Source organism: Trachurus trachurus (genome assembly GCF_905171665.1).
Source record: "Trachurus trachurus genome assembly, chromosome: 1".
Classification (NCBI taxonomy): Eukaryota; Metazoa; Chordata; class Actinopteri; order Carangiformes; family Carangidae; genus Trachurus; species Trachurus trachurus.
In genome coordinates, this window is record NC_139891.1 from 17764069 (window position 1) to 17835434 (window position 71366).

The 71366-nt window shown below is 39.9% G+C and overlaps 4 protein-coding genes across 9 annotated transcripts; 3 read left to right on the forward strand and 1 right to left on the reverse strand.

Annotated features, from left to right (window-relative positions):
* The first annotated feature begins 5148 nt into the window (after window positions 1–5148).
* Window positions 5149–12119, forward strand: bdh2 (3-hydroxybutyrate dehydrogenase, type 2). Of its 3 annotated transcripts, XM_083982832.1 has the most exons (11): window positions 5169–5214; window positions 7115–7205; window positions 7680–7775; window positions 8280–8358; window positions 9082–9178; window positions 10464–10572; window positions 10931–10991; window positions 11158–11271; window positions 11554–11612; window positions 11773–11865; window positions 11987–12119. In XM_083982832.1, the coding sequence occupies exons 3-11, from the start codon at window positions 7719–7721 to the stop codon at window positions 12038–12040; spliced, it is 723 nt and encodes a 240-aa protein (XP_083838958.1). In that variant the 5' UTR covers window positions 5169–5214; window positions 7115–7205; window positions 7680–7718; the 3' UTR covers window positions 12041–12119. The 3 variants fall into 3 exon arrangements, with proteins under 3 accessions (XP_083838956.1, XP_083838957.1, XP_083838958.1); XM_083982830.1 differs by lacking the exon at window positions 7680–7775 and having other exon boundaries at window positions 5149–5214; window positions 7118–7205; XM_083982831.1 differs by lacking the exon at window positions 7680–7775 and having other exon boundaries at window positions 5151–5214.
* A 141-nt stretch (window positions 12120–12260) lies between these two features.
* Window positions 12261–24154, forward strand: LOC310994197 (sodium/hydrogen exchanger 9B2). Of its 4 annotated transcripts, none has more exons than XM_083982795.1 (13): window positions 12261–12505; window positions 14512–14761; window positions 15650–15851; window positions 17004–17174; window positions 18348–18490; window positions 18897–19024; window positions 20201–20376; window positions 20755–20861; window positions 21130–21279; window positions 21506–21614; window positions 22327–22463; window positions 22675–22897; window positions 23283–24154. In XM_083982795.1, exons 2-13 carry the CDS (start codon window positions 14639–14641, stop codon window positions 23342–23344), a joined length of 1731 nt encoding a protein of 576 aa, XP_083838921.1. In that variant the 5' UTR covers window positions 12261–12505; window positions 14512–14638; the 3' UTR covers window positions 23345–24154. The 4 variants fall into 4 exon arrangements, with proteins under 4 accessions (XP_083838921.1, XP_083838923.1, XP_083838924.1 ...); XM_083982797.1 differs by having other exon boundaries at window positions 22675–22858; XM_083982796.1 differs by lacking the exon at window positions 12261–12505 and adding an exon at window positions 12566–14403.
* A 502-nt stretch (window positions 24155–24656) lies between these two features.
* cisd2 (CDGSH iron sulfur domain 2) lies at window positions 24657–29127 on the reverse strand. Its single transcript, XM_083975711.1, has 3 exons — window positions 28950–29127; window positions 26145–26359; window positions 24657–25927 (listed from the first exon to the last, which is right to left on the reverse strand). Exons 1-3 carry the CDS (start codon window positions 29050–29052, stop codon window positions 25838–25840), a joined length of 408 nt encoding a protein of 135 aa, XP_083831837.1. The 5' UTR covers window positions 29053–29127; the 3' UTR covers window positions 24657–25837.
* A 2714-nt stretch (window positions 29128–31841) lies between these two features.
* On the forward strand, window positions 31842–51186 carry suclg1 (succinate-CoA ligase GDP/ADP-forming subunit alph). Its single transcript, XM_084001508.1, has 9 exons — window positions 31842–31949; window positions 34184–34284; window positions 37500–37616; window positions 37863–38075; window positions 38611–38668; window positions 39148–39231; window positions 41658–41809; window positions 46723–46911; window positions 50752–51186. The coding sequence occupies exons 1-9, from the start codon at window positions 31916–31918 to the stop codon at window positions 50776–50778; spliced, it is 975 nt and encodes a 324-aa protein (XP_083857634.1). The 5' UTR covers window positions 31842–31915; the 3' UTR covers window positions 50779–51186.
* The last annotated feature ends 20180 nt before the right edge of the window (window positions 51187–71366 follow it).

Here is a 71366-nt window from a genome sequence, read left to right on the forward strand (position 1 = left end):
GTCGGATTAGTTCATTTGAATGAAAAGTGAAGCTTCAGGTGTGTGTGAGCAGCGCAGCCTTGGGGCTCTGTACGTACAAAAATCACCATATTTAGGCTACTTCAATAAATAAATAAATAGTTTTACAATGAGCCGATTGATTCATCCGTGGTCAGTTTATCCAAACAACGCCTGTAAGGAAATTCTCCGACGTGTTCGGAGGAGTGCAGAGCCACTAGAGCAGCCGAGCGGCACCAGCGGCTCACAGAGGCGGTGGCCGGTGGCTGACCTGATGCCTGGGCGGTCAACCTCCCGGTGTCGCGGTAAATTGAGCACTGTACAATGAGCACGGCATGGCGCATTTACTGTTTATTAACAGCCAGGCGCGGTGTGTGTAGCCTACGTGTGTGCGTGCGTGTGTGTGTGTGTGTGTGTGTGTGTGTCTGTGTCTGTGTTGTGAGACAGCAGGTAGAGGGGCTGACTGGCAGAGATGAGAGATAGTGAAAGCTGTTCTTTTTTTTCTGTGAGAGACTGCTGCGGCGGACACAAACCAAACTGTGGCGGCTGATTAATGGAAAACACTGGTATAGTAACGTTAGGCCGTTTCCAATTCAGCCACAGTGTCACTGTCACAGCATCAGCTGCTGCTGTGGAGAGTTGACGCGCGCTCCCGCACCAGCTTGGCTGATATGGCTGCAGTAACCCTGACGGCCGCTACGGCCGTTGTATCGCTAGTGAATTTTATTCCTCGATCTTGCCTCAAGCTCCTTTAAGTGTGTACATGTGATATAGTAAACAGAGCGCCGCAGTGAGCGACCACGTAACTTACCGTGTCTGTATTCCTGTGTTATCAGATATTAAAAGAAAGACACAAACTTCCCTCAAGAGGGGAGGAGGTCTGAGACACCACCTATCTCCAATTTACAATGCTGCCCTTTCATCCCTTCCCAGGAGACTCAACCATCTAGCCTCAAAGAACAACCACTGTTCACAAGTGGCAAGTGACTCCAACGACTGTCGTTAGAACACAATAGGGCACTAACGAAGTCGAAACCAACTTCCCACCAACGACTGTCACTCCAACGACTGTCGTTGGCACTTGGAGCACAAAAGGGAACCAGTGACATCATCACCCTTGTGAAACGCCCACACAAGAGGTTAAATAGTGAGTCTCCACACCAGATAGTTGGACCAGTCCCAGCCTGGTCAGCTGCGTACATGAACTGATGAAGCCTCTTGGATGAGAGGTGAAACGTCTTCCTAGACAAATAACTAAGTCCAGTTGCTTTCGATTTAACCTCCTTTGAAACACAAACATCATGCACGCCTGGAGTGTACTTTGTCCAAGTGTGCAACAAAAACATGATGCTCCTACCAGATCCAGCAATTCTTTATTATTTGATTTCCAACATGTCTTTGAGGTGGTTAAAATCTATAAAGTAGTTAAGTAGTTGCATGGCAATCAATCACAACACAGACCTAAAACCACATAGAATAAAATCACAGTTTCTCAAAAAATTCCATACAGACGATAATATCATTGCTTATGTGTACTGTGCAGTTGTAGATTGCCCTGATTATGTTGTGGACTGAGAACAGTGCTGGTTGTACAGACAGCTGCAGGGAGGAAGGACCTACCATATCACTCCAGGAGGCGGCCACTGAAGGAGCTCTCCAGTCCAGCCAAGATGTCCCTCATGTGGTGGGAGTCACTGTCCGTCAGAGATGTCAGCTTGGCCATCATTCTCTTCTCAAGTCTAGCCAGCACTAGATCTCCCCTTTGAAAAACCAACTCCACATATCACACTCGGATTTCCAAATAAGTTGGGGTTCTCGCCTGAACTTTTTCAAACAAGGATTTCCTCAGTTCATTGTACAGAGGGCATTGAAACAGGAAGTTGAATTCATCTTCAACAATATTAAGATCGCATAAAACACATGGGAGTGGCCCCTTCATTCCAAAATACCTCAACCTCCCAATCAGAGTCTAATAATGGTCTAGTCTGCTCTGACCCTACTTATAATTATAAGTGCAATGGTGCATATCAACATAGGTCTCGTGGTTTTTGAACATTTTCATGGAAGCATTACACTCTATTATTAGGCTACTTTAACCCCTGCCCTTAATATTAACAAATACATTATCTGTGTATTTTACTGCAAGTCAAGTTTGCAAGTCAAGAACAACATGAGATTATTTATATTGTCCACAAGGGGGAACAGTTTGGTCAGACATCTTCAGCATCCAGCGCCACCTATAGGACAGGAAATCAATAGCAGCATCTATAAAGTAGGCCTATATAAAACACTCACATATAGCCGACTGACGGTATAAATCCTACCTATTCTAATGTCCTACGGAGTCTATAAACAGAACCTCTCACATTCTCACTTTATTATCTCTACAAACAGGTCAGGAAAAGCTCAAATTGCCTTCGATCCATTGTTCAGAAGAATAAACTGAAGAGCTCTCTGGAGAGAAAGACTGTAGTTTAAACACTGTTTATGTACTGCAATGGCTCTACATTGATTCATTTAGTTTAAACACATCATTTAAATCTTTCACAGAGGCTTGACAGGCTGATTTGTATTAAATGGATACAGCCATAAGGAGGAAAGTACTTCAATTTTCTGCTCCAACTCAATCAATAAGTCATTAGGGTTTTGTTAAGAGTAGTTCTGGTCGATTGAAAAGGTCTGGAAGGAGTACTCCAGCAGTTGTGATTTGCACATCCAAAAGTATGGTGGTTGTGAGAGCTCAATGCACTGCAACGCAAAGTGTAAATGCACTGCAAATTCAGCCCTGTTCAATTAAAGTGTTCTGAGCCAATGCAAATGCGGGTGTCAGAGGTACAACGGAGGTGTAATTATTCTAACAGCAGCTGAGTCAAAAAAAAAAAAGCTTTTATCTTGAACTGAACTGAACAACAAGTCCCAGACATTGGTCGTCACTTTTTTAAGCATCCAACAGGACACTAAAATTGACCTGCCTTGTTATTGTCACGGCCACCCAAATCCATTCTGTAGAAGCAGAGATATCCAGATCTTTAGCCAATAGCACGAGGTCCCACTCTAAATTCCCCGTAGTCCAACCATTACATGAACATGAATGTTCATTTTCAGAAACAGTCAAGAAAAAAAAGACCTTGACCTGTTTACTCAGAGCATTCAACTGCATGGGATTTGTGTGGCAGAGGCAGGCACAAAGAAGTAAGTAACTCAACATTGAGTTGAGATTTCTTTGTAAAAGAACCAGTAGCATCTTCTTGTTAGACCACAGTAAATGCCCACATATTTCAAAGTCAATGCCATTTATTTACAACATGTGCTTGAGGCTTCAGTTGTCTTCCTGAAGGACTTCCTGAGTTGTATTCCTTCAGAAGATATACAACAACATCAGTGACGAGCTTCAGAGCCTGCTGTGTTGTTATAGGTCAGGCACTTTATCTTTGCACGTATTGTCTACTGATTGAAATGCACCCCTTGGATCTGTACCATGCTGGCTCTCAGTCCTCTTATGAAGATAATAATGGTGACCTCACTTCCCCCAGGCCTCCTTCAAGAACAGTTGCTGGGCTGGTTAACCCTGTGACAAATGTAAAACTCTTCATGCATATTTTACTATTGCATATTTTATCAACAGCTAAATGCAGTCTTTCCACATTTTCTGAATGTTTACCATCTCAATAGAAAATTGTGTCAATAACTAATCACACACACAAGCTGGATGGTCACTGTCACAGTCTGGATGGTCTGCTTCTATGCACCTGTAATGATTGTGCATGTGATGACAAATTTGCATTGTAAAGAACACTTTTCTAATCTGATTAATGAACATCGCAGTTTATAAAATGTCAGAGTCAGCAAACAGCATGAAAATGACTGTCGATAAAAAAGGGCTAAATCTTGTTATTGTTCTAGACAACAACTAATTTACACATATATTATTATTATTATTGCTGTTGTAACCTGACTAAAACTAATGTAATGTAATACAACACCTGAAATCAACACCTCTCTAAAATTGTCTAAACACAAACTGGGCATTTATTCATGAGCCTGCATTTATTGCATGACTGTAAAATAAATATTTACAAATGCATGTGAGCTATCATTATACGGAGAAGGTAAAGCTGGCACAGAACATGTTGATGATGGATGGATGTTAGATGTAACAGAACATAGGCCTACTGACCAAAGAGCAAAAATACTAGAACACTTGAAGGACAGCACTGGAAAAAATAATGAGCCCTGAGACTTAAAAAATTGCAGAGGACACATTGATCACCAGGAGCAAGGACCCTTTGATTTAAATCTATAATGTAACTCACCTGTGTGGAGAATGAAAAATAGAGAAAGATTTCAAATGTTCACTCTTGACTGTAGTCTCATTTCAAGGTCCATGAGCTGTTCTGATTATGACACATGATCTTCATAAATAGATTAAACAGATCAACACACCTTTCTTTCTTTCTTTCTTTCTTTCTTTCTTTCTTTCTTTCTTTCTTTCTTTCTTTCTTTCTTTGTGCCTGAGTGCACATCAAGCTTCACTTCATACTTTGAAATGTGTGTAAGTAATACAAATATATTCTATATTATATTATAGGCCTAGGCTATATGATATGATGTGAATGTTGGGTGTGTTTTTTAATTCTTTTTTTAAATGAAATTTTCTTCTTGTCTTATGATGGTCCGATTTAGATTGAAATAGTGCTGAATACATTTACACCAGCAGCCTAATCATTAAGCTTGGTTATGTTCTGTTCATAAACCATTAATCCTTCAGGAAAATAGATTCAGTCCCAGACTATAGTCTAGATCTCAAAGGTCAATTTCCATGGTTGTTTTTTTGTTTTGTTTTGTTTTTTCAAAGCAAAACTGAGAAGAACAAACCCACTTGATAGATGTAGATAGATCCATCCAAGTTATTATTTCAAGTTGTTGCTGCAAAGAAAAGAAAAAAAAGTGTTATAATATCAAATGCTGCACTTGGAAATACTGAATAATTAATGAATAATCTCTCGTGCAGAACAACACATTTATTTGACTGAATTTCAACATCATTCAATCAACTAAAAAAAATCTCAGCAAACACCACAGAAAACAGTCTAGTGAGATCTCCTAACAGCCCATTATCACTTCCGGATCAGCAGCCAATTGGCAGTGGAACAGAAGGTCACGTGTCGGCCCTTTGCTCTCTACGTGCACAGTGTCGGTCACTCGGTCCTGAACTCGGTGAGTTTCTGTCCTCCTAAATCGATATTTGGGTTTTCAGCCTGTAAATAAATCATGTATCATCAACCTGCCTTTACCCTGAACTGTGGCAACTTAGCTTACTGTTGTTTCTGTCGTCAAATTCTCGATTAAAGAATTGCATTAAAAAACTGTAGGCGACCTGCAGCGGGGGGAAAAGTCTTTAAAAGTTCTGCAGCGCATTCGCAGAGTTAAGGCCTCATCAAGTATTGAAAAAAATCTACATTTAATTTATAAAACATTCTGGTTCTGTCTGTTGCATGGACTGTAGATAGGTCTGTAGGGAATAATGCTACAGGCTGTTGTCTCTTTCTGTCTGAGCTGAAGGGAGACATTGGACGTTGGATTGTTTTGACAGCCGCTTTTTGCATCGTGTCAACATCATCAGTCATTGTCACTGCTTGAAGCAGGAGCTCAGAAAGTCATTGTTTCATTATGGACGACAAATGTCTGATTTTAGCAGTTGTAACCTCCGTGAAGATGGATGTAGTAGGCTACAGGACTGCTGCACTAGACTGCAATGCAAAAAATATAAAGAAGGAGCTCAGCAGAGAAAGTAGTTCTGTGCTAATTTGACGCAAACTTGATTAAGTCTCATTGAATTTTGATTGCATGGCAAGAAACAATTAAATGCTGTTTAATTGTTTATGTGGTCACCTGGGCAGGGAGTGGGTTGCAGTCATAGCTTAGACTTATCTGCTACATATTTGCATGTATATGTGCAAGTATATGCAGTGATGAGATGAGTCCAGTGGGCTGCTCTGAAGAGACATTTTAGTGTTTGGAGTTCAGCCCAGTTTTTGTCTCATCAGACTGCTGCCATTTGACTTGACTTCCAGCGGACTGTCTCTCACTCAGTGGATTCTGTTTGGTCTCTCTACCACAAAAGGCCTGATTGATGGACTGTTGAGAGGACAGGTACTCAGATCTCCGCTTACTGACTGATCTGAAGTTCTGTCAGCGTGACCTCTGACCTCCAGAGTCCATCTTGCTTGGTTGCCCAGATTTTTTACACAGTGGTCCACACAGAGTTCCTTCCACTGAGCAGTGTGAACTGTGGACAAATGTGTGCTCTTGTAAACTATGTCCACTCAGTTCAAATTCAAAAGAGTATATTATACTACAGAATATTAGAATATTACCTATTGATTAGCCACTCCCTAAAGATTAAGGATTACTGATCAAACAAACTTCCTCACACGTGCCTTTTATTGAAGGTTACATGTCAGTGTGAGTGATGTAATAACATGAGCCTTGGACTGTCAGTCAACCTTGTGACTGTTAGTTACGGACGGTAGACTATTAACTCCACAGTCATTATAGACGACTGCCAGCTCTGGTTCTATGTAATTTGCATTAGAGGTTTCATAATGCAGGTGGTCACTTGTGATTTTTCTCTGAGCCTGTGTGGCCTCGAATGGAGCAGCCTGCTGTCAAACCATGTTGTGTCTCTGCTCAGCAATGTCTGTTGAGAAACAGTCTGTCACTTCTTGGTTTAACAGAGATCACTCTTGGATTGAGCTCATCTTTCTGGATTGTTTCTTTTCTAAGGGCGATAAAGTTTGACATTCAGACGGTGGCCCTATTCTTTTTACATACAGTACCATCAACATGCGTTTCAACTGGTAGAGCAAAGTCTGGTAGCTCTGAGTTTTTACTCAACCTTTGCTTTACTTATGTTATTATGCTCTTCAACTAGTGGCAGTAAAAAATACTGCCACCAGTTGAAGAGCATGTTCAACAAACAATTAGAATTTCAAATTGTTTTGTAATTTTAAAAGATTATAAACTCTCACATACACATTTACAAAGATGTTTTTCATTTTAAATAGGAGCTTAATTCACCAAAACCAACCTGTTGTTATTGTTGTTCTGATCTCAGCAGCAGAGGAAGGAGCACTATGGGCCGCCTGGACGGGAAAGTGATTGTGTTGTCAGCAGCTGCACAGGGCATCGGACGTGCTGCAGCAATAGTAATGAGCTCTGATAAGTACTCACTGATGTATTTCATTGCAAAGCACAGAGGGGAATTCTTTATTTAATAGACTGTTGTGCAGACTCAACGCTGTGTATATTTTTTACTTCCTTACCAACAGTCCTTCCATCAGTTTATGTTTATGCAAATAAAAGATTTTGAATGCCATTATATTTTTTTAGCTTATACATTTTGGATCGGCCATTCAGCAGCAAACATTTATTTTTCCAAGAAAGACCAAGAATCACAATAACAGTGCTTGCATTCAGTTGCCTGTTTAAGTCCTTGTTTTTGCAACATTTTGCAGGGAAATTTTTACAAGCATTTTCATAATCATTATTTTATGTGGCACGTGTTTCCAAGATGCCGTCACCACACGTGGATGTGTTGTAAATAACTGTGGTGATGATTCTTGAGGTGCAAACCCAGGTTCAAGACAAAAATCATGCACAATCCTCTGTGGTGTTTTTAGCATACAGATAGAAGACAAAGCACTTGAGACACACATGACATGTACTTGTCAAGATTGGGTCATCATCCCTTCCATTCCCATAAGTGGCATCTTGAAGTGAGTGAAACCGTGTGTTACAGTGATTTCTGCCGTGTGTGATGGGTGTGGAGGAATTTCAAACATACATAGGTCTATTTAGGTTCAGATCACATAGTATTGAAGACTGCATAAGGTGGAAGGTGTCTATTGAGCGTTTTCCCATTTCGATGTGGTCTCCTCAGTAATCCAGCCGAGACTCCATCAGTTATCACATAACAAGTAGAATGGATTTGAACTGAGAGTTGAGGGGATTAGGGTTAGATATTAACAATCTGTGTCCATAGTTACTTGGTAATAAGATCTTAATATCAGCCCTCTGTGCAGAGTAATTGCTTCAAATGTACATTCATGCAGCAATTCATATTTGAGAAGTAGCAAAGGATATCTGCCCCTCAATTGTCACAGCCTTCAGTTTTTTCTTTATCAAAAATGTATTCAACAAAATGCCCTGGATGAATTTTAAAATATAAAGATATTGGCTTGAATCATATCAATATTCTACAAGCAGTTTCTCATCCACAGGCATTTGCCAAGGAGGGGGCTCAGGTCACGGCCACAGATATCAATGGAGAGAAGCTGAAGGAGCTGGACGGCACCCCAGGTAGGACTGCTCTCTGTCGGTCTGCAGCTGCCACCTGCTGGACAACTAGTGTAATGTAGCCAAGACATCTGAGCCAATAATGTTCTTCCCTCTTCTTCTGCTCTGTCACAACTGTATCATGATTGCCGTTAACCTGAGTAACCTGGAGGCTATTAACTTGATACATTTCCCTGGTATCCCTGCAGTATACTATGATTAACAGTTTGGTCTAAAAAAAAGTAAAAGCCAAAGATTTGCAAAGAAGAAACCCAAAATTGTATTTGGTTAGTAGTTATCAAAATCATTGATTACTGTACATTGCTTCAGTTGTCCAGTCAAATTAATTTATACTTAAAAATGGTGTCCAGGTTAGTTTTTCAAACAGCAAGGACAATGCAATCAAATGACTTTGTGGACATACATAGGCTACTGTACATTTCACAATATTTAATTAATATAATAATCCTATTAATTAAATTAACAGGAAGTGATCAACACAACAGCAGCTCAGTGTGAATGTGTTTTATTGTGGTAACATCTATTGTTGCTTCTCTTGTTTGACACTTTTGGGCAACAAATAATTTACTCAAGGCCAAAAAAAAAAAAATCGTTCATCTTAAACACTAAAATATTCTGCAGTAAAATGAAGTCATAGTCATACAAATACATAATACATTGTATTTTTATGCAGCCAGGGCAGGGGTCATTATAACTGAATGGGACCTTTTTCTTGATCATCAACAGGGATCAGGACCAAGGTGGTGGATGTGACTAAGAAAGACCAGGTGGAAGCTCTGGCCAAGGAGCACGACCATGTGGATGTGCTCTTCAATGTTGCTGGGTACTTTTTCATTCCTTCTCACTGAGCTATTGCTACATTCAGCATGCAATTAACACACACCTCTAGTTGTACTGCCAACATGCTGTCTCCACATTAAGCACATTTACCCATCTCCTGCTTAACTACATTTCCAAAATCCCCACACCCTAAGGTTTAACCTCCATTTGACCTTTTGACAATCTCCTTAGCAAAGGTCTCTGAATTGGCACCTGCCACCAGTAAAATCATCGGGGGGCAGCGGGCTGTTGCAGTTGTTGCACTTGGTCAAAACTCATTGTTTTGTCTTCAGTAATTCTTTTGTGATAAAAACAAATCTTGTGTCCTTTTTGTTTTGATTGTAATTGACATAGGTATTTGAGCCATATGGGTCCGTGTATCTTTTGGTCATTGGATTTTCGTTTGATGAATGGGAATTAAAAAACAAAAAATGATTGGTTGATTGGATTTTCATATACATATTTAATTCAAAAATTAAATTGAAACACAAAGCATTTTTCTTTTTGAGAGTCACTGAGCAATTAACTACTACATTTTAAAAACAGTTTGATTTTCATGTTCTATTTCATATAACAAAAATAAAATCACTAGACGACAGAAACAAACAAAAAAACTTTATTTTCATATTCTGACACTGGACGTTGTCATTTACAAGGGAAGACTGCAGGCTGGGCTGGTCTGTAGAATAAAAGCAAAGTCTTCACACGAACACATGCACACTCACCACATACAGAGTAGAAGAAGGTTCATACTGTGATTATGACTTTTGCCACCTCTAACTCCAAGTGTATGTTGTCTACTCAAGCTGATGCCATTTTCAGCTCAAAAGCTCATCAAACTTCTTGCAGAAAATCCTCTTCTTGTGTGCTATGTGCACAGATTTCTGTAGATGTCAGGCATCGTTTTGCCATGTCTGAAATCATATCTGAGTAGAGCTCCAAAGACATTTACGCCTACAGAACCATAGGCACACAGGTGCAGTGCTCATTGGCATTCTTGCCTTGAAAATGAAAACATCTGATGTCAAAATATGAAGAAAAAAAAGCATCTGGGGTTTATTTGTTCCTGTTGACTGGTGGTTATTTTTTGTTATGTGAACTAGAACATGAAAATCAAACTATTTTTTAAAATGAAGTTAATTGCTGCTTGACACTCAAAAAGAAGAACGGTTTGTGTTTCAATTTTACACTGAACCCCCCCCCCCATATACTATATGTATATGTTTGGGCGTATTTTACTATTCCAGGTTTATTATTGTCAGGTGCATTTGTCGTTGTTCTGTGTACAGGTTTGTGCACCATGGTTCTATCTTGAACTGTGAAGAGTCTGACTGGGATTTCACCATGGACGTGAACGTGCGGAGCATGTACCTGATGTGCAGGGCTTTTCTGCCTAAGGTGACCTTTGCCCGCTTTACCCAATGCTTAACACAGTTTATCCTGTTTTTGAGAGAATGAAATAGGTGGGTGCCGCTGTAAATGAAGTGACATATGCTTTTATTTTGTTCTCATCCTTTGTTCGCTGGGATTAGCTGTATTACTCTGAGCCTGTGACATGATGGGAGGTGACTGCCCAATCACTAATCCAGCTTTAGCTGCAAACTAACCAAACCGTCTTGAAGGGGGCATTTTAGTTTGGATCATAGTCCTGGTTATGTAAAAATGTAAACCTAAGATTGTTACATCATTCTAATCTTCATTTCACCAATTATAACCCATTTGTTGTCCAACTTTCTGATTTATTTTGTTCTTCTAGATGTTGGCAAAGAAGTCTGGAAACATTATTAACATGGCCTCTGTCGCATCGAGCATAAAAGGTTAACAATATTTCACAGAACTCTTCACTGTTTTACTAGTTAACAGAACTGATGTTATGCATTAAGTCATTCAATGAAGTATGACCATGTTCATTGTAATCCTCTTATCATAGATAACTGCTTTGCGTGTATCTGTGTGTGAGTGACATGTGTTTCCCTGACACAGGTGTTGTGAATCGGTGTGTCTACTGCACCTCGAAGGCTGCAGTGATCGGCCTCACCAAGTCTATAGCTGCTGATTTCATTGAGCAAGGCATTCGCTGTAATTGTGTTTGTCCTGGTGAGTTTTTGAAGAAATGGTTCTCTTATTCTTTCTCAAGTATCACTCGAGGTTACTTTCATTTTATTAGATAGCAGTGTCCTGTAGACATCCTTGAAAGCAAATTAAACTTAACGGTTTTGGAAAACTTAAGGGCTTGTCATGTTTGAGGACACTATTTCAAAAATATATAGGCACTAAATGTTTGCCATATAAATTTGTTGGGTTTTTGTTTTGTTCTTTTGTAAAGATTTAAAGTATCTTGTACTTATTTATTTATATGTTTTATTTTATTTTTCTCAGGAACTGTTGACACTCCATCACTAAGGGGTAGGATCCAGGCCCAACCCGACCCAGAACAGGTACTGTCCTCTCTGGCGTACTCCGTCATTTTCTCCATTCCTAATCTGACAGTAATTCCTGCATGAGTCATGTTAACAGGTACATCTTATCTTGGTTTTCACTTGAAGAAATCCTGGTATTGAAGATAATAAATGCCATAACTGTAACCCCTCTCTGTAGGCTTACAAGGATTTCATGGCAAGACAAAAAACTGGCAGAATGTGTACAGCTGAGGAGGTGGCACACCTGTGTGTCTACCTGGCCTCGGATGAGGTGAGCACTGGACAACATGTGGTATATTTGAGGGTATACACAGCATGCACGCTCAAATGTAAAATTATAACTCAAAATACATACATTTTGAAATAACTTACCTGATGCATGTCCTCTGCAGTCAGCCTATGTGACAGGAACGGAGCAAATCATCGATGGAGGATGGAGACTCTGAGAAACCTGCAGCACGCTCATCCTAATTGTTTATTGAAGCAAATCACAGAACCCAAATAAAGTGACCACTGTGTGATCAACTCTTGTGTACCTTTCTTGATATGGTGAAAGACTTTGTCCAATTTGAGGCCATAATGTATCCATTGTCAATTATTGACAGACATTGTGACATTAACTACTGTAGGTACAAGTTAACACATACATAATAAATCTGTTTTTAATCCAAAACAATGTGGTTGAATCTAAGTGTTATTAATTAATAATACAATGTGTTATAACATCTGTTAAAGTCTATTCTTAGTCATATTCATCAGTGACTTTTTCATTGAGCTAACTCCCTCCCCTGACCCGGAGCTCCTGTTCTCACACTAATCCGCCTCACTCCTTTTTCCCAGCTGGTCTCTGCCACAACGCTGCCAGGAAGCTGTGTGCCGTTCACAGGACATGACGGAGTGTCCGATATGAGGTGAGGTGGAGAGAGGTGGTTTTTGTTTTTACTAATAACATCTGTGTTGATGCAGTCAGGGGGTGGGGAGCAGCGGTGTCGGTAGCTTTGCGGCTGCGCTTTTAAATGGGAGTGGGTTGTCCACTGACAGCAGCGCCCAGGCAGCTACCGGAGATGAATCCAATATCGGACAAGACTCATTCATAGTGGAAATGTTGACAACAGCCACATTTTTACAGGAAGTGAAAGTCATGCTATGAGCTTTCCTGTGGCTGAGCTCACTGTACCGTTATTGTTAACCGTGGTGTTGTAACGTCAGGCTACTTGCACTGACTTGACCTTTACACAAAGCGGCATGTAGATTTTAATGCCATGTGAGAGAAACCGATGTAATGTAGGCTACAACATAACTTTGATTCACTATTTGTATAACTACTTGGAGGGTGACGCGTTTATTTAGTCTTAAGTTTTACTGTGAAGTGAAGGTATGCCGGTGTCCGATAATGGAAACACTGACTTGGTTTATCGCGTGTAACTTAGTGGATTTAGCCCGTACACCGGCTATACTGTGGCGCTAGCTGTGTGTCCAGCTGGCTACTGCGGCTACACGCGTGTGCACAGCCTTTACCGATAAACCAGAACTATAAACATCAACCTGTCCTCTAAAACACCGCTTGTCTAGCCGGTTAGCACAGTCTGCACGGTCGGGAGCAGGTTTGTTGTCGCTAGAGTTGCTAGTAAACTCTAACCTACTTGAGCTAATGCTAAAGTAGCCATATGGTGAAGCTGTAAGCGTTGATTAGCGTGGTCTGTCCTCAAGTGGATTAACCAGCGTCTGTCACTACAGGCAACTGTCAAAACATTGTAGTAGCGTCAGGGTATTATTATTTTTTTTTTTCCAACGTTTGTGTGTTGCGCAGTGTAAATTAAAATAGTATGAACGAATGGTGAACAGAGACTGAACTGGCATGTTCAGGTTTAGTGCAGCCCACTGCCTGGTGAGATTGTAATACAGCTTCACGTAGGCTACACAGGTCCCACCCCCACGGAAGTTTGCTTATATATAACACCCACAGGGCTCCAGATTCCTGCTAATTGGGGGCATTTTGCCGCAAAAATTTGAGACAGTGCAGTGCAGGTAAGAAAAGAAAATCTGTAACTTGTAGGCTATGTGCAACCAGTATGAAATTGTAGTTGTTTTTTTAACAATCAAAGTATCTGGAATCTGTCATTACAGGTGGCAGGCAAGGAATGAAAATGACATGTAATCAATTTGTGCCCCTAAATTTTCAAGCGCTCCTAAGATCTTAGGCCAGGGGCCACTATGCTCCTAAAAAAACTACTGTAGTCTCTGGAGCCCTGACCCAGTAGCTACAGTTTTTGTAAAAAAATCAAATAAAAAAATCAATGTAAATCATGTTACTGTTGCAACTGTATTTTTGACTATAGAATATAATTGAATGACTTTGTCACTCTATGAAAAACAAAATTTGTTTTGCGCCTCCTTCAGAGAACATAAACATCCCCATAGCACATTATTATATCACATACAGTAGCTATACACACAAACACCAACACAGAAACGCTATTGCAGCATCAGGCACAAGGCTGCTGAACAGCCTCCTGCCACGAGCTGTGAGACTTTTAAACACAAAATTGAGCTTTTACTGATCTCTGAGAAACGTTTTCTCATTTCGTTCTCAGTTTGGTAATTAACAACTAAAGTTTGATTTGATTCTATAAATTAAAGGTTGAGAGAAAATATATACGTACATAAAAAAATGTATTATATGAATGTGCATATTGGCCTCAAAAACTATTTATGGCAGTAGTAGGCTAGCTATAGTAGGCTATGTGAGGTAGCCTTATTGCCCAATGCCCATGTCCCAGCAGTTTGAGGAGATTGATTTGTGTCTGAGGTAAGACTTGCTTCATGTCATGCCAGCTTCCGCACCTGTATCAACATCTCTCTCTATGATTAAGTAAACAATAATTTGTTTTCCTACTGATAACTCCTGTATGAATAGGAGCCTGAGGTCATAGCTGGAGAGACAGAAGTACAAGTGAAGGAACTGCCCATGGCCAGCCCCACCCCTCAGCTTCATGCACTGTGACAGAGGAGTGATTGGACCAGAAATACTGTAGCGACCTGCCATGGAGGACTCTCAGCCAAAACCTGCTACCCCTGAGCCGAGCCCTGCTCCCAGCCCTGCTCCCAGTCCAGCACCCAGCCCACTGCCGGACAGGACTACTGTACCTGCAGCAAACCATGTGGAGGTAACGTATTTCTCTAAAAACAATCTTGACAATGTAAATTTGTACTATTCAGTTCTTACTACCTCAACAAAACAGAAAAGTGACCCTTTAAACCCAGTAATTGGTTTTTGGTAGGTTGTAAATTCCCTTATTTTTAACATTTGCTGAACAGGAAAATTCAAGCCACATACTAATGATGTTGCTGTTATGTTGCTCTGTGTCTTTGTCATTCCTATTAGTCTGCTGTTATATGTTGTGAATCCTCCATTCTGACCTTGTTAAAAATAATTGTTTTCCTTAAATCATTCATGATTATTAATGGAAATGCAACCAGTGTGACATAGCTTAAACCTTGTGCCAATGTACCATGTGAGTAATATGACAAAGGGGGTGTTCTTGGAGGTATAGTTATCAGCCTCTTGGGCAACTTCATATCTTCAGTGTATTATTTGCCAAGAAACAGTAGCTGCTAATCTGCCGGTGTGACGTACCTATGTGTCAGCAGCGTTAACAGAGGTTTCACAATTAATATGCCACACAGACATCCAGAAGTATTCTTATCTTTCGATAAACACTGCGTTCATATTTGTGTCAGTGTGACACTGTAGATGTGATGCCCTGTGTAAGATGCTTCATTTCTTTTGTCTGTGACTGTGTCTGACTATGACTGATCCAGATAATATGCACTGCGGTGAACAGTGGTCATTTACGGTAATTTGACCAAGTGCAAAGAGCACAGTGGGACGTCTTTCTTGTCATAGGATTATATATATTTTTTTTTTAAGTATAGCAGGCCATTATAGAAACTGAAACTGAATGCCAAAATACTTGTTCTCATGCATTACCTTTAAAGACATGGGTGTTTCTCATTGGCCTGTTCTTCTCCATGTCCTTACTCTTCTTCTCCAGCACCTAAACGTGAACCAGATCCAGGTGGTAGTGCGGCGCTGCTCCAGTCCAAATGTTACAGAGGAGACGACCTATTTCATCCCTCGAAACCCATTGGTGGATGCCGGGACAAACACAGACCCCCCTGTGGTCTGCTGCCCCTTGCTCCACAGATTTTGCCCATGCCCACCCAGAGGCCTTCTGGCCTCTCTCATTACCAAAGGTGATAAAGCAGTGGTGGTTTCCATGACCTAATTATCCTTTGTCCTAATCTTTTAGTCAGGAAAGATCAGGATCAGGAAAAACTACAGAGAACATGACTGGTGTAGGCGCTGAAATCCAATAATTGCAGTCATGGTTTAAATGAGTAATTACACTGTTATGATTAATAAATATAGTAATACGCACAAAGTCATATACTTATTTATATTCCTATAAAACTGGAATCTACAGTAATTACCCCCATTTTTCTTTACATTCATTTGTATAATGCATATATGCAAAAGGATACAATCACCATACTGTCATACTAAGGTCTTATAGTAAGGGCAGGGTACTGCTCCACCAACCAAGATACCACTCTAGATTTATGTTCATACTGTGAGAGGCTTTAAAGCAGATATCAGTGGAATGTTTTTGTTAATATAAGTCCTAAATAGTCCTATTTTCCGTCAGCAATCACTTACATGAAGTATTTCAGCCTAAACACGAGTCTCTCCGTCACTCTGCTCTGCTGTAACCCGAGGAGAAAATTGTCCTTGTGGGATACAAGTGTTATCCAATGAGCAGAGAGAACGGCATGAAGGGCTGTGTGTGCAGCCAAGGGATGCGCGTGAATGTGGTGACGTAGCACGAGGACCAATTGATGCCTGACAAGGGCGGGGGCTGCTAACTCATGGTGCGTTCAAAGAAACTCGTACTTTGTGTTTTTCCTTCCTGTGAAGTCATACCAGTTCGATCTGGTACGAGTTCACGGGTCGGAAGTTACGAGTGGCCGTTATAGGGAACTTTCACAGACAACAGGATGGTAAAAACACGAGCTACGGGTTACCTGGAACGCTACCAAGTCGTAGTTGTGACTTGAAGCTGTAACTTACGGTTTCAAAAGCCTGCCTTGAACGCAGCATTAGCCGAAACGGCCGTGAAGCTGATATCTGCTTTAAGAATGGACATAAATGGATGGTCAGTCATGACCTCTTGGCAGCTTAATCTGTTCAGTGTTGTTTTCTTATGACTCACATTTGAGGAGTATTTGGAGTTTGGCAGTTGTAATTTATTTATCCCTCATCCATATTCCCTCACTTCTTTCTTGTGTGTGATTATGTAATTGTTGGCTTTAACATGCTCTCTTGACATTCCCCTCTGTCCTCTGCAGTCCTTTTGGCAGCTGTTCTTTTCGGAGTGGTTTGGTCTATCACAGAGGATGAGTGTCTTCCAGGGGGAAACCTGTTTGGCATCACAATACTCTTCATCTGTGCACTCATCGGTGGCAGATTGGTGGCTCTGGTCCATCTGCCCAAACTCCCACCGTTCCCACCACTCCTCGGTAAGACAGACAATTCACCGGTTCTGTTTAAAGCACTGGTGGGTTTATACAAAGCCTAATTTCATGCAGATGTTCAGTAACAAAACAGGGAAGGGAAAGCTTCGGTTCAGGGCAGTTGGTCATCGTGGGCCCAGCCTCTTACTCCAGATAACTACAAATGTGTTTCAGGATTCAGTATCTAAAGCACAAACAATTGTACCTGTTACAGCTCATTCAAGTTGATATTGAAGCCACTTTTTTAATGACCACCTCTCGGAGAAGACTTAGATCTCACTGTGAATTTCATGTACAGTGGAATCACTGAAATAATCTAAAACTAAACTCAAATGTATTTGAAAAGCTGTTGATTTAGATGAGGGAGTTCTGTTTAACTGTATGTAGCTGACATGATCATTGTCCTGTTAAAAATGTATGTTTATGATCCTCGGATTTATTCGGACATGTTAGGGGGACAAAGATAGTCATTAGAAATTAAGAAATTTAAGTGATAAGCTAAATAAGCTTAGTTTGCCCAGTGTAGTGCAAATATTTTACATAAGTGATGCTAGGTTTCACCGAACCACTGCAGTGGTCGTAAAATATTATAAATGTCTTTTATCCTAACAATTGGCAATTGTTTGAATGAGAATTCCTGGTGTCATGATTTGGGAAATGGTAAAAGTCTATAACTGCAGCCCTAACCAGAAAAACATCAAGGAAACCAGAGCCACTCCTCATTTTCAAATAACATCAAAAGGTAGAGTGAAGTGCAACTTGGAGTTCGTTTATCTCTAAGCTTCACTTTCCTGTTTTTCTCTTGTTTTTGAGCAAGTCCTCAAAGAATAGTCTGGTTTCAGTGTCAAAATCTCTTTTTTGGCAACAGTTTTTGATATCTGTCATGTATGTGCATTGATTCCTAATAATGTAACATTCCCAGTCATGTTGTCTGTTTTAAACAACTGAATCATGAGGTTTTAGAGTGGCTCTAGATATTTTTGTAACTTGACCTACAGTGTCCACAGTCTACACTGAGCCTCTCAGTCTCAGGTGTCCAGTTTGAGCAGTGAAAGTTCAAATAGCAACAGGTGGGCTTTATTCTTGTTCTGTAACTGTGTAAGAGCCAGCACTAAAGAAAACACAGTATTTCATGCTAGAAAGGATAATCTTTCCTCTCACACTGTCTCTGGGCTGTAGGTATGCTCCTGATGGGTTTCCTGCTGAGGAACATCCCAGTAATAAAAGACGGGGTCAACATTGACTTCAGATGGTCTGCATCACTCAGGAACATTGCTTTGGCTGTCATTCTGGCCAGAGCTGGTCTCGGGTTGGATCCCACGGTACGTCTCACGGCCCCGCTATTGGAGCTGAGTACATGCACACAGAAACATTTAGACATATAATAACTATGCTGTAGTCTCGTACCTGTGCATATGGCTCGCCTATACTGAAAATATTGCTGTTGCTGCTACTGCTTAACAATTTGGAGACTGCAGACTGAAAAATCCTGGATAGATTTAACTAGTTTCTTCAAATTGTTTAACTCATCTTACCAGCTGGCAAAAAATCCAATATATTTAATATCCAGTGTTATAATATATATATAATAAATATAAAGTGGGTAGAGCTAAGCAAATATACATAAGCCATAATGAACTAGTCATTTCATCCTGCTTATATATCTGTACAGAGTGCGATTAATTACTTTTACAAACTCTTGAATTGTGTCTGTGTCTGTGCTGTCAGGCTCTGAAGAAACTGAAGGGTGTGTGTGTACGTGTGGCGGCTGGGCCCTGTATTATAGAGGCTTGCACCGTAGCTCTGGTCTCACACTTCCTCATGGGCTTGCCCTGGGTGTGGGGTTTCATCCTCGGGTAAATATAACACCACTCACTCCTATGACTGTCCCCATTCTTCATTCTCTTCTCAATTATATTCATTCATACCTTAATTTAGTAAAAGTGTTGAAATCATACAAATCACAGGGGAAAAAAGTTATTCAGTCATTTTTATACAGAGCAAGGGTTATAGTAAATGCTTAATCAGGCCTGAAAAATGCAGATCTAGTTAGAACTCACAGGTTCTCTTTTTCAGTGCAATAGTTGTTATTATCTTCCTAACAGAAAGAAAATTAGTACTTGCACCATACTTCCATTATCTGCTGTGTGCAGATTGTCCAGCTGTTTGTAGCACAGCAGCATGTCCTTCTAGTACACAGTTGTGGAGTGAGCATGTCAAAATTAAGAAGTAAGATGTGGACGGTTGTCTAACACTAACTGTGTACAAGAAGCAGGTCTCCATGGAGCAGAGGATGGAAACACCCTGCTCCCTGGGCATTACTAGATCATATTACACCCCCTGGTCTACACACAGGATGTTGCTGAGTGATATGTCTTTCAGGGTTGGTGTCAGGACACATTCATCTGCTCTCTTCACACGAAGATATATCTATATTTGATGGATTTTGTTTTATTCTGTGCAGAAACTAAATAAAATAAGAACCTTAGTATTTCCTCTTGTCATGTGCCATGAAAGGACCTTGTCATATGGGGCCTTATGATGGCCTTTTACCCCTCCAAATGCTTTGCTTATCAGTGCTGAGAGGGTTGATAAGGGCCAAAGCAAATATTTTTGTGCAATTCAAAGGTCAATTTTTGAGGCAAGTTTCATTTTAAAAACTAGGAAGATTACTATCATACTGTATAGTCAGTTTCCATTGGTTCTCTTTTGGGATTCATTGCAAAATGTAATTATTTGATTTGATTTAGAATTTAAAAGTTATAAATTTGCAGCACCGTCACATCATGCTTAGGCTTCATTCAAGAATTACTATATGATAATTTCTCTATCAAATCGGAGCCCAGTATCTCATCTTGGAGACAGCGGTATCTCACAAAAAAATTCCTGTTTGAATATGCTTCATGTGTCTCTTTTTTCTGCATCTCTCCAAGTGTATTCAAAGGCAGCTGTTTCCAGCTGCATTTCTGTATTTGTTATCACCTTTCCAGGGCTAAGTAAATTCATAAACACCCATCTCCTCCACATTGTAGCTTCGTGCTGGGAGCTGTGTCTCCAGCAGTGGTGGTCCCCTCCATGCTGCTGCTGCAGAAGGACGGTTACGGCGTGGAGCAGGGCATCCCCACCTTGCTGATGGCAGCAGGCAGCTTTGACGACATTCTTGCCATCACTGGGTTCACCACATGCTTGGGGATAGCCTTCGCCACAGGTAGCCTGCAGTTGTGCTGAGTTCAGTTATGTTTTTGCAACACAACACTATCTTATCTGCGGGGGAGCGGCACCCAGCATAGAAGGCTGCTGTGTGGGTCAACACTGAGAAACACATGAAATAAATGACTTTAATCTGTAGTTTTGTCAGGAGCTCAGCAGAGGGTGGAAGAGAGCTCCTGTTGAAATGTTAGTGTGCCAGTTCACAGTGGTTTTTCTACACCAGTGTAGAAAACCACTAGAGGTCTGTAGGACCGCACTAAACCACATTTGAAACCATAAATAAGACCATAAAAACTCCACACAGCTGCTGTCACACATCTTTAAAACAATTAATTCAGTTAATCAATTGTTAATTTTCTCTGCTGATCCTTTCCAGGCTCCACTTGGTACAACCTGCTCAGAGGAGGGCTGGAGGTGGCTGGTGGGATGGTTGCTGGGATTCTTCTTGGCTTCCTCATCCAATACTTTCCTAGTGTTGACCAGGTAGGAATGATATCACCATGACATTAGCCCGTTTTACTATTGTGTAGTCATCCTGATACCTGATATGGGGAAGTTAAACAGGATCAAGATTTTCCTTACATGACAAATACAACTGGATCATCTCAACTCTAGAAATGTATTTTTGTTACATGTCACAGTCAAGATTTGTAAATAAGAAACCCTCAAGCATGAGTCGGTGTGTGTTGAAGATTATATAGACTATATATACACAGATTTCATTGTGTAATTTGTGTCTTTTTTTCCCCAGAAACACGTGGTGATGAAGCGTTCCTTCTTGGTGCTCGGTCTCTCCGTCTTTGCTGTGTTCGGCAGCGGTGTGGCCGGTTTTCCCGGCTCTGGAGGCCTCTGCACTTTGGTGTTGGCCTTTCTGGCGGGGCTCGGCTGGGGGACGGAAAAGGTAGCAACACAATGCATACGATATCTGTCATCCATACATTTTTCACATTTTCTTTGAGAATGTATTTTGGGACTAACCCAAAAAGTACATAGCATGATACATTTGTTAACTCATACCTCTTCCAATCTGTTATCCTTCATCAGTCCATTAAGTCATGTTTTCACTGCTACAGTATGTGTGACAGACAACAGAAGGAAATGTTTTAGTGTGATCTGTTTTTTTTAAGGCACGGGTGGAGGAAGTGGTGGAGTGGGCATGGGACGTGTTTCAGCCTCTACTCTTTGGACTCATAGGAGCGGAGCTTCGAATTTCTGAGCTGGAGGGACACACAGTTGGTGAGACAACCACACACACACACACACACACACACACACACACACACACACACACACACACACTCACAAAGACTTCATAATAACACAGCAAAGGATTCAAATGTGACGGTATGGATGTAAATGTATTTGCATAGCCAAAAAAGAAGCCCAGGGAGAGTTTCAATCTCTCTATCTGTCAATACTAGTGTGTGTCAGTGTTGGTACTCACATACTATATTGCCATAGTAGTTCCATCCGAAACAAATGGCCACAATAACATGGTTTAATGTAATTTCAGCTTTAGAAATGTAAGACACTTTACAATCTTCACTACCCAGAATTCACTTTGATACAATTTCAGAGCTTCATCTTCTCCAGGAATATATATCTGCAATGCTGATAGACTGCAATCATTTGAAATGGTCTATTAGTGTGTGTGTGTGTATATAATATAAAAGTATATTTGTGCTTCGGAAGGAACTCCCTATGTCAAGAACAAGAAAATGCCTCAACTCTCACAGGCTTATTAAAAAAGAAGATGAGTGTAGCAGATGTGCTGGGCATTATTAAAACTATTACTGAATTGTTCTAACTGTTCTTCCCATTAAGAAATAAGTTCATTCTGCACTTTTGCAAATGCCACTGTTCTGAGCTCAGGTTGGAAAAAATCGTCTTGGGATTAAAAGAAAAGTCACATGTGCTGTCTCCGTCTGACCCTCGTCTCTCGGTCTAGGTCTGGGTATAGCGTCCCTGCTCATTGCCCTCCTGGTTCGAGTCCTGTTCACATTTGTGTGTGTGATGTGTGCGGGCTTCAACATGAAGGAGAAGGTGTTCATAGCTCTGGCATGGATGCCAAAAGCCACAGTGCAGGTTTGTCAGCACTGAAATATTGGTCTGAATTTTAAGGAGTGTCTCTTTTCCAGTTAAATGTTTTTGTGGCACACATCAGCAGTCTTATCTGTAAATATCTGAATTAGAAGTACACACATATAATAGTAAAATGTTCCCTCATGGTGATGATGGTAAATGTCTTTTTGTGAGTGAACAGAGGAAACACTGGTGTTGTCTCATTCCCCCTCAGGCAGCTATAGGCTCCACAGCTTTAGACATGGCCAGAAATAAGGATGAGAAGGAGCTGCAGAAGCACGGCATGGATGTGCTGACAGTGGCTGTGCTGTCAATCCTCCTCACAGCCCCTGTAGGAGCTCTTATTATAGGGCTCTCTGGACCTCGTCTGTTACAGAGACCGAAGAACTCAGCCTGTGGTGAGCGAGTCAAACCCAATTTATCAGCTTTTTTCTTAGGTAGGTAAAGTCCTACATTCAACATTTCAACACAGCTCAAAATCCCCATCCAGCCTCGCTTCGTAGTCGCGTCGAAGTAGAGAGTATCCTTTCCCTGTAAACCTTTGGTCTACTTCACCTTTGTGCTAGCTGCGAGGATTTGCATAGTTTTTAGGTCGGCTGTTTACCCTGTCATTCAAGCATGTGTCTTTTACATCCACACAACAGTGGCATTGTTGCTGTTACAGTGCAAGAACATTGGATAAACCACAGTGTACAAATGCTCCTCATGAATGTACACTTGTCTTTAGCATGTGTTGTGTTTGTACTTGCTGTATGTGTGTCGTCAGGCTTTTACTGAAGCTTGCAGTAACATTATCCTCCCTTGTCTCTTTCCGTGGTGCAGGCACCGGCGCAGGAAGTGAGGATGACAATGAAACTCCTGTCACCTATGAGAGTACACTCTGACCTCACCTGTCTTCATCAAGCAAACGAGGACTTTTAACCAGACTTTTCGGTGTGCATTCACACCTTGGATATTAGAGCTTTGTCTTAGCCACCGAGTGGCTCTCGTTGTCTCTCCGTCTGCTGCTCAGCTCTTCATGCTCAACATGCTGCAGGAACACATGAATCATACTGTATTTATAGGCTGTGGTGATTTCCAGACAAGTGACCCACATCCAGGCATCTGCACTGTCATGCTGTATGAACACAATACAAGAGGTGGTTTTGGTTCTTATCCCAAATGAACATCTATATTACGCATCTATGTACAGTATAATATATATTACCTATAATATATCGGTGTGGGTGAGTTTGGTTTACATGTTTGTAAAGGTGGCTACTGTTTCTACATGTCATCTTCTCTGAATCCATGATTTACCCGTTTCACATTTTTTTATGAGAACATTTCTTTAAGATATTTACTGTATGTGGATTTAAAAAGATGATGCACTGTTTTATTCTAAGCCATATCCTCTCGAGGGCTTTGTAAATGAATGTGCTGACAGTAGCAGTATTTATTATTATTATTATTATTATTGAATTAGACCACACATTGGATACACAGTTAAGTTTTTTTAGGTGTTTTGCACTTGATACATTTTTGCAGCTTGTGTTTGTGTATTTTGCTTCTTTTTTTTTCTACAATATGTAATTAGACATTTGTCATGACAATGAGAAGCAACTATTAGCAGTTATGTGAAATTTTACTGAATTCAGATATAGTTTTTCAGATATTCTTTAAATAAATAAAGAACAAGTTGTCCACCTGTTGAATTTTTGTTGTGTGAAGTACTTTTCTTCAATGTGGTGAATTTTCAGTACACTGTATTGATGTATGTTTAGTAATTTTACTAACTTATCAAAGCATTTTATACTATACAAAAATCAAAATTCAGCACTGATGAACTCACCAAATTACTTAATACAGACGCCATACATTTACGGTAAATTGGACTCAAACTATTCTCATCAATCTCTGTAAATAAACCTGACTAAAATATTAGTAATGTGTGTCTTATGAAAAAATGACCACCTGGGCAAGGATAATCATTACTTATGTTAGAAGGAATTATTGTATTGTTAAATTATTTTTAGATTACTGAAATACCAGCTTAATTCAAATTTATTAATAGCTGAAAATGAGAAGAATTTGAGTCTATCGCCCATGTTAATGACTTAATATCATTTTGAAAAGAAGAAGAGAGCCAGACACATTTAGAAAGGAGTGTTCACTGTTTCCTAGTCATTCATTTACATTTGTTTTCCAAATCAGGGTTATGTGGCATGTTCCCTGTCATAACAGTGAGAAAGGGGAATGAAGCAGCCATTGTGTTTGCCAAAACAGTTAAAGTTGATCATCCTGACTTTTCCTCTGTACATTTTACATTTCAAATGCGGAGTGAATGAATTCCAGCTGTCATCTTACAAAAGGGTTCAGAAACACACAGTCACTCATCATGACAATACAGATCAACACAAACCAATTGATGTATAAAATATTGCCGATTAATTAAAAAGAAAATGCTTCAGCAGGAAGTCACCTATAAACAGCCGTTCTGACAGTACAGGGGGTAAAAAAGAACAGAAATAATAAGCAAAAATCTTATGCGGCATACATTATCAAACCTCAGTGGGCTGGGATGTAAAAACTGTGTTTAGCTGGATTTTACTCAACAGCACTGTGGTTTGAAATGTTTTAAGGCAACAGAGTTCAATAGAAAATGTAAAACTCAAATGTTCAAAGGCTATGAGCAAAAATATATTTGAAGAATAATAAGTAGCCTCCCATACACACAATAACTTATAAGAGAGTATTTCACATTCTGACAGTATGTTAATATTTGGCACACAGAAAATCTGAAATTAGAGAAAGAAAATGAAAAAAAAAAAAGACTGACTGACTGTTCAATAATGAAAGAATCATCCAAACTGAAAACATACAGTGCAAAGTGATGGTTACAGGTTGGACAAGTATGAAGTATTTCATTTAAACAGTCATTTAACTAGGACTACATGTTTCCCCTGAAGGGTTCAAATTACTGAAAGTCAAGATAACGTTACTGAGATTATATGTTTCAAGTTTTCCCCTCAAAGTGGTCCCAATGCTTTATAATGGATTACCAAAACAATTGAGACATGACTATAGTTGAATTTACATCATATTATAAGGTTGTTGTGAACAGTAACCATAAAGAAACACAAAGAAACCCTTCTTAATGCACAATGCCACCAAAGAACCAAAAATACAGTTTTCACACAGTGAGACTGTGGTAACGTGTTTTTTTTTAATGTGCTAGGACCACTTTAAATAAAGACTCAAGAAGTTCATTTTTCCGACCAACATAAACATGACACCAAGTTCAAGACTAGTAAAAACAAATAGACAAAACTAGAAACTGTTAAGAAATGAAAACTAAAGACTAAGGAGGTGAGAAGAAAACTCCCAGTAGCGGTTGATTATAGTATCTTCTTTTTGAGTATTAGTGGTCCAACGTTGTCTCCAGTCAGCTCATTGTGCTTTAAGTGTGACTTGTCGCAAACAGGAAACTAAAACAGGAAACAACTGATTATTAGCTGATCAGACAGAGACAGAAAAATAAACTTCTCCTTTGAAAAAAAATATATACATGTATACACAAATATATACATGTATACACATATACATATATATATATATATATATATATATATATATATATATATATATATATATATATATATATATATATAATAGAAAAGGTCAGAATATAACCCATGGACTTACAGTTTTGGAGCGCCAGCAGCGACAGTAACACACATTAGCACTGTTCAGGTCCTCAATGTCAATCTCATTGACAACTTTTGGGTTCTCTTTCTGGATCTTCAGGTTGATCAGGCTGTCTCTCTGCTTCTTCTTCTTAGGCAGGAAGGGGCGAATGGTCAGATAGCCCAGCAAAGCCAGGATGCCCAGGAGGGGCAACAACCGGAGCCACTCAGACACTGAAGACACATCACATACAAAGATAGATAAGAAAGTGTGAGTGTGAGAACACAGACTTCCTGCAGGCTGAAAACTGTACTGTGTGTGTTAACAACATTTCTCACACTATATGCACTAAGGACTTACTAACTGTGTATTGGCAAGAACCTGGCAATACAACATCCTGAAGACGGTTGATGATATGATATAGGCCTACAGCCATATATTGGGATACTGCAGGTCATACTGTATATTGCTTTTTTTTTTCTTCCAAAAATCTATTTTTAGAAAGACTTTTACAGTATAAAGAACACACAATGCTCTATGCAAGAACAAGTACAGTTTATCTTTAGGTATTTTGTATTTCACGGTTCCTATGACATCCTACATCATCGTAAATATGAACACAGAATCACTTCATTAAATATTGTGATTTTTTAATGCGTCAGTTTTTTTTGTTTTGTTTTTACACACCATTATATATTTTCTACTGTGCACAAGATCTGACAGAGGATTTCTTCAAACAATGCTGTGCTCATGTATATTTGGGGTAAACCTGTGTATAGGTTTTGTCAATTTATAATGAAAATGTGAATAAACACAATCTTGCAAATGCATAGTTTTAGGTCTAATTTCCATCCCATTTTGCTGAATGCAAGGTATCTCACAGTATCAACGGGACCAATAACGGTGAACCAGTTCATTCCTTATCCTCATTTCCTCTCTATTATACAGAGTACCCTCTCACACTGCAGGAACACACTGAGAAGTGCTGTGGGAAAACCCATCACCCAGGCCACCACCATACATGGAGAAGACAGACAAATGAAGCACAGTGAGGATTAACTACAGTTATATAATTTTACAATTAGCTACCAGCTAAATCCCGGCTCCTGGAACTTTTGATAACACTCTTATGGCAATTAAAATACTTTCAATAAAAGGATTTTGATGCCTAATGGGACATTTCTAATCCCTAAATCTCTTTAAGGAATTATATTCAGTGTATGTTACATGTAGGAGCATTTCATAAATCTTCAAACTTCTAATCCGAACTAACTAAATAAGACAAGCTAATTTATACCATAACATAGAAATTGGTTTTATCTTGAGGCAGCATCTGGAAACATTAAACTTTAAATTGAAGCCAATAACGCTAGAACCTCAGATAATCCTATTGGTACCAAAATCACTGAACTGTGTGAGAACTTAGTACTACTCAGAAAGTCCTAGCATGTTATTTGTCACAGAATATTTTAGCAATGCACAGCTAGCTTTGCTTTTTGACTACTTTTTTCATTCCGCTGGACACTTTCCAAGTGGGTTTGTGTTGGATATGAGAGGTTGAAATTGTTGATCAAGCTAAAGATGGACTTTCAACTCACTCTACTTTATAATTTTGTTCTGTTTAGTGTCAGTGACACGTTGACTTCTGCTGTTGCAGCGTTTCACACATCAATGCATTAGCTTCTGACTTAATTGGTGCACAAAGCCATGATGTGGGCAATGGTGTGGTACAGTAAATGTTTATACAGAGACATAGGCTACATGTAGTCCGATGAGATTTTGGAAATTTACAGATATCCACTGATACAACTTTTTATTCTAAGAGCAGCGACAGATCCAGTAACAGATCCTGTGCCAGTGCTTAAACCCTTTAGATCTCAAAAATCATCTGACTCACTTTGATGTCAGGTATCAGTCTGCCATGGCTGAATAAGTTACTGATAAATAAAAATAAAATAAACACATACTGAAAATGTTACTGAATAGTAAAAAACCTGATTCTTATATTGGCTCTGATCATGTAAATGTACTTATTGTGAACTGGTCACTTCATAGCTTACTGTTTACTTATTGTTGTTTTGTGTATGGATCCCCATTAGTCATCACCATAGTGAAGACTATTCTTCACTATACCCAATCTGTTCAATAGGCTCATCATCAGCACAGTTGAAATTGTCCATCATCAAAATCTTTTTTTAAGGGGCTAAAAACATTACTTTAAAACACAAATTAATAAAATGAATGTAGATCTACTCACTACCTACTTTTTTTGTTGGGGTTCATGAGATCATTGGCCAGGTTAAACGAAGACCCTGAAGCAGACTGTGTTTTGGACTGTCATGTCTGTGCATCATTTGATGGTGAGAGCAGACCGAGGTGGTTGTACATAATTGTATTGTATTAGAGGCTCTTAGGTATTAGATTTCTCATTGTTGGCATTTAAAGGATATCAAATACACAGCTGAGGAGAGGCTGCAATGGTTAAGGTCAAAACTGTGTCCACTTTTAAACACAGAAGCAAACCTAACTGCTGACACACACACTTTGACAGGGACAACTTTAAGGTCATTACTAAGTTGTTGTTCTTGTTGTTGCTAAACTTTCTTCACAATAAAGTGATGTTTCTTTAGCAGAAACTAAACAGTACTAATTGAGGACTTAGCACATGTATGGTAGGACGCACGCACACACACAGGCTGTGTATTGGCCTGCATGTTAGCAGCAGAAGTAAAGGGCTGTGTTTGCTGTGAAGTGTCCCCGCTGAGTTCAGGAGTCATCTTTACTGGACGAGTGAGAAGTGCAACACGGCTGCTGCTAACTCACCTGTTAGCCTTGCAAACCCGCCGATGGTCTCCGGTAGCGGCAGCTTCTTGAGGTAGGCCGGCAGCTGGACTTTTATTATCCGTGAAATACTTTCTAAAACCATCGTGAACTGCTCCCAATCTTCAGGTTTGGCTTCAATAGTTCCTGTGGTTCGTTTATGTCATTGCGTACATTTTCTGGGCGCATATTGTCACCGGTACGTAAACTCCTCCCATTACATTTGTAAACCACCGGAAAACAGCGTAGATGGTTTCGTGAATAGACGTAATGACAACACGTGACGGTGGAGCATGTAACCAATCAGCGTCGGAGGAGTTGGTGGCTCCTGATTGGACAACTTGAATTCCGCGTGACGGAGGTGCTCTCTGAGTACTTCAAGTACTCATCGTAAAACTGAGCTTTTAAAATAAGTAAATAAAGTAACAGAAGACAAAATTAACAAAAAAATAAACGACCATAACGGTTTGTGATAATGAGTGTTGATATAATAAACATTCTTGAATGTATATATCTATATTATTATATTAAAGCTGATTGATACTACACTGTGTTTACTATAGGCTACTATATCCTAATAAACTCTGATCTTGTAATGATGCTCTACAATCACTTGATCCTTATATTATTTCATATTTCACAGGATGGTTTCATCTCACTAGATTTTTCATCTGATAACAACCCTATGTACATTACATTTATTTCATATGAAGTGCTCTACAACCCTGCTTATCACTCTACAATATTTTCCTCATGATGGAAAAATAAAGACAACATAGGCCTACACACAACATAGGCTGCTTACATTTATATACAGTTTATGGTCACATGCTAAGAAAACAAGCGCCATAAAAAGTGACTCTGCATTTGATGTCAGTGTCAACCACAAAGCTGCTCAAGCACCATAGAGTAGTTCATACATATTCATATTTGTATATGTAAATTTTTACTTTGAAAACATGTGGTTAAGAATATACAAACATACATATTGACTAAGCTGCATGCAAGTTTAGCACCTAAGGCAAGACACTACAGGCAAAAACACAGTTTTTTCATAATTCTTTTTAAAAAAAATTCATCAATTTTGAGATTTTTGGCTATTTTTCTTACATGTAGGCTATTTTTTTCAGAAAAGTTGAAAGAAATGGTAGAAAAAGTTATTTTACTTCATTTTGTCTTCTATCATTTGTAGATTTCTCCTAAATTCACCAAAAGTTAGCATGCTACTATGCTGTGCCTGTTGTCTGAACCTGATTTCATGTCAGGTATCATCGTACAGCTCTCTCCTGAACAATTAGCCTATGTACTGTAGGCACCAAACATTTCCTTTGTATCAGCAACAAATCGTAAAAGTACGATTTACATGAACAATCTATGGAATTTTGCAGTAGGCTACTTAAAGGAGCATTATCGCAAATACAGCAGTAATAGCATAAAATAAGCTGAAATATGCAAAAGATGGGTCGGGGGGAGCCATAACTAAATTTACAAAAAAAATCGCCAACAGTATAGTGTCCGTGGGGCAAATGCAGCATTTGTCTTTGTTATGATCCAAGCCGGCCCGGCGCTTGCTGCGTTAAAATGCACTCGGAACTCGCAAATCCGACCTCCGAACCGGACAAATATGCAACAGTAAGTAATGTAGCAGTGTTAGGGTGCTCACAGTCACTGAATCGCTGGTAGAGCACTTTGTCTCCAAGTCCCTGTGTCTTTCTTCAGCTGTCCTCTCAGCGTTATTAAGGAGGAGGACGTTTCAGTTGTTGTGGTTGTGCGCGACGTAGAGCTGCCGCTTCCACTAGCGAGTTTTCTTTTTCCCGCGATTGCACGTTCATTCAGCCTGGTGAGGGAGGAGGAGGGGGGAGGGAGAAGGAGGGGGGGCGGGGGGGACTAAACGAGGCTGCTCTCTCTCTCTGACAGCTGCCCACTTGTTTATATCTGATAAGCTCCGCCTGGCTCCATCTAGTGGCCGAATTTTGCGATAATACTCCTTTAAGTCTTTAAAGGCAATTTTCTCAAAATGAGTTTCCCCTCATATTCAGAGCCTGAAATCTCCACTTCAGCAGCACCTACAGACACCAAACCTTCCATCTTTATTTTTATTACAGAGTGATAAAAAGAGGTATTCAAAATCCCCTCTGTAAAAACTTCTGACTCTATGTCAACAAAATAAAACAAGAATTTTGAATGGGGTTTTATCCATTGTTCAGATTTCGGTTCTGTAAATAGTGCATATTTCATTAAATATTGCCAAATCAGAATCACAATTTGATAAAACTTGTAATACAGAAATATTTGTCTTAATGCAAGTGATAAACTTGGGGAGTTTCATGGTGATGTTAGAATGTTTTTCCCTATTCACCTGCCCCCCCCCTTAAAAATATGAAATTGAACGGTAAAAATTAAATGTTTCAGTATAATTTAGATTAATCAATTCAGCGTAATCAGATGTTTCCTCTGCCAGACTCTTTCCAAGGTCAAGTGTGTGTTTGTTTTAATTTTAACTATCATTGTTGTTGTGGTGGTTGTTGTTGTTGTTGTTGGTGGTGGTGGTTGTGGCTGTTGTTGTGGTTGTTGTTAGGTAATATAGTGTTGAGGGCTTTTTATATACAGTCTATGATTCAGGGTGACACTTAACTAATCCTTGTGCCTGATGTGCCCTCTAGTGCTGACATAGCTTTCTTTCAAGTACTCGTATAGAGAACACCAATACCCAGAAGTCAGCGCGGCCCTATGTAGCCCACTCTGTTGCCTTGAAATAAATTAAATGCTGGTGTTTGTCTTATAAACCACATTCACGGATCGTAAAAACACGTATTCAGCTGATTATAAGCAAACAGACAATACAAAATATCTGTTGTGAAATAACCCTGTTTTTAAAGTGTATTTTAAAATCCACGGGGATGTTAATAGGCAGCTAAAGTCCGACTGTCAGGTCTTCAGCCTCCGGTGTCATTGGTGAATGACCGAAGATGTCTCACAGCAGGTTGTTTGCCAGGCTGCTTTGTAAGTATTTATTAACAGTTCATACTTTCACTCAACGTAGCATTTCCCACTGTTGAGTTTCTGTATGATTGGTTTATTTATTGCACCTGTGTTGTACATTAGATGAGCATCGTGGCGTCTCTCAGTCCTACACTTGCTCCTGTCAGGTAGCTTCATGGCTAGTTAGCCACATTAGCCTGTCGACCTGACACAATGGTAAACCCCATTGATAGTTTGTCACCAAGCTAACTAGCTAGCTAGCTAGTTTAAGGCTAATGTCCCACCGAAATCTAACTCTAACCCCCAGGCCATGACAGCCGGTGATCTTTGACCTTGTGTGTCCTCACGACTAAAATGTCCCCGTGTCCACTCACTGTGCTCCCCGTGTTTACCAGAGTAATGTTGTTGAGGGTCTGGAGGCAGCTGCAGGAGCTGCTGTTGTTGAGTGTGTGTCTGCAGCCTGTAGCCGGACAGCTCGGTGCATTACAGAGATTTGACATCTAAGCTCTATTTAGAAGGTGCTTTGGTAAGAATGCAGTTTGCGTCTTTGGTTTGTAACAAGTCTCACAGTTTGGGTAGCGAGACAGGACACTGAGATGAAGTGAACTTTGCACACTGTCACAGATAAGTTGTCACTGAGGCACAGGGGGGAGACCAAAGTTCAGCCATTCATGTATGGTAACGTGTGTAGCCTGGTCTTGTACTGCTGTCATACTGCATGCAGTGTAAAACCATTGAGCTTTAACATCACACAGAGGTTCACCTAGTCAAGTGTTCACTTCTCATCATTTGTTGATGGCTTTTGTTTGATGCATTTAAGAAAGGGCAAATCTGTTTAATCTGATTCATTTAGATTAACTGGTTCAAACTTGTTCAATATGTGTGAATCAGACTATTGATCTTCATATGTTAATAGACCAAGTCTTGGGTGAGTTAGAAACAGGATATGGTTGGGTTTCTTTACTTAACTAAACAATAGATCCATTATCAACATTATGATTTTCTAAATTCTTGTTTATCTATCTATCTATCTATCTATCTATCTATCTATCTATCTATCTATCTATCTATCTATCGATTTTACACTGAATGCTCAGCTTAAACATCTCTCTACTCTAACCAACTAAGTATGTCATTGTGATGTTTTGATTGGTGCAGCAGCAGCAGTATATTACTGGTCTTAACTGTGGTGTAAGGTTGTTGTTTACACTGACTAGACCTTATCCAGGCAGCTGTTTCACAGTGGAGTTAAAACTTGATGGAGCCCGCCGCCCGCGGTATTTGCACTTTGACCTGTATGTGTCTTGCCACTTGTTGTGTCTAAACACTGGGATTTGATGTCACAGCTGTCTGAAGCTGTGACATTGAATTGAACTGCACAGTAATTGTATGAAGAAGCAAAATAATAGTTGGTTGAAAAAGAAACGAGTTAAAAAAAAAAAAAGCTACTTCATAATTCTGTCAGATTGTGGCTGTGTCACATTGTAAGAAGTTATTTTAATATGATACCCTTGCTTGAAACACCACTGCACTTTTAAAGAATGTTAAAAGACACCAAGCACTCTAGTGAATTAATACTTAAGAAATAATGTTTTAATAAGAGTGTATGCAGTTACCCAGCAATGTGCCAGTAGTGTCCTTTTTTGACATTGATATTAATTATCCTTATCATACTCAGGGAGCTCAGAGAGACCTTTGTAGTAAATGATGGCACAACACTTCCAATCAGTCATTGTAATTAGACATAATGTGTTCTCATGTGTCAAATTTGATTCAGTATCTGACACCATAACAAGTCCAATAAGCTGTAATAAGCCATCATCTCTAATTAAAAACCATACACAGCAAAAAAAAACTAAGTCTGGATGTGGCCACACAGGTGCAGTAAAACTCAGTTGTCAAGTCTGAGAAAAGTTGAAGTTGTTGCCCAGCAACAATAAATGTTGAAGCACAGAGACTGTCGACAAAACACTGCGAGGTCTATGTTGGCCTAAAGGATGTTTTCTTGAAAGAAAAGTGAATATCACTCTTGGTGCAACCTTACTCTATTCATGGTGAAAAGTGAAAGCTCTGCTTTTGTTGAAAAACTGCACAGTTTTTTAAATAACAGCTTAATTCTATGTATTTTGTGTATGAAAAACGTGTTACATATATCAGGACAGTTATTGTCATTGTTTGTGAGCATGTGAATAGGAGGATTTGATTGTACACATTTTTTATTTGATACTAAAATCTGTCTGTGTTTCTCCAATCAGTGCAGCAGAGCGGAGTCAGGCACTGTTATACAGGGTCAAGGAAGCACCTCTACATCACCCAGAATACGAAGGTCATCTGCCAAGGTTTCACAGGGAAACAGGTTCGTGCTGACAACTTGATACCATCAATATGCTTTTTTAAAACTATTATTATTATCATTGCGTCACTTGAGATTAGGTAACAACAGTCTTCCAGCTGAGAGATCTCACAGACACATTTCCTCTTCTTTCTCTATGACTAAGATCACAAAAGATACAAGATTCTAAAGCTTCGTCGTCTCCACCACCTGTTAATCTTCTCACAATTTGTTTTTACAGTTTGTTTAGTCCATTGCAGAAAATTATTTAATTCAAGCCACAAATGTGTTTCAGAGCACATTAAAATATGTGCAATATACAACAACTACATGTTTAGACCATCAGTTCAGTTTGTTCAAACCTTTGTTGCCTCAGGAGGGGACACAAAGAGTCACAATTCCTGTAATTCAAAATGTTGAAATGAGTTCAAAAAATGTATTTTCCTTTTTCATGATCTGTGTTGATGCTAAAAACCTGATCTTGGTTTCGATTTACTGTTGCGTGATCTTAAGGCACCTAAATCAGATTTGTTCTGCTTTCATTACAGTTTTCTTTTTTGGGCAGAAACTTTAATTTTAACTTTATTTTTTTCCCCACGACTAGCCATAGTCATTGTTTCAGTCAATAATAATAACTTTGTGTGACACATTGTTGACCCTACCAGTTATTTTTCAAAACGATGGAGAAGCTCAGGTGATTCATTTTGAACCACTTCCAGTCAAGGAGAATAAAAATCTTGGCAAGTGTGCTCAACAAGCCAGAAACACGGACTTTAAAGATTTATATCCCTCCCTCTGTCCTTGTGCACATTCCATTTTTCATCTCCCATTTTCTCTTCAACATAATAAAAGGTTGTTAAATATAGTTCCAGCGAACACTCTGGGTAATTAGAAAAGGATGAGAAATGAAGCAAGTGCTATTGAGTGCACATTTTCATGTCTTTCTGGCTTGATAAGCAAACCATTTTTCAAATTTATTGTCCCAACATTTGCGATAATAATGACTGGCAAAAACAGCAAAGTTAGCAGGGTGAAGGGGTACATTACATTTGGGGGGAAAATGCTGATTCATGGCTTCTAATACCTCTTAATAGGCTAGTTATAATTTTTACATTAAGGTCATTTATCTTCACTTGTAGTTATGACCCTTGGCTACTTTATCTACATTGTTTCAGCATCTATTCAGCAATAATTAACTGACTACAGACTGATAGGACCGATGCAGCTGAAAATCAGCTCAGACTGCCTCCGTGCACTAATTTTCTGAGAAAGTACATTTGAGATTTGCTCAGGATTTAATTTCCCAAAATACATTGTGCTCCCTTAACTGTTATTACTGCTTTATCTTGTTTGTTTTCATTTCAATTGGGCCCAGGGTGGGATATCTGTACCAAACACAGAGCAGTGTGAAACACAAGTACCAATACTGGTCTGGTATTCCAAACACCAGCACCGTGTCTTTCTTTACTCTGTGTGTTGGCATCTTTTCACAAATTTTAAGTGTCCATGCTTTGTATTTTAAGTTTGGAAAATAAGCTTATATCACACACGTATAGAATATGTTTTGTATGAGCTTGTCCCAGCTGTATTTTGTCGGACATATTTGATATCTGAGGGTTTTTTTAATTGTCTGTAAAACATAAACTCGTGGATTTGTGAGATATAAAGCGGTGAAAGTAAAATCCACATCATATGTCCATTATATGCATAATCATATCTTTGTATACCGTATATGACCAAATAGTCACCTGCGTGCAAATACGCACCTGTGCTCTAAAAGCCACTGGGGGTCTGACCTCATTCAACTGTTATAAACGCCCATTCAATTAAAAGCCCGGGCGATTAATTACACTGGTATTTGCATCTATGATACTGAAGCATTCAGGGCTTCAAAATGCAAGGAACCAGCCAGAGAAGCTTGAACACAAGGGAACTTTAAAAACGTTACGCCCACTCTTGAATAAGTATAAGCACTAGTTCCAGTTGTCCTACGGTGACCTCCTTGTTCTTTGCAAATAATGGTCTGGTGCTGGTCATTACAAAAATAAATAGTAGCCTGTTGCAAATACTTATAAACACCTGGGCTCCAAGTTGATTTAGCATATTGAACGCCCAGGCTACTAAATGGTCATATACGGTATGTTGTCCAACAAGTAACGGCATTTCAGAGGTGCCAGACTATGTTTGAGGTAATTTAGAAAAAAGTGTCTGCGTCACAATGTTTGTCCCCAGAATAAAGCACTGACAGATTTATTCTTAAACTATAAAAGATTTCTGCTCAGTCTCTACATTGCTCACTCACAATCTATAATTGTCCTCACAGAAAATATTAATGTTACGAAATAAAGCTGCACGTGGCTTATACTTCATAGTATATCACTGATTTATCACTTTGATTTGCATCAGCCTCAAAGATCTGTTATTAGTTTGGTGACATTAGAAATCTAATCAGAATAAAATAAAACTAGACCGTGTCTTTTTTGGAATTTTTATTAGCATGGATGCATCATGCATTCATAGTGATTTGGGTTAATTACTCACCTTAGTGCCGACTGTCAACTCCCCAGCCCCTAAAGTACAGCACAGAGCCACCAGATGTGTGTTAGACTCTGAAGCTCTGAAAAATAAATGGGCAATATGTGTCAGTGTGGAGACAGCCTGAGGTTTAAATGTGTTTCCCCTGACAAATTTACAAAAACAATTGAAATTCAAAATCAATTAACAAATTAGATGTGTTTTCTGTTTGGGTTGATGCAAATGAATCGACTCCATGACTGTCAGGAATAAAAAAAATCCTCCATCTGTGGCAGCCACGACAGGTTCCCTATAGCCAGCGTGGAAGTGACAGCATGTCAGATATTTTTTTGTAAACTACCTTTCTTTGGAGATATTTTCCAGTCACCGTTGGAGAATATCCAAACCGGCTTTTGATTTGTTTTTTCAAATGTTCTGCGAGGAGATTAAACTAAGCTTACATCATTATTTATCTGTCAGGAGCGTTTCGAGCCCCTCTCATTGAATATATTTACCCGTAGCTACATCTCTAGCAGAGCCCATGCTCACTCCTGTACCCATCCCTTTGCTCTGAGACACAGGTGATTAATCTTGGATGGCAGCATATTTCCTCCTTCCTCTCTGTCTGTAATGATATCTCAAGGTTGACGCTGCAGAAGTGGCTGTAGCCCACTTCATTACACACTTGTACACGCACTGACTCGTCTCTCCCTCTTCCCTTGTAGGGAACGTTTCACAGTCAGCAGTCTATTGACTATGGATCCCAGTTAGTTGGAGGTGTTTCCCCCGGCAAGGGGGGTAAGACGCACCTTGGTCTGCCAGTCTTCAACTCAGTCAAGGAGGTACGTGTGGCTCCTTTTCCCTCTGTGGTTATCCATGCTGTGTGAATACATAAATATATTAAACACAAAAGCTGAACTCTGTGCTGTGGAGCTGACACATTTGCAGCAAATATCCTGTGAAGGACTCAGATGTTTTTTTTAAAGGAACATTAGGTGGCAGTATTTCATAACGTGAGAATTTCCTCTTTTTTTTTCTCTCTCTCTGTTTTGAACACATGACCAATACCTTCTTATTCCTTACCTCAGGCGAGGGAGGGCACAGGGGCAGATGCCACTGTGATTTATGTACCTCCTCCATTTGCGGCCGCAGCCATCATCGAGGCCATTGATGCAGAGATGCCCCTGGTGGTTTGCATCACTGAGGGCATCCCCCAGCAGGACATGGTGAGAGTCAAACATAAGCTGCTGCGCCAGGGCACCACCCGCCTCATCGGCCCCAACTGCCCAGGAGTCATCAATGTAAGCTCACACACTCTTTTTCAAACACACATTTGATGCACATTTTGTTTTTTCTTGTTGTTGTTGTTGTGGCTGAGAGGCCTGAAAGCACAAGTTCTCTCTCAAGGATCCAGGAGTAATTCAGATTTAATGCATTAATATTCTGCTCAGTCAAACTTGTATTGGTGGGAGCATCAATTTTATTATTTATTAGGTTGAATAATATTATCTGGATTTTATTGTAGAACAAAATTTGCACTAGGACTGGGAACAATTAAAGAAATTATCCTCACTCATTAAGATTTATGACATGAACTGTCTTGAATTTGTTCTTGTTTTTTTGGTGTAGAAAAGAAAAGCTTAATAGTTAATTGTTTTTTCCGCGAGAAGAAGAGAGATCTTTTGTTCAGTAAAGAAAAACAACTTCAACAGGATACAGGTGAGTTTGAAGTTGAGGAGAAAGGTAGATAGACAGGGATAGTGAAGGGAGAAGTGTGTGTGACTGGTTTAATGGCAAATAGTCTTTAATTAAAGTCTGAAATGTATTTACTTGCAGCCTGGCGAATGCAAGATTGGGATCATGCCAGGCCACATCCACAAGAAAGGAAGAATTGGTGAGTTTTCCTAATTTGTCTGTGAAATCACAGGAGAATATTTGCTGAATGGATGCTCACATGTTCTTTAAATGCTGAGGGGGGGGGGGGGGGGGGGACTTAATTTGTACTAATGTTATCTCCACATCATTGTATGTAAATGGTACAGTAGATGTAGCTTCTGCCACTGACAGCTTGATAAGCACAGTGTGTGCTGCTGCTGGCCATTGAACCTTTACAGGAAGTCTGTTTTTAATATAAATCGACTGCTGTCATCCCCGAATCGCACGCAGAACAGCTGCTACAGGACTGTGCTGTGACGGTGATCCTTTCTCTCTTGCCGTCATACTGTATTGACAACGATTCATTCAAAGACGGACAGAAGAAGATGCTGCGTCTCATATCATTTTATCACCCTTGATTGCAGCATTGTTTTTGCAAGGCTTTTAGAAAACAGCATTTTGTGATGTTGTTATTTAATTCTTCAATCTGTCTTTCAGGCATTGTGTCCAGATCTGGTACCCTGACATATGAAGCTGTGCACCAAACTACACAAGTGGGTCTGGGCCAGTCCCTCTGTATTGGTAAGATGGCACAGTTACACAGCTGTTAGTGTTATATCCAGACATTATTAAAACAAGCAAACAGCTTGATATAAAATAAATAATTAATCATGAAACTGTGTACGACTTCAAGGGCGGAGGAGTTTTAAAAGATTTTGATTTTTACAGAGAAAAATCTAGAAGGTTTGATCATTGCATTCAGTTTGAAGACCAGATGGTCACCTGATAGCAGCCTTATCATTGTAAAGGTTACAGCACATAAAAAATGACCAGACGTACCAAAAGAGCTGCTGTAATGACTCTGTACCTTTTGACTTCAGTCTTTTCTCTAAAGACACAAAGGAGGCAATCTATTCACCCCATTCACCTTCCACTGAACCTCATCAGATGCAAATGCAGTTCAGCTCAGATGTTTTGTATGAAAAAGCCACTTACCGCCTCTCTGATAATTTCTCAGGCTGTCCTTCGTATATCTGAACGGTGAAGTGGCTGCTTTTTTCTTTTTTTACGAGCTATTGAGAAACTGAGGATGTTTTCCAATTCATGATCCATGTTGATGCCACTGAACATGAACTTCTCAAGGCAGCTAATTTATTTGGTGTCAATGAAGCTGCAAAAAAGCCATAACATGATGACATACTGGGGTGTAGAGCTTTTTTTTTGTTTAATGCTCTCAAAGCTCTTAGATTAATGCCAGGTTTTGCTGTATGAGTTTCAGGTAATAGTCATTTTCTAACTCCCAAGTACAGACATAGAGCTTACATCACTGCCCATCCTGTTATAACAATTTCTTACAGCCTTGTCTCTGTGATTCACCGACTTTACTACACCGCCTGTGGATTAGCAATATGTGCAGCTTTATAGCACGGACTGAATCTGACTGATTACATGGAAAAGTCACTGTTGCTGTCTTCAAAAAACAAATTGAACTAACTTTCATATTCATCAGTCTTGCGCAACTCATTGTCATTCTCATTGAGATGATCAGAGCCCATCCCATTCAACCCAATGAAACCAGTAACTCTGTCAGGCCTTAGCCACACATAAGTAGATTTTTTTTAAAGAAAAAAAATATTTTTGTCGACTTATTTGCCACAAGAGAATCTGTATTAAAGGGTTGGTTGGACACTTGAATTAACCAAAAAACAACTTGGCTTCATTATTATTTAGACATTTTAATTACAGTGTGTCCTCTAGCCAGACTTCATGCAGCCAGGACTGCAACAGTGTTAAATATTGTAGAGTTCATTAAGGGGGTTTATTAGTGGTTCTGCTACCAACTTCTTAAATCTGAGTATGACCTAGGGGCTACAGCAAATTATAGTTTGTGCAATATTTAACATCACTGTCATTATTATTGCTGATAATGTGTGTTTCTTTGATTATTATTATTCATGCAATATTTTTCTCTTGGTTGGCCAGGTTCTTTTAACGGTTTGAATATAGATTTAGGTGACATTCTGTCCATGAAGATTTGTCTTGCAGAGGTTTTACCCACGCGTTTATAGATCCTGGTGTAATTTTCTGTGGAGATTATTCTCAAAAAATATTATTGGGTTCTTCTGATTTGGAAAAGCTTCATAAGTCATGGTCCTCAGGTATGAAATGAATTAAGGGCATCATGAAACTACCATGAAGGAATAAAGGTGGTTTGGTGCAGTTAAACCATTAAACAAACTTTTGAAGTGAAATTGAAAAACGGTGTTCATTTAAACTAGGTCCAATTTAACCTGTAACGAACTGTGGCTGGTCTACAGTGATTTCTGGAAATATTCAAACTCCTTTTCTTTTTTCTTTGTTGTGTTAAGAGGTAGAATTTAAAGCAGCTGCAATCAACACCGCCGTATTAACAATAAGTATCAGGACTCGTATGTGAGGTTATTACCTGGCTCTCTGGCTCCCCTCAGCCCTGTGGAGCTTTTCCTCAGCTCATTATTTTGGTTGTAGAGGCTGGAGCTTTCCTCTCGCCGCTCTCATTGAGCTGTTTCCAGAGCCAGTCGTTACACAGCAAAAAAAAAAAGAAAAGACTTTGATAAACCCACTTTACTCTACCTGTTGTACACCAAACTGCAACTAGACACCAGTATAGCAAAGCATTAAGCAGCCTGACGATTCCTACAAGAATGGGTGAAGACCAACAGGGACATAAAAGGCCAGTGCACAGTATATAGGACCAGAATTATGACTTCCATTAAACCCAATGTTGGACATAAGGGAATTAAATCGATCTAGAAACATGTCATGTGCTCATAAGCAACACTTCACGACCCCAGTGAACACCTGAGAACAGTCATGCTGATCATCCGACCATATAGACATTATGTCCAGTTCCACCAGCTTTTTATTCTGCTCTCAAGCTGAACAGACGTGTGATAGTCAAATATTCACAGCATCTTTCCTTTGAGAGTCTTAAATCTCCAACAAGGGTTTGCTCTGTCTCCTGCAAGGTATTGGCGGCGATCCATTCAATGGGACAAACTTCATAGACTGTCTGGAGGTGTTCCTGCAGGATCCCAAGACGGAGGGCATCATCCTTATTGGAGAAATCGGGGGCAATGCAGAGGAGAATGCAGCAGAGTACCTCAAACAGCACAACTCTGTAAGGAAATAACACACTGGACACCCATTATTTCACTTCACTCTCCTTGTAATATCCTCCGCTACAGCGCGTCACCTCAGCAGATATATCTGTTCATATAAAACATTTATCCTTTTCTGAATTAGCCCTTAGTCATGCCCTTTCAAATCTATGAGCTGCAGTGAACGCTGGAATCCATCGTACAAGCCGAACAAGGAGGAACTGTGAAAGTGCCCTTTCTTTTTGATCACGGCCTCAGGCTTTCCTGTGTGCTGTCTGTGCGAGTTGTGTGATTCGTGTGATAAAGAGTGATCGGTGTGATTCATGAGGCATGTTCTAGAAATGTTCACGAGGAGTGAACCTTTTTTTGCGATGCCCACATGTGATCAGGAGCAGCGTTGGTGGTGACTGGTTTACGGAGCCGAGTGGCCTCACCAGGCCTGTGCTTGGCATTTTGCTCCTTGCAGATGACTTTTAATCTGTCCATTTTTCCGCGTGTATGTGTTTGTTTCTGTGCATGTGCGCATGCTTATAGTTGCTCCCGAGCTGAGAAATGGATTTGATTTGCCCTCGGCGGCTTTAATGCATGCAAATCTCCCGCTAGCGTCTCAGGAGAATAACTTCTCTCAGTCGACAAATAAAGTACAAACACCAGCACCACACACCGCCCCCACTCACTCACCCAATCACCCAGAGTGTTGACAACGAGGGGCAGTTCAAATGAAACACATGCATGAAAAAGCCCAGCAGAGCGTGGGAGTAAGCTGCAGATCTTCGTTGGAAGTCAATTGTGTAGAACGTCGTACACCAAATGACCAAATTTTTAATAGAGAAAGCTCAAAAGAAGATGGGAGACATTGTTTTCACATTGTACCAAACCAACCAAGCAACTTTTCTTGCTTTAGATACATTTGAATTCAAGTCACCACTACACTAACCCACCCAGAGCTGCCGCCACATGTGAATAATTGTATTAATGTGAAGCACAGTGTCACTGGAAATAAGCAGCAGGTGAGCTTAGCCAAATCTCCCCAGTATAAATACGCATTACAAAACAGTGAAGGTAGATTCTCTCTATAACGAAGATCAGGAAGATTTAGCTCATCCGTGAGCTTCTTCCTACCTGTGATAGGAATGTTTAGCTTTGACATGGGTGAAAAAAATCAGCTCACATGTTGTGCGCTCATTTGTTATGAAACACTTCACTCTAGGCTGTTATGATGATAAATTCTCACCTTGTGGTAGTTTATTCTTAATAGCTGCTCAACAATTAGTTTAGGAATCTTTCATTGCACCGGTGATTTTCCAAGATGCTGAAAACTTGATTATAAGCCTTGTTTTTAAATCCTAGTTATTTCCATAGAACCTGAGATATTAATACTATTTTGATACTTGTATAGATGTTTTAAGTTTTTATTTTTTAAGTAAAAATATCAAATGAAGAAATATCATTAGCCTCTCTTAAATTGAGGATTTGGTCTTTTTCTTCTTGAGTCTCGAACACCGTTTGTGTTCACCAATCACAGCGCCAATTACAGCGCTGTTTAGAGAGTCGTTGGGCGGGCTTAACGCGATGACGACATACATTTTAATTGGCTTGTCAGGCTAACGTCATCCTGCTCTTCGCTCTGATTAGTCGTAGCGCTCAAGCGCTACCCTATTGTGTGCAGAGGCAGTTTGAAAGACAGCCTTCATCCCGCCCCCTGGATTGAGCCGAGGTCTACCGGTCGTTGCCAGACTAGACATTTTAATGATATAGTCTGGCTTGTCAGGCTATAATGTTTTGGGAATCATTATTTATTCTCAAAAAGTGAGATAATATACTTCATCACGACTGCGTAGGTGTGGTGTGACCAGACTTGATTGACGGTGGTCTGGCAACATAATAAAGCAACTGGCCAACTAACTGGTTCTAGACCTGTGAATTTCCACCCACACCTCAGATTTGTTCAGTGGTTTTTAAATAGGTCTGGTGGGGTGCCCACTGAACACTGTTTGTTCCAGTAGAAGGGAATACCCAACCAATCAGAGCCTAGTGGGCAGGATTAAAGTCGTTACATGGAACTTTTTGTTTTCCCTAAATACACACTCCAACAACTTCAGAACGCTCTTGTGGAGAAGTTGTGACCTGCACATTCACCACGCTATGAAATAATAACGTATAATTATGTAACATTACGACACATGAAGCAAATACTCGGAACTACTTGAAATCCCTCCGCCCAGCAGCCGTGTCTGGAATGTAGTTCCGGCTACGCATTTGCCTTGCAAACAACTCCGTATCGTAATGTTACATTATTATTTCATAGCGTGGCGAATGTGCAGGTAACAACTTCTCAACGAGAGCGTTTTGGAGTTGTTGGATTGTGTATTTAGGGAAAACCGAAAGTTCCATGTGCCTCTCTCTCAAAACGACATGTACCGACAAATAAAGGTAATTAACTATTGCTATAACTATAGGGATTACGGCAATGGGCAAATTTGACAAAATGTTGAACTATCCCTTTAAATGTTAAAAATTGAAGTGGTGTGAATGCTCTCTGAATGCAGTGTGATGAAGTACCAGCAGATTGTATGAGACAACAACTTTTTCCTCAACTTAAAAACAGTGATAAGACCCAACATTAATATCTCATGTGAAACCGACAAAATTGTTCCAACGTCGGCAGAAAATTGTGTTCAAGTATGGACCACATCATTCATAAAAGTTCATTTAGAAAATAGTTTTTTTTTCCTCCTCTTTTTTTTTTTTTTAAATGCTTGACACTTCACATTAACTTGACAAATTCTGCCACACTGGACACATTTAGTATCGAATGTTCAGTGAAATTAAAGGTCCGGTGTCATGATTGATTTGTGTCATGCAACATTAAATATATTGAACTCCTATTTGAGAAAGACACATTATACCAGAAAGGTGAGGAAGTATTGATCTGAGTATCCATCAATGTTACAGCTGAGTTACTGCCGACCGTTTATCTACCGACACCTTAATTCAGTAAAATTCAAGAAAACAAGCTTATATTTCCCACCAGCTTCTGCTGTCAGATTTTATGATGCAGGGCATATTTCAGGGTTCAGTCTTCATCAGTGTCTGCGGGGCTTGCCAACCTAATATGGTCTTAAGAAGTCACCTGTATCAAAGGTATGCCTATCATTACTTCAGCTTCGCAGGCTCTCTGCAGGCAGAAATAGGTTTTACACAGAAAAACCATATTACAATTTGTTTCATGCATATCAAGTAGGTCGGAGTATTTGGCACCTAAGCTACCGTAGAGGTTCATGGTTTCCTTTTTTTCCTTTTTTCTTTTTTTTCTCCACATTTCAGCCTCTTGACTTTTAGCCCAGCCTGTCTCCACTGAGCTTAACTAAACCCCTTGTAATTCTGTGGAAACAACACCGAAGACTAACGCAGGCTGTAGTCTGGAGGCAGCCTTGAGTAAAAAAAAAAAAAACGGTTGGTTGGCTCCACATGTAGACACACATGCCAGTTTCATTCATGCTTACCTGTCATGTTTATAGGGGTGTATAATTGTCTCATTTTGGCTTTTTAAGCGTGTGAATACAATTTCTCACCTCAGAGCAGGCTGTAGTGTGTTTATAGAACAGTCCTCCACCGGTTGTGTAAGTGGAGTTGGGGGAACTACCCTATTTGTCTCATAATTAAGGTAATATATCTGAACTGCTAACAGTGGAAGACAAAAGACGAGTAAGGGGAATGGTGGTGTGCCTCCCCTCCCTGTATGCATTGTTAGTGCTCAGTATCCAGGGAGGCAGGGATTAATAGAGTAATTAAACCCCCTTTCGTTTGAGGTAGATTTAAGGCTTGATTCACATGAGGGTGGTTTGTTTATTCTGAACGTGATTCGACTTCTGAACACTGACTCGGTTTTGGTGCTAATTTGTTTTGTGCTTACATTTTTCAATGCACAGAACAGATGCTTGTCACATATTTAGAGCACTTTAAAGTGATATTCCTTCTCTCTCTCCCTCTCTTCATTTCCCTGTTAACTGTGCAAGTGTTAATGTCTCATTAGCGGCACACTTCTAGCCAAGGTCCTTAACGTTTCCCTGGCTGATATATGTCCCTGCTAGTCTTAATTATCAAAAGTCAACTCCAGTTTGTATTAGTGGCTGCCATCTTGTCCCTGCCAGTGGCGGCGGGGGGGTGATTTCGGAGCTGAAATAGCAGGAGGTGTGGGTGTCTTTGAAGGACCTCGCTGTGTTGCTTTGGCTGTTGCCACATTCGCTCTGTGAAAACAGTCTGCCAGATGAGCCACAGGCCTCTGTTGAAAGCCTAGTACTAAGAGTGCATGTGTGTGCACACAAAGCCATCCTCTGCAATTATATTGTTATTCCCAACTATGAAATATTAGCTGCTGTGCGTACACACACACACTCACTCTGTCCTTCCTCCCTCTGGTAATGATGTTATTGCTGAAGATGAAATATTAGCTCTCTTCACCTTGGAAATGATCTTAACTGTTGAACGTAACATCCATCAATGAACAAGCAGCATGGACAGGCGCTGAGCTAATCAGTGCCTGCATGACTAATTACCATCTCAGAAATGAGATGATATGAAATGGCAGGAGCTTGAGCCTCTATCTGGTCATACACCAACCCATGCAATTAAATGGCTTGATTGACCCTTTGTTTTAATAATGCAGGCTGAGACCGAGATGGCTGGTTAGACAAGCCTGTTATCATGGGAGCACTGTAATAGGAGGACATGGAGTGTTTAATTTCTAATGAATGAATAAAATGCAGGTGCAGAAAAGCAATTCTTTCTATTTTTGTGCATTCGCCTCTCTTCTTTTCATGCCCTCCTCCTTTATAGTAAAGTTTCCTCAAACTTTCCCTCAAGCCTGTTCTCTTTTTCTACCACTTTTTGCCGCATTTCCCACACATTTTTCTGTCTCTCCCTCTTCCAGGGTGCTAATTCAAAGCCTGTGGTGTCCTTCATCGCGGGGCTAACTGCTCCCCCTGGCCGTAGGATGGGCCACGCCGGCGCCATCATCGCTGGTGGAAAGGGAGGAGCTAAAGAGAAGATCGCAGCCCTCCAGTCGGCCGGAGTTGTAGTTAGCATGTCCCCGGCCCAGCTGGGCAGCACCATGTTCAAGGTGAGTCGTCTCATTATCGTAGACAGGGACAATGATAGTTATTGTGACACTTGTAGTGTGTTGATGGGGAGTATTGGAGGACAGGACCACATATCCATAATTTTTATAGAAGGATGTGACTAAATAATTTATAGCACTTATTATTCAATACTTGAAGTAATGCTCATCATGAATGATGTTTTGCAGACAGGTATTATTCCAATTCATTCATAATTAAGTACCGGTACTTGTTTTTAAGTCTTCACTACTTAACAGATAATAAAGCACTCAGTTAGGGTGATAAAAAAAAAAATACACACATAGACAAATACTGAGGTCATGTTTCAGTTTTACAAAGGAATAAGCGAGCTGATAAAAGCTGGTAGCCAACATGCCTAGTGAGCAGGTGATAAAATTACATTGTAATAACATTGTAATAATCCTCCAAAGAACAAAACAGCTTGTGATTCTCAGCTGGTCATTAGTTATCAATATGAGGAGGTTTACTGGGAACAGGAATTACTTCTTTTTTGGGAGGGGGGAGTTGTGAGGTTGAGAAATGTTACTATGCTTGTTGTAAAGGAAAGCAGAAGAGAAGGGCAGAGATTAATAAATGCATGTTGACAGTGGCTGAGTTGGCGCCACTGCCTCTTTATTTCAATTTATCTCTAGGGAAGCACTGTTAACAAGATGTATAAAAAGTGAAAGCATGTATTACACCCATTCATCATCTTACACTTTCATTACCACTGCTGGCACTACTGCACGCGAATATAGATTTACACATGTTTTTTTCCCCCCAAAGTTTAATTCATAATCATTGTGTGTAATGATGAAAAACGTGCTACGCGGTTGCTCATTTTGCCACACATTGTGTTCATACATCTCTGTTAATCTCATTGACCGGGGTAATAGGAGTAATAACACATAAGAGGAGCGGCATAATGCTTTTGGTGCGGGAAACAATGATGACCCCCAGTAGCAGCTGTGCAGGTCGTGGAGAGCTCCTCCGCTGCCCCTGACCCGACTCAGCCTCCACATGAGTGTTGGGAAACATAAATTTGCCGAAGTGGATACATGCGTCATCATATTCAATTAGGACTTTATGAATAATTCATATTGCTGCAGCAGATGTTTTTATGCTAAAACACAATAAGCTGAACAAAATGACCTTGTCTAGACTTTACATTCTGCATCAAAATGTGTATTTGATACCAAAAAACAGGCGTGTGCTGCATTTTTGACAGGTTTGCACTTAATTGAAACGTCAGATAGAGGTAACAATGCTTTTACTTTACCAAGTGGTACCAGCGAAATGGAACAAACACAGCTGAAGACGCTGTTGTTCTCAGCGTTACATAAGCATGTCGTGACACATTATTCATCATCATAATAATAATTACAGATACAGATTCACATTATCAATTCCGCAGTAGCATAAACAGGATGCGGCATGCTGCTATCATTACCACTGTCTGTGTGTTGATAATATTTCCATCTCTAGCCATTTGCGTCTTGTTGAAAGTAAAATATGACGGACCAAATGATGTTTGGTTTTCAGAGTTTTTTGTCGAAGGCACAGCTAGCAGACAGGTGCATAGAGAAATGAAACCATGAAATATTAATAGCTGATATCTGATACACCATCAGTTGCGAGTTTATTAGGAATATTTCAGCCATCCTCAGGTAATGGATATTACATAATAAACTTTTTTCGTCAACATTAGGTTCAGACAACAAACAGTTCTCATCTGATATTTAACATGGAAATATTTTCCTTACAGTAATGTATTTGTTTGTAATACACTTTTACTTCAGTTTTATTTTTTGGGGGGGATCTTTTTTTTTCAATTATTGATAAATGTTTCCAGCATTGTGTGATTTATCCTGTCCCTTTAATTGGCTGCTGCCGCTTTTGGCCTCACCATACAGAAAATGCTTTAAAGCCCAAGACTTTATATTTTATTTCAATAGACATTGTTAAAGATTTTCAAACAATTTGTTTCTGTTTCAGCTCCATAAATTATGATTAGTTATTCTTATTCACATTTATTTTTTTACAGGCTCTTGTTTACTAAGCTGAAAAATGTATTATGTATTCCTTTACAATATAAAATATTCATGATAAGCAAATAACTCGGCAACAGTCATCAGATTCTGGTTCTAATATCTCTGAACCGTGGAGGTCCATGACATCATGTTTTTCCCAGTTAAGCCCAGCTCACTTCAAACAAGCGAGAGGAAATGCACACATTAAACTACAGACATCTGCAAAAACACCCAACTGGACGAAGTTTGTGTCGAAGTTCCCAGGATGATATAAGATGAGAAATTATGATTATTATTATTTTTGCATTTAAAAACTGTATGCTAGTGATATCCAAAGGAATTTTTAGTGCCACTGGTGCAAGGACAAGGTGTCTGAAAACATATGTTTATTTGAGAAGGACCACATTCATATTCAAGATGGTTTAATTGCGACCTTTTACTTGTTTACAAAATATCTGGAACACATAATCACTGCAGCAGAACTAGATAGCATTATCCTATCCTGCTCCATATTCATGCATGCACATGTTGACAGATGTGTGCACACAAACAGAAACGTTTAATCTCCAGTCTCTGTTGCTTCAATGAATTCCAAACTCCCCCAAAAAAACTTGACGGCAGCTCACAGACCGTATTTATGGCGCCCGCTCTTCTCATACATCTGGCCTCAGGTGTGTCAAAGCCGTTGTCATTGCCAGCTTGTAAATGTCTCACTGTTCATTCGCGTCATGTTTTCCTCTGCTCTCCTCAGTTTGAATCCAGATGTATTTTTCACCCGTCCCTTTGAGTGGCAACCTCTACTTTTCTCATTGCACTCCCCCGCTTCCTCTTGACTTGTCTTGTCAAGTGTCTGAGTCCGTCTCACACAAAGTCATTTTTTCCCTTTCTCCGACACAAACCACTCTAGTTTTACCTTGGTGCTATCATTCCTGCAGTCCTCTTGAGTTACCGTCTGCTGCCGTGGACCAACAAGCACCTCCCTCCTCTTGTTTTTCCATCCCATTACTCTTTCTTTGTCCTCACTCTTCCTCTACAGCGTTGTCCCTAATTACTGATCGCTTCGCCACTCCCTCCTTTACCCCACCTCATCTGTGAAGCAAAAAAAATCTAATGAACGAGGCCACAATTCTCCAAACCACCTACCTGTCCAAATGTCTCCTCGTTCATCTCGTCCTTCTCAGAAAGTCGAGCTGAGAGAGGAGATTATTTTCTCCTCAAGGTGGCAGTAGACCTCCAGGTATCTGCAAGCCAGATAGCAGTGAGCCACCATGTGCAATGAGTACTTGTGTGTTCTGTAGACCTGATAAATGACATTTGCATTAAGTTACTTTCCCCCTGTGGAATGGAAAATTCTCAGGCAACGACATATTCTATCATCCCACAGTTTGTGTGATATTTTGCAAATTGAATATGTAAATAGCGACATCCTTTTTAATGGCCAACATAATGCTTCCTCATTTATAGTCACATGGTTGCACTGTGCTGATAAACAGAAACTATAACCACACATAAATCAGATTTTTGCAGATGTGGAGCGTGTATCAATCACAGGAAGTGAGCTGTTTTATCGTTGACAACTGGAACTTACTGGCACGTATGCGCTACGTGATGTGTTCTCTCCGGGAAAAACAACAGGCTCTCCAAAGCCGGAGCCGCCTCTGTTCTCCCCCTTTTCCTCAACAGCTGATCTAAAACACAGGATCAAAACAGAGCCGTGTGAATTCTGCATGAATAAATCATCCAGTTCTGTCTGTCTCACTTCATATCATGTTGTTTTTTCTTCTTCTTCCTCTCTGTTGTCCATCTCTGTAGGAGTTTGAGAAGAGGAAGATGTTGTAGATTGTGCGAGAAGGCACCCATCCTTTTAACTCCCCCCCGCCCCCCCGCTCCAAATTTGAGATGAACAGCCTGATTCTGGAGGTGGATATGCCCTACAGGATCTGTAAACCCTGATTACTTCAACCACAATGCGCACATACAGTGTTTATATTGTAATTTCTGCCATGAACTTGTTGTACCTTGCACATAATTAAAGAATAAAATATAGTGTCTTAATGGTATCCTAAATAACTCATTGTACCCAATGTCAAAGCTTTATAGATGGTTGTTCTTCCTCCACACAATGCCGATGGCTGAAGTGAGCCACGGTAACCTTGGTGATCTGTCATTCATTTTTACTCCTGTAAGACATATTCCATCACGCATTTCACTGGCTGTCTACCTGAATAAGAAATATTTCTCATATCATTTCCTTGCTGTGTTGTGTCTGTAATTTTTTCTAGTGGCACTTTGGAGAAACGGTTGTGGTCCTGTTATGGAACAAGCTCATCTCTCTTCTGGTTTCTATCTTTTTGAAGTAAACATAAGGAGCACAAGACTGCATGTATAAAAACAGATGGTGATGCAAAAGATATAAAATAAAGGAGCTTCATGTTGATAAGATTTCTACCACAACCTGTGCCAGGTACATATCATATGCCCAGAATTAATTAAGAACTGAGGGGTCACGATGAAGGTGCTTTTAAGCCGTACATCTGTGGACTGACATGTAAAATCATAGTATTTAGTTAGGCCTCTATAATGTTAATGCTCATGCTTTTTATTATGAAGGAAGTGCAAAAGCAATCAAGAGAATTGGCAGGTTTATTTCAACACATTCAAAATGGATGAAGTTTACACAGATTGAATTGAAATTAGTTGAAGTTTGGTGACCTTTCACATGCAGGTTTGTGCAGCTGAGTGCTAACAAGAAGACTTGTTACTTGGTCTGTCAGTAAAGGGGGTCTAAAATGGAGGAAGCTATTGAAACTTCGACACTGTGTGGCAACTTTAATTAACCTCAGGTAAGCATGCTACAGCCTTGAGAGATTTTACACCTTTTTAGTGAAATTTAATAAAGTGAAATGATGCAAAACGCCAATGAGTAAACAGTCCAGTACAGAAAATCAATAAAGAAGGAATGAGAGCAGTTATTCCATGTTTGCTGGTCTGTTAGCAGCTATCTTGACAGCAGGTAGGATGTTTGTGGGGTTTTTTCCCCCTCAGCTTGTTCTTCATTCATTCAGTGTCCCTTAGGGTCAAAACAGGACATTTCAGATTACGGAAAGGCTGTGCAGCACTTCCTCTTTGTGATCAGACAGAACCCAAGTGAGTTCAGAGTTTTTCTTTTGATGTGTTCAGGTGGTTTGGTGTTAGATTAGACTGACCAGAGCGCTGAATCAGGGTGGGAGCTCGCTGCGCAGTTGAATGTCAGGTGGGGTTCAAAATAACATAATTTAGTCAAATGTGGTTCCGGTAAACACCTTATCAGTCAAAACAGCCTTTAATTCACATTCATAAACATACCTCTCCTGTGAGCTGTCACTCACAAGTTGACAATAAGATGACCTCACTTGTTTATCTGCCCAGCACTGTCCACACTGCACTGGCAGCGAGGGGATCGTGTTTGAGGCTAAATTGTGCGTATCACTCAGCCGCAGTCCAAGAACTGAACACGGACTGACTGAATGACTGATAGATTAGATCAGCTGAGGAGACGCTCCCATTTTTATAAGATCAAATCACTTCATAATGAAATGGTTCAAACCTTCAGCTGCACAAGGACGGAAATTGAGAAAAGGTGAAGAGTAGGCTAAACTATAGCTGTATGTTGTGAATAAATGTAACACCATTTTGTGTGAGGAAGTTTCAGTTGTAGCTGACCAGATATGTAGAGTAGTATAGTGTGTGTGTGTGTGTGTGTGTGTGTGTGTGTGTGTGTGTATAGTATGTATATATATACAGATTCAGATTCAGATACATAAATATTTATTTCCTTCTTTATTTTCCTACTAAAATAAGTGAATTGATTGAGATTTTAATACTCAATTAATATAGACAACAATAATGAATAACAATGGAAAATTGTGGAATGAAGGCACCATGACCAAGCTATAGGTTGAACAACCTCCACATCACTGTACACAAACTGAAATTAGACTGAGCGGAGGAAAATGAAAGAAGAAAATAAGGTTACTGTTGGTTCTGCTCCCACAGAATCTTTTTAAATTAACACGCTAGGAACAAAAGAGTGTAATGAAGCATATAATGCCCTACACTGGACATCTCTACAGCCAATTCTTATCTGCTCCACAGCAGTCAGCCAAGGCAGATTATTCTGTGTACACATTGTTAACAATTACTTTTTAATCTGCATTAGCGAATTAACATAATGGCTGACAGTGGAACTGAAAGCTTATTTGTTTAGAGGCTCAGAAGTTCTTCCTTCAACTGAAGTTGACGAGCCGTTTTCTGCTTTGGTTGGTTGTATGCAAGATGTAAAAGACGCCAAAGTTTGTTTTCTGGTGGTGTTTAATGGCTGATTTGTTTGTTTGTTTTTTTGCTTGGTTTCGTATAGCTTCAGAGTAATTTTCTGATTCAAAATGAATCTTTCATTGTGTCGCCATCCTGAAAATTGTCAAATAAAATGTCATGTCAGATGAACAGTCCTCGCTGATTGGCCCAGCGGTTCTCCTCCACTGAACAAAAAGGAAGCTGGTTTGAAGTGTATGCAGATATGGTGTGAGGATGGAAAAATGTCGATTGTTTCATATGATACACTCTTGCCTATTTCTGTGCAACAAATCCCAGTATTCATTATGAGGCAGGAAATTAGCATGAAGGAAACACAGTTCAACATGGAGAGGAAGAAAGACAGGCTTATTACGAACTGGAAAATGATTCAAGCTTAAATTACAACTGTGCTGCCTGCTGATGTGCACTGTTGGCCATCCTGCACTGCACAGAAGATGGAGGTTGTACCTATACACTATGTACAGATTGTGGATTGGAAAAATGGCCACAGAAGCCCAACAGGAAAAAAAACTGCAGTATCTCAACTTTGATGTTTGATTGGTAGTGACATTTCTTTGTTTTTCTGAATTACTTCATGATATGTACTGTATATTTTCTAATGCTTTGAGATGGACAGACAGGAGAGACAACAAAGATGCACCTCTGGCTAATGTGAGCTGATGGTGATCTGATAGCTGAGAGAATGTGAGTCAAAAAGTATACACTGAACAAAACCTAATGAACCAAATTTTGGTTGAATTACCTTTGAAGGACAGAGTTGTTCTGACTAATGTCACTCCATATTTGTTCCCCATCCAAAGATTTAAGTCTTGGCTCTTGGCAGAAACACTGTTAACAGTTAACACTGATTAATGAGATAATTTTGTCATCCTGTTGGGACATTAAAGTCACAACAGGGTTAGTCAAAATTCATTTGTTAGGTGGTCCTAGATTAACCAGGCGGCCAATGGGAGCATGACATCAATGTTGTTACCTTGAATGAAAATGTTGGATCTGCTTTAAAAAAAACAACACTGGAAGCTTTGTACTTCTGAGTGTTTGAATTTAAATTAGTCTGGAGCTGGAGTGTACACCACTACTCCACCGCTCCACCACTCCTCTCCACTGTTCCACTTTACTCCACAACAACATTTTTCTTTTTAAGATCTTGGTTAGTTCGCTCTTCGTTATCAGCAGAAGCTGCTTTCTGGAACAAAATTCACAGAACCACTTTCAGCTTTCTACTTGACTAACAAAGCAGCGCTGATGACAGGTGTGTGTTCAGTTTTGATGTGATCCTTTTATCCAGAGGAGATGACAATTTATTCTCCCAGACCGGAGTTAACTGTGTTCATAAAACCATGAATGGCTGACTGAGACCCACCCACAGACCTACAGCAAAGGCCTCATTACCAGGAGAGTGTCGAGTCAGTGGCATGAGCCGAAGAGACAAGAATATTCCTCGGAGCAGACGGCCGTCCTAATGAACTCAGCAGGGTTCCCTGCAAGTGCCCTCACACGCACAGCAACACCTTATTACTAATGTATGTGAGTAGTGCCAAAGTACTCAGCATGTAAATCAGTCATTTAATTAAACGGTTGCTTATGAAACAGACAAGATAAATCTTATGTTAAGAGGTAAGAGCTCTCTTTTTTTAGAGTAAAATTTCCACACCGGCTTCAGCGATGAGTAGAAGCTGACACAATGGATCATTAATGAAACAGCACCGGCTGATAAGCCAATTTGGATAATTTAATTTCTGTCTTAAAAAGTTTTGCAACCTGGACACCTTTCAGATGCAGTTTACATTTGTTGCTCCTGGTTTGTAATTACCTGGTTTGTTAGCAGCATCTGTCAATGAAGTGCTCATCCATTCACAGTCACATATTGCTCTTTTTAGCCTGAGAGTGCTGGTTATGATTGTCAGATTGTTTTATTGATACCATTGATCCTACCTGATGCTGCAAAGTCTGGCCGGCACAATTTCCATTAAAGCATTTGAGAGCAGCGGTGAGGACGAGAAATAAAACCAAGGGGCTTGACAGTAGCAATTTGCATGAGGCAGTATTGTTTTAATAGAACCACTGACTTGAGATTGCTTTGGGAATTGAGGGCAAGAATGAGGACAGAGGAGCGGATGTAAAGGGATCTTGGAACAGAGCCCCATTCTTTTTTCAAGTCAGCTGTGGATTGGCTTTTTCTTCAGACAGAGGAAAGGTTTTATTTGTCTGGCTTATGATGATACAAAGGCACCAGACAATGTTTCACACGGAGGGTAAGCTGCTCCCCTTTCGTAATTGATGTTTTGATGAACTTATTCATATTATTGGCTTATGTTTAATGAAAGTGGCTGTGTTTTTAATTGTCTAATATTTTTTTGATATTTATTTTTAATTTAATTCCCCTTTGCTTTCTTTCTCTTTCTTTTTTCTTTGGTGCCCATGAGTTTCTAAAGTTGTAAGCAGTTGTAAGTAACCCACGTAAAATCATAGTTAAAAAATCAATGCCCAGTTTTATTGATTGACTGGGGGCAGAAAGGCTACAGCCAGAAGCTAGTTAGCTTAGCTCAGAACAAAGACTGGAAACAGGAGGAGACAGGTTGGTTTTGACCTTAGGGGGAAAAAACACCTGCAACTATCATTTACTCTAAAGCTTCTGTAAATGAGATTTTAACAATACTGCAAACACTGTTTGCCATGTAATGTAGTTGTGTCCTGTGCAGAGGTCATTTTTCTGTTCTTTGATTGGCAACCCGTTCACACACGTGAGTCCATTCTGCCCGCGTTGAAACACACAGGGACCACAGACAGGCGAGTGAGCACAGTTCATGCAGAGTTCAGGTGAGATCAACCTACCAAATATTCCTCCACTAAAGAAACCATGTTTTCCACTGAAAAAGGCCTAAGAGAAAGAACAGATTAGACAAGAGTATAAAGTCTGGTCTTACATTTTGATTAGCCTCTGAAAACATCCATGAGGTTTTAAAAGTTTTTGCAGGCTGTGTCGGTGTATTTTGTGTAGCTGCCCTCAGCAGGAGAGTCCATGGTTGAATGTCTGAGTCTAACATGGAGCCAAGATGAAACTCTGAGCTGCTAAAGGACTCCAGCTTTTCTTCTCTTCAGTCTCGAAGGTAACCTCATGACCGTATTTGTTAAGTCTATTTTCATCAGTGACTGACTGGTTACATAAGATGTGATAACATGAGCTAACTTGCTGTTACTGGTATTATGAATGTGTTCAGCTATATAGGCTATGTTGGCCGGGTAATGGTTTGTTTTTGTTGGCTGTCTTGTGTAACTTCATCTCAGTTGTGCTTTTTATTGTTCAGTGGCAGGAAAGTGTGATGTGAAGCTAAAGGTTGTGGCTATTTAGGTCTGAGATACTAAGGTTCTAATGTGACTGATGATTGTCTATTGTCTGTCTACCTGGACTGCAGGTTTTGATCAGATTTGACCGAGGGTGATCAACCACCCGCCAACTGTCAAAAAGATTAATAAGTACAACATCACACCCTGCCAACCTCAAACCAGTGAGAAGCGAGAGTGCCTACTTGTGTCTTACGCTGAATTTTCTTTTTGCTGAAAGTGCTATACAAACACACGTGTAAAATTGATTATTAATGGTTCTTTGTAAAGTCTATCTTATTTAAAAAGTGGTGTTTCGCTTGCATCGTGCAGTAAAGAAAAGGTGTGGATTTGGAACCAGTGGGAATGAGTTTACACGTGTCCCCATTGGTGGCCGAGTAATGACTGTAATGGTGAGCTCACATGCTGGGTTATCGTGTCCGACCAGTCGGTACTGTGGCTCCTCATCAGGATTCCTCCCAGTGGGAATGGCAGTAGTGTGGGCTAATCCCAAGGAGAAATGGGTTTTGATGTGCAGGGGTACATTTTGTGATATGAACACGGGTGGCCTTTACTTGTGTTGTCAGCCACAAATGGTGTTTGCAAAAATAGGAACAGGACTGACAAGAATATGAAATCTAAAAAGCAGTATTAGGCCTTGACAGGACTATTACAATTCCTATCATGTGTGCCTCAGTATCATTTCATGAACCATCTGCCCCCAACATTACCCTGTTCCATCATCTTTATTAATGCCAACATTTATTCTTTTTTTTTCCAACTCGCAGAAAAACACACATGCGTGAGACACAGGACTCACAATACTCATCCTTAAATGTGTTTAGCTGAGGTTATAGAAGGGTATATAATGAATAAGCACCTCTGATCCTGTCATGTGTATTTAAGCTTCAGTTTAGCCATAGGTTTGTCTGCAGCTTGGGAAGGGTTGTATTTCTTCAGATGTCCTGTAGAACAGGAGTCACTATATAAAGTGCAATAATCCTTCAACTATAAAGAGATAAACAAAATAGACCTGACCTCAATAGAATCAGTGGAACTTCTGGAGAAACGCTTTTTTAACTTTGGTCATGGTTTTATTGATTCCCTTGTTGCTGTTTTGTGGACATTTATAGTCAAGCTCGGACCTTTGACCTGCCGTCCTCTCCAGAGCCCCTCTGGGCCTTCATAAACACACTACCACTGATGATAAAGATATCGGAACTTCTATTTTGCCAAGAGGATGAACGAAGAGGATGATTACTGGCAAGGGCTGCCACAAGCCGAGAACGTCTCTGATTGATGTATTGATCGTAGCCGTGGAGTTCTTTACAGCTCAGGGGCGAGTTTACTCGTGCTATTGATAAGAGGAAGATTGAATAACATCGCATTTTGCCGCAGAACGGTTTCCTAACAGCTCAGAGTCTCATCGAAGAGTCAACGATCTCCTCCCGCACCTCACCCAGTCGCTCACAGCAGACGGCTGTAGAGCACCTCTTCCCTCTATCCATCATACCTGGAGTGTACACAACACAGCCAGTAGTGTTATACTTAACGCAATTTAAGCTTTTCTCTGTGTTGTGGCTTTATTAAATCTAAAGGCGGTGCAGGTACGCTGGGGAATCTCTATGGGCAGGTTGATAGGTAGACAAAAGTCCAAAGAGGAAACAGCTCCTGTATAACAAGACTTTGGAAAAAAGGCTGAGGGAGACTCTCCTGTGATTTTAAGGTCACAGGTTTGATGCCTGCAAAAGAAGAAAATGGGAGCAATTTCACTGGCCTTAAATCCAATAGGGAGTCTTATAACACCCCAGTCTACTAGTGAGGTATACCGGAGCAATAACTGACGCAGCTGTCTGGTAACTCATGAGTGTTTGTGTGTGTGTGTGTGTGTGTGTGTGTGTGTGTGTGTAGGGCACAAGATATCTAGTAGTTTGTTGCTTCTAAACTTCAAGTAATTAGACAAAGCAGCAAAGTCATTCCTAACTAAAAACCATTCTCACTTGCAGGTTTGTGATCATTTGACTGAACTAATTCAAATTCTAGTTTTCTTGTTGAGTATAAAAACAATGGGTTATTTGCTTTATTTCAAACTGTTAAATGAATAAATTAGGGAGGTAGAAGGGAGTACGTGCATCACATTCTGAACCAGGGGCTTTTGATGACAGGCTGCAAATAAGTAAAGGTGTATTTTTGGGCATTAAACTCAAGATAGCTGGTTCACCATGCTCCCATGCTAAGTTAAGCCCAACAGTAGTATTCTCCTGTCATTGACGTGTGGTAACGTACATCGGCGTGCGGTGGGCTGTGTTGGGCTTGAGGAGACAAACACAGCTTGTCTAAAAGATCCTTTATGAACTTTACGAACTGGTGGAGAAAAGGTTAGCAGTTTTAATTCACCACAGCAAAGAAGAGAAACTGTGACTCAGAGCTAGTGACGTCCCTGCCATTTTCCCTGCTGTTGTTACCTTCCAGTGTCATCAGGGTTCATTTCAATACCAATTGTGTATTCCTCAGAAAGATGTATTTTTAGTTGATAAAATTACCACCCAGTCTATGTGAACTATTATGTGTAGTTGCTAGAGGAAGTTCATAATTTACAACATTTAGCTGTCAGCAGGGAGACAGCCTTGAATTTGAATCGTTTAACAAATTGGTTGTGTGGTTGGTGTGACCATGGTTTTGATCCAGGTTATACAGTGATGACCCAGCAAGTTATTTTTGCCCCTGTACCTCGTCCTTGGTTGTAACACAACACATCAGCCATGTCACACCTGATTCTTGTTGTATAAATGTGTTTGCTGCAGCTGCATAAAACAAGTAAATTGGTTTAAGCCTACGCACCAGCTAAACCTCTTTGAGATCAAGCATGACCACACACTTCTTCGTATTATGGGGCCACAACACTAGAATCAAACACCGGGCAACAGTGACATTGCTTTGTATTTGCAATATTTCACATTTCAAAACACAAGTCACAATTTTCTTGTTTCACTTTAGATTTTTTTTTATTGCTTTTAATCTTTGTCTGTATATTCTAACTGATCTTAAGGTGTAGCCTCTGGCTCAAAGCTCACTGTGCAGAAAAGTAGCAAACCTTTAAAATACACAGCTTTGGATTTTCTCTTTTTTTTTTATTCCTTCTTACTTTTATTTTTCTTGGGAAACTAAGCTGAGGATGCTTTGCTCTTTTCCAGATATGCCCTGCTTAACATTCATGGTACAGTCGCACACATTCACGCCTGGGAGCTGCTCAGCTTTGCTGCAGTCTTCAGCTGTTGACCAGTCCAGTGGAGCAGCCGAGGTTAAGTGTCCTACTCAAGGGCACTGGGACAAAAGTAGTGACAAGCCCTGGGGGCCAGGACATGACTGTCTCCTATTTACTTTGTTGTTGTTGTTACTGCTCTTTCTTCTTTTGGAGGGAGGTGGTTTTTTGATGTAGCTTCTTGTAAAATAAATATACATAAAAAGGCAGCTCCAGGGAAGGAGCATTAACATTTACCACCCTAAAAAATTAAAAGCAAAATGATTATTAATATTAAAAGATTTGTTGTTTTTCATTCATTCTAGACCCTAGAAACCTCCACCCAGTCTCTCTCAGTCTGTCTGTTTATTTTTTTTCTTCTTTTTTCTGCATATCTGCCATGTTGCCACCGTCCCTGAGGTTTTAAGCCAATTTTTTTTCACAGCGACTACAATAATCATCTCTATGGTAACTCACTGAGAATGCTTTGCTGCAGTCGAAGCAGAGAGGACAACATGTGAGGGGGAGAGTGAGACTGACTGAGCTTTTTCATTTCATTTTCAGTTGTTTTCCTGCCATTAGTTATTCATCCATATTTTAAGTCCATCACTCACTCACTTGAGAATCCCCATATCGCATCACAAATGATGTGAAAGCTACTTTTTCCTGCCAATCCTGCTCTACAAAGATAAGGAAAAAAAAGACTGAAAAAAAATCAAGTTGTGCTGTCAAAAATAAGTAATTCACATAACATGTCCAATGTGTCTCAGAATAGAAGAAGGGCTGCTCGTCTTCCAAACCAGTCTATGTTTATCAATAGCATGGGAGAAATGCATGTCCTGGTTTGACACAGATGTGCCGTCATGTTTTAGGACATGTCCCCTCATAAATATCTCACCTCCACCATCAATCGGGAAGCGGTAGTTGTAGTCAGTTTTACATTCTGCTGTGTTGTTGAGATATAGGGCTGTAAGTGGTTGTGCTGGAGTCACAGATGAATAATCTATGTGTCCACTAAATTCTGCTTTCATCCAGCTGGGAAATGAATACCAAACTAGCAGTGCTCAGCGAGGTGTGGGACTCAAATCCCTGGCTCTTTACTTTTATCTTTTGGTGCAAATATTTGTCTCATGAATTTCTCTGCCAACTGTTCCCAGAGATATTATATCCCCAAGATAGAGCACAGGTTCTCCTCGACATTTATTTAAATCTTTATTATCAGTTCAACCTCTCCTTAAAGCTCTTAGCCCAGGGAGTATCGCATCCCTATGTTTCCTGTTGGAATATGTACATAGGGCTCCTGTGCCTCCCTACCGGTGTGAAATGTATTCGTCTGAGCGGAGGGCCGCCTGTGTTAGGTGTTGGTTGAACCTCTGAATGTATCAGTCTGCTAAGATTAATTAGTGCTGTAGGTCGGATTTAAAGGTCGCAGCTTGGGGATCAGTCAAGAAGGCCAGAGCTGCCTCGGGACATCTCTGGATAAATTGAATGAAAATGTAAATATTGAGAAGAATAATGTGAAGCAGCCGGCTGAATGCAGTGCCTGTGTTAAAGTGGTTACGGTTAGATCCAGTCTGGACAGGAGAATCCCTCCTCTGTGTTTTTATAGCACATATGGAAACCCATTTAGGACAGACTTTCAGGATGTGAGGAAACTGACACTCATAGTTGTCTAAATCAGGGATTACACAGAGATTATGTTAGAAAAAACATAATGTGTCTATTCTGTTATGGCACAGGCCACAACACGGAGGCCAACTCAAAAACACTAAAGTCTGTGACGGACTGAATGAATGATGTTCACTGATATTGGCACAGAGATGCATGTTGGCAGTTTATCACCTTGACTGAATTTTTTGAGCCTGTTAGAAACGTTTCCAACAATCTGTAGCTATTGTCCAATGAAAGTGGTTATTTACAGTGATTCCACAACAGTTGTTAACCATATCCTCAATTTTACACAATGACCACATGTGGTTCAGTCACACACTGTGCTATGTTTTGATTTGGTTTTGTTTCCTTCTAGTAATACACTACTGTTCCACTTGGGCTGACCAACTTTATTCTTAAACGTATAAATAATTCTGCTTTTCCATTTATTTCATCATTTTTCATTCTCTATTTCAAAGTGGTCTCCACTGTACAGTATATGGATCTATTATGTGTATCTTAACACTTGCACATGTCTTTTCATTAATCCTGCTTTTACATGAGGTCTCTGGACTTCAAGAATAATTAGAGTGATTAAGGTGTAATTTGTCCAACCCTTCAATTAAATGCAACATGAGAGTGAGGGGGATGTCAATCGGCACAGAGTCCTGAGAAGAACTTGAATCATCCAAAATAAATGATCTTCTTTGCAGACTATTTTTCAGGTTTGTTGTTTTTAAAACAAGTCAGTTGAACATGATATCTTCAGCCAGCTGAGAGAGTCGGCAATGATTTATAACTGGCTACAGCTGATAAACCCTGCTGCAGTTGTTATTTTCATCAGCGAAATTGTCGGTAAACAGCTGAAAAGAAAAAACTTGCTTGGTCTGTATCCGTCTTAAATCAAAGACCCACTGTTTCGCATAAGCTTTTCAGACTTCCCCAGAGTGAACCAAATATTAACTATGCTGGTACCGAAAGCTTGACATGAGTAGTTATTGTAACCAAAAGGGTGTTGTTGTTTCAAAAATGGTCAACTTTAACGTTTTGACTCATTATCTCATAATTTGAATTAAGTTACCATGAGTAATTTGGTTCTTATCATATCTGACTTTTCATGTGTTTTTCTTTTCCTTTCAGAAATGACCTTATTAATGCACCATTTCATATTCATAATGAAATAAATTAGCATCATTATTATCTTTTCATGTACTTCTGCAAAACTATGGGACCTAAACAACATGTTTTTTTAAGCTCCTGCTCTGCCCATCACCTGGCACTTATAATATCATACTGATGTCAGAGAAAATGCCTAGCTGCTCCCAAGTCCCAAAGTGGATTATTATCGCTGCACCTCTTAACACTGACATCAAAAGACGATCCCTATTCCCTGTGGTGCATCTCCAAGTCTCCAAGCCTCCTTTTCTGTGTATTTTCTCACTCTTTGCTAAGCGAAGATGACAAACCTCTCTCCTGTGTAACAAGAGTTTTGACCCAGCATGACACACCAGGTGTTGGATTTTTCTGGATATTCCCTCTCTGAAATGCTGCATTTGCACCACAAAAGGAAACGCAAGCCCCACAACCAGGGTGTTTAACAAAATGAGCTAATTAGGACGGCTGGCTACCACTCACACTGCGTTTTAATTTGCCTCTCACAGTGCGGAGGTTCTGTTTCACTTTACACTTTGTTGACTGCCAATGTGTGGGAACAGACTAAAACGCTGACATCAGATAGGGACGTTAATAAGGATATCATTTCTGTTACCCTGGGCGCAGGCATCTAAATAATGGCATTCAAATTGTACATACTGTGTTCTGCACAACACTCTGCTGGAGACTAAAGCAATTTGAATGCAATCAGACAGTGACTAGAGAGCAGTACTTTGATAACTACTAGTATTATATAAATGGCTGTGCAACACTGGACAACTAATATCTGTTCGTGGTACTCTACTATATAATATGTTGACAAGTATTAGAACAGCTAGCAGCATTACTGGTTTCCTCTTACTCCCTGTAGAGGAGAGTATAACAAGACATGAAGAATAATGCTGCAGAGAGCATACAAAATGTCTCCACCTGTAAATGACAGCCTGGTCTGGAAGTGACACAGAGCCTCACACATATCATGAGGAACAAACCATTAACAGAGAGCAAAATGGGATGATGAAGACACATTTTGTGTTGTGGGACTCCAAAATTACAGTTAGGGGGGGTAGTTGAATAGAAAAGACACAGGGAGATAGAGGAGAGGTTTTGGTCTGTGGGTGTACAAGCAATGAGCATGAATTGTGAATGAGCAAGTGTCTGAGCTGAACACTTGCATAACAACTTAGCAGAGAGAGAAATCCAGCTCACTGAAAACTGAGAAAGATGCACTGGGTGTTTTGAAGACATCTTGTCATCTTGTTCAGATTAACGGTTGAGAACTTCACAGCACGATTATGGTTTACACATTAAGGTTACACATAAATTATTGAATGTTGTCTTGAGCACTATCCTCTAAAGATGCTGGAAGGTTTGAAATCCCTTATGTTATATTCCTTTTTAGGTTTTACAGATGTTTATGGGGCTAATTAGCCAAACTGATTTAGCAGATTACCTGTTCTCAGCAGCAGCCCGGAGAAATGAGAACTGATGCAGGAGAACTGCTGAGTAACGTGCTGAAGTGTCACTTCATCCAGACTTTATCATCGCACTAATTAACCATTAAAACAGGAACTATTGTTAATGTTTCCATCCCTGCACAGCGTTTTGTTGGGGAAAACACAGAATTATGATGTGATCTCTTTATTTTGTATTCTAATAAAATGAAATCGTTTCGTGTGATTACGACTGCAGTTATTGTGCTATTATGAAGTGGTGTTAGGGAGAGGAACAATGCACTGCATCCGTCAAATCATTAGTGCGCTGACACTACAAGGGCACTAACTGTGATACTGATGTCCTTTATAGCTGTAGTGTCTCCAGTAGGGTCTGGTGGCTTCGTTAATGCAGCCTGTGACAAAATTCGGCATAGATTAGAGAGAGGTTTGAGAAGCTGACATCCACAGTATCTCAACACAGTGGGTTTTCATGAGACACGGTTCCTCGTACTAAATTTAGATTAATGGTAGTTCAGCCAGGAAGGAAACTAGAAACACTTTCTTAGGATGTTTTAATTAGGTGGAAGAACTCAGTGTTCTTACATGGATAATTCAGTGACCCAGTAAAGTTGGAAAACTCATAAGAGACGGATTTTAAAAAGAATGGTCAGAAATGAAGCAGCAGAGGCTAAGGTATACTATTTTAGTGTTTAACATGGGAAAAGCTCCAAACACACTGAGTACTACACTTCCCATAATGCCAGTTGATACTTACCTCTCTCCTTAGACCCCTCCCACTTAAAGCAGAAGTAAGCGATCCGGTCGTTTTGGCTAATGCTGCGTTCCAGGCAGGCTTTTGAAACCGTAAATTAAAGCTTCAAGTCACGACTTACGACTTTGTAGCGTTTCAGGCAACCCACTCGTGTTTTTCCGACCTGTTTTACCTGTGAAAGTCACTATAACGGCCACTCATAACTTCCGACCCGTGAACTCGTACCAGATCGAACTGGTACGACTTCACAGGTCGGAAAAACACGAGTTACGGGTTGCCTTGAACGCACCATAACGTCTTGGTGGTTAGAGGATGGAGTTAGCAGCCCCCGCCCTCGTCATGGATCTATTGGTCCTCGTCCCTACGTCACCACATTCAGGCGCATCCCTTGGCTGCACACATAGCACTTCATGCCGTTCTCTCTGGATAAAACTTGTAGGATACGAGAAAAGTTTTCTCCTCGGCTCAGAGCAGAGCAGAGTGACTGAGAGACCCATGTTTCGGTCCAAACACTCTATGTAAGTGATTGCTGTCGGAAGATATAACTATTTAAGATTTATATTAACACAAAAATATCGCTTACTTCTGCTTTAATAATTACCCTTGTTTTTTTAATGTTTTTAGAAGAATTTGTATCTGAGTCCCAACCAAGTACACTTTGATGGTATCATTAAGGTTAAAAAAAAAAAAAAAAGCTCCAGAGCCAGAGAAGGTTTTTTTTTTTTTTTTTTTTACAAATTAGTTTTCACTCCTTGGGACGAACAAACTGAGTAACCTTCATTTGTAAAATTCATTTAATGCAGTGACCCTTTAATTGTGAATAAAAGCAACCAACTGCTCGCTTCACCTTCAGCCCAGCCTTGTCTTTGTACCATTGTTAATAGTGATTGTTAATATTCTGGTGGATATTTTTCACAGATGCTGAGCATGTAAAGTCTAGCTAAAAAAAAAAAAAAAACTGTGTAGTATAGACTGTAGGGGGCAGCAAAACACCTTATCACAGCTCACTAGTTAAACCACACAACACTACAGAAGACTGGACGATTACGCGAAATGTCTTATTTAAGGGTAAATTGAGACATGATGATCAGATAGGAGGTCATCCATTCAGTCAGTGAATGTCAGTGTTTTGGTTAGACAGCATGATTCAAACAAAGTGGATGACTTACAGAAAAATAGAAAACATGACAGCTACCTGTCCAGTGGTTTAACCAACACAGTAGAAAGGAGTCTACAGTTGTATATTGATTTTTTTTTCATCAGATGAAACCAATCAATTCACCTGTCAATCACTCAAACTATTAGAAATAACCTCTCTAACCTCATGTGTGTTAGTTGACTGAGTTACATGAACTGCACTGCATTAATACATGTATAATTAACACTATACATATCACTGCACTTAAATAAATAATTAGTCATTTGCTCAGACAAAACCTTCACCTCATAGAACAGTCGCTTAATAAATTAAAACTGTCAGCGCAACACATAACATGTCAGTCCATTGAGTGTCCTGAGTCAGTCAGCAGAGGGAACACATACAGTATGTCCTGCTGGACTGATCTGATTCACTTGGACACACATTTACATGCCAGACACTAAACCATCCACCGAAAACACTGGAGTAAATATATCACTGCATCACAGTTGGCCCATGCATGTAGGGCGGCTGTTAAAATGCCTGCATGTCCCTTTACCTGTCCTATCTCTGGGCATTTTAATATAGCAAGTAATCGCTTTAAGTGCCTTCAACGGCCAAGAAAAACAACTGGAAAGTCTTTGTAACATTCAGCATGTACTTTACGTATTGATTTTCCATCTTGTGCGTTAGAATATAGCACAAATTACACTGTTTTTGTTTAAGTCTTTCAGCCTCCACAAGGCCTGCTTTTCACAGGATTACCTTTATTATTACTATGTTGATCTAACACGAATAATTTCAGCTAAAGGTCACACCACATTGGCTTAGTTATATAAAGTAGGAAAACTTGGCAGATTGGCTCTGGCTTACTGTATGACCTTAAATGATCTCAGCAGGTTATTTAAGGATAAGTTAGTGATGCAGCTCTAAATGCCACAACAACTTGCATTTTGTTGCTGTTTTGTAGCCTGTAAAGCATGTCCTCTTTTTTTTTCTTTGCACACATAAACTTTAGTTTCTTCTTCTCTACAAGCCTTGCCCTTTGGCTGGTACATAAGTGCTGCTGGAGAAATGCTTACTCTTAAATCATTTAGCACGTTTTGTGGATCAATGATGCTCTCAACTTTGGAGAAACGACGCCTACCGGATTGATGTTTCCCAGAGCAACACTCTGAGTAAATATATCTGCATTCATTGAGCTGCCCTGCTCAATCACACTGCTTTGGCTGCAGCACTACAAGATAGCTTGTACCCAGAGGGAGATACTGGCAGACTCTGTGAGGCGTCTTGCTGACTGCTCAAGTGCCTTTATCTGTGCATTTCCTAATGGCACAGTGCTTGCACAGACTTTTATGTTAAAAAAGAGATAATGTTCAAAGTGATTTTTTCCCCCTCATGACTTAATTAGTGATAATTACGCCATAGAAGTGAATGTTTTCAAACTTGTCCTGACTCTTCGGTTATTTTATTAGGTTTGCTGTGACTCCTTCTTCTTTGGAGGAGGGTCTGGCGAGCGAGACTAGGTTTGCTGTGACTGAAAACTTCACAAAATTGATTGCAGTTCTGTGAGACTGTTTTGTTTATGGATCTTTTCAGCATCTTGTATTTCTGTTTTTAGCAGCTAGTCTTTCATTCACGTACTGTGGTCCTTGTTTGATTTTTGATAAGCCTGCCAATCAGTGCAAATTAGTCACCATTAGTTATCAATCTGCTGTATTTACAGTTTCCAGGAAAGACCGGTGCTTCACCTGACGAGCTCTCTCAGATCTGATGACCTCTAGACATCTACTATATATCCCCCGATGTCATTTGACAAGTAATCAATGGGTCCTTGTGCAGACAACAACAATCCCAGGAGAGCACTATAATGTATACGTACCTTCACTTGTTTAATGGCTCAACCTGTTCCTTTGTACCTGCCAAAAAAAGAGTGATGCCATCTGTTTTAAATAAGGACTGGCCAGGAAGGAAGCGTTTGACAGCGTTGCTCAAATCAATCAGATGGGTGATGGAAGGGATCTCATTATAGTTATGTTGATTCTAGGAATCAATCATGTCCCAACAGATGTTTCCAAAAACTTTGGGAATTTCAGTTTCATTGAAGATGTAAAGCAGTGCTGAATATTGCTGTCTTTGTGTATGAGCATTGTCTATCTGGTCTCTGGATCCATATCAACTTCTCTAAAGTAAATGTAAATCAGCTCTATTGTCATTAGACGATATTTAACTTACATCAGTAGTGAGATGCCCTCTCCTGTGACACTTTACCCGCCGCATACCTATTTTTGCATTGTCTACTCTTTACAAGCAAAGCTGTCAAAAATTAATTAGATGTTACTGTTTGAAATATATAGCCATAGTGTGTGTGTGTGTGTGTGTGTGTGTGTGTGTGTGTGTGTGTGTGTGTGTGTGTGTGTGTGTGTGTGTGTGTGTGTGTGTGTGTGTGTGTGTGTGTGTGTGTGTGTGTGTGTGTGTGTGTGTGTGTGTGTGTACCCATACGTAAGGATTTGTGTGTGTTCATAGCAACAAAGCGTCAGTGGCCCACTGTGTCCAAAATAGGGAATAACAACTTTATTATTTGTGTGCAGTTTAAAACCTGCAGCACAATCTGTGCTCATACTGTGAGTGGACAAAAAGAACAAACACCAAACTCTATAATTTGATCTAAAGCAACAAAAATAAAAGCATTAAAGAATATTAAATGAAAATGACAGCCCATTATTCCACAGAGTTCCAGTCTCACAGCATCGTGTGCAATAAGTTTTTGTTACTTTCCAAAATGGAAATCACTTTTCACCTTATAGTTGACATGATAAAGACCTTAGACTGTGTGTAACATTATTGGATCCGATTACTGTACATGTTGCCCATAAAGTTGTAATAATATTGTTTTCATACACATTCCTCTTTTTATTCCTTTTGAGAATACACTTTATCTATCAAGAATAAATCACATGTTTGTCTCCAACAATTGTTTTGATTAACAGTGAAAATGACTCTCTATCACCGGTGTCATTTTTCAGAGAGAGAGAGAACAGACCAAGGGATAGTTTGTACACATATAAGTAATAAGTAATTTACCTGCAGTGGATTCTGATCGATAGTCAAAGTCAAACTCAACTTTATTGTCAATTCTGTTTAGGACATTTAAGAGAGCTGAGCACAGGCAGAGTGGCAGGGCTGTCTCTTATCATGTCAGCATTTGGTGGATACCAAAACAGAGCTCAAAGGCAGTGAATACTTGGTATTTGATAGTGGCGGCTTTATCAAGGAGACAGAAACACAACACTGAATGAAAGTTAATGTTTCTCCATGTCTGCGAGATTATTAAAGAGGCAACTGTTTGCTAACAAGTCTGACATGTCAACTTGGGGTTTCTGCTTCTCCAAGTAAGTAACTACAAACATCATAGGTTTAGGACTCATTGTGTGTCATACAAAGGTAGAATCAGCTTGATTTACATGAAAAACAACAACGTCAATGTAAACATGCCCAAAAAGCATGACACAAGATTAAGCCACCTACTTCCAGCCACACACACACGCACGCACGCACACACGCACGCACACACACACGCTCAAGGGCTTTGGATAAAAACTAATACAAAGCCTAGCAGTGGAGGAATGTTTTGAGCCTACTCTTTACGTAAAGTGATAAGATTAGGGGCAGACCTCAGGTCGTCTGGCAGGCCGCTCCGCGGTTTCAGGGCAGAGTGACTAAAAGCAGCTTCACCAGATTCTGATTCCATTCTTGAAACAACAAAATTCCCTCAACCAGATCATCACAGAGGTCTGCAGCTGATAAAAAAGAGAGTAAGTATTAAGAGTATGCTGGAGCCAGGTCATTCAGTACCAGAAGTACAATCCTAAAGCCAATGTAAAAAAAAAAGCACAGGAGTGATGTGCTCAGCTCAGCGCTTTATGTTGAGTACAGGGGCCCCATGGCCTTCTGGGATAGACTGGGCATTTCATTGATCTAATACATTGGACACAAGTGCATGCGCAAAGTAAAATAAAATGAAATGAGAAAATTTAGAAGCAGAAACTTTTTGGACTTTCCATATTTAATGCCATCATTGCAGCCAGTCAACATTTCCGCTGCACCAACACTATTGTTCTGACATTATACACCTGGGGGCCTTTCATATGCAGAGTCCTCAAAGACTCCTTGAGATTAGACTGGAAGATGTCACCGTATGATACACTAACTATATCAGATGGTTGCGTACTCGGGGGGGGGGAGGTAAACTTCACTGGCCTGGAGTATGTGATCTACATTCCTGATGATTTATTATGACAGGTGTTCTGTGGTCAATTCTTTGCTGCTACACTCCCAGAAAAATACTTCAAAAGTTCCTCTCACGCTTCTTTGGCTCAACAACCTTTGATTGAAGTTGAAGGGTGAACGACCACTCCTTTCTTTTGGGGCCTTGAGGTATTTTTTAACTTTGTGAGAGAGATGGAGCGGTGAAGAAGACTGATTTAAGGTGCTGTAGCTATTATTAAGTTATAGCCGAAGGAAGAATAACATGCGCTTGTAGTCTCATCAGCTGCAGCGTTCTTGTGCTTTACTTTTAAGCCTTTAATCTCTGGAAGAGTATTTGCCCTAAATTCACAGTCTGCATAGAAGCAAAAAAAAAAAAAAAAAAATTCACAACAAATCATGGACAAAGTTCTAATTCAAAATTCATTTTGAATGTGTACTGTAGAAATAGTGTCATTATTATGTATTATACTTCACAATATGAGCTAAAATGCTTTATATTCTATTCCCTCCTTGTGTCTTGGATCTGTTTCGCAGGTGCTCAGATGTTGTCTCTGGATTTACCTTATCAGTTTTATGAAGAGATTCTGGCAAAAAGAAACAGAATCACACACAACACAATGATGTAAAAACCCTCTTAAAGCAGAAGTAAGTGGAATATTTGTGTTAAAGCAGAAGTAAGCGGAATATATGTGTTAATATAAGTCTTAAATAGTTATATCTTCCGACAGCAATCACTAACAGAGAGTGTTCCGAAACACGGGTCTGTCAGTCACTCTGCTCTGCTGTAAGCCGAGGAGAAAACGTCTTGTATACTTCCTTGTACCCTACAAGCTTTATCCAATGAGGAGAGAGAACGGCATGAAGGGCTGTGTGTACAACACTCGTGAATGTGGTGACGTAGGGACGAGGACCAATAGATCCATGACGAGGGCAGGGGCTGCTAACTAACGAAGTTAGCCAAAACAACCGGATCGCTTACTTCTGCTTTAATATAAGTCTTAAATAGTTATATCTTCTGACAGCAATCACTTATATAGAGTGTTTGGTCTGAAACACGGGTCTGTCAGTCACTCTGCTCTGCTGTAAGCCGAG

Excerpts from the sequence above, each read along its gene's own strand:
- LOC310994197 (XM_083982795.1), top strand. The coding sequence starts at position 14,639 with ATGGAGGACTCTCAGCCAAAACCTGCTACCCCTGAGCCGAGCCCTGCT. Across the intron at positions 14,762-15,649 it reads CTGCAGCAAACCATGTGGAG|CACCTAAACGTGAACCAGAT; the intron begins GTAACGTATTTC and ends CTTCTTCTCCAG. Across the intron at positions 22,464-22,674 it reads TGCCAAAAGCCACAGTGCAG|GCAGCTATAGGCTCCACAGC; the intron begins GTTTGTCAGCAC and ends ATTCCCCCTCAG.
- suclg1 (XM_084001508.1), top strand. The coding sequence starts at position 31,916 with ATGTCTCACAGCAGGTTGTTTGCCAGGCTGCTTT. Across the intron at positions 38,076-38,610 it reads ACTGCCCAGGAGTCATCAAT|CCTGGCGAATGCAAGATTGG; the intron begins GTAAGCTCACAC and ends ATTTACTTGCAG. Across the intron at positions 41,810-46,722 it reads ACCTCAAACAGCACAACTCT|GGTGCTAATTCAAAGCCTGT; the intron begins GTAAGGAAATAA and ends TCCCTCTTCCAG.
- cisd2 (XM_083975711.1), bottom strand. The coding sequence starts at position 29,052 with ATGGTTTTAGAAAGTATTTCACGGATAATAAAAGTCCAGCTGCCGGCC. Across the intron at positions 26,360-28,949 it reads CGGGTTTGCAAGGCTAACAG|TGTCTGAGTGGCTCCGGTTG; the intron begins GTGAGTTAGCAG and ends ATGTGTCTTCAG. Across the intron at positions 25,928-26,144 it reads GCTGCTGGCGCTCCAAAACT|TTTCCTGTTTGCGACAAGTC; the intron begins GTAAGTCCATGG and ends TTCCTGTTTTAG.
- bdh2 (XM_083982830.1), top strand. The coding sequence starts at position 7,134 with ATGGGCCGCCTGGACGGGAAAGTGATTGTGTTGTCAGCAGCTGCACAG. Across the intron at positions 10,992-11,157 it reads TGTCGCATCGAGCATAAAAG|GTGTTGTGAATCGGTGTGTC; the intron begins GTTAACAATATT and ends TCCCTGACACAG. Across the intron at positions 11,613-11,772 it reads CCCAACCCGACCCAGAACAG|GCTTACAAGGATTTCATGGC; the intron begins GTACTGTCCTCT and ends CCCTCTCTGTAG.